This window comes from Saccostrea echinata, unplaced genomic scaffold, assembly GCF_033153115.1.
Source record: "Saccostrea echinata isolate AGI-Se365-2 ecotype Australia unplaced genomic scaffold, CSIRO_AGI_Sech_v1 ptg000042l, whole genome shotgun sequence".
NCBI lineage: Eukaryota > Metazoa > Mollusca > Bivalvia > Ostreida > Ostreidae > Saccostrea > Saccostrea echinata.
Window position 1 is genome coordinate 3,397,464 of NW_026889791.1, and position 60,948 is coordinate 3,458,411.

General features: G+C 32.3%; 2 protein-coding genes across 2 annotated transcripts; both read left to right on the top strand.

Annotated features, from left to right (window-relative positions):
• The first annotated feature begins 16,084 nt into the window (after positions 1–16,084).
• On the top strand, positions 16,085–34,329 carry LOC133201071 (kidney mitochondrial carrier protein 1-like). The gene is made up of 11 exons (XM_061336872.1): positions 16,085–16,172; positions 17,316–17,397; positions 18,763–18,910; positions 19,407–19,501; positions 20,665–20,750; positions 22,354–22,452; positions 23,059–23,183; positions 28,216–28,276; positions 30,355–30,438; positions 32,208–32,288; positions 34,215–34,329. Exons 2-11 carry the CDS (start codon positions 17,340–17,342, stop codon positions 34,251–34,253), a joined length of 876 nt encoding a protein of 291 aa, XP_061192856.1. The 5' UTR covers positions 16,085–16,172; positions 17,316–17,339; the 3' UTR covers positions 34,254–34,329.
• Positions 34,330–59,738: 25,409 nt separating this feature from the next.
• LOC133201036 (uncharacterized) lies at positions 59,739–60,738 on the top strand. Its single transcript, XM_061336839.1, has 3 exons — positions 59,739–59,906; positions 60,152–60,424; positions 60,556–60,738. The coding sequence occupies exons 1-3, from the start codon at positions 59,739–59,741 to the stop codon at positions 60,736–60,738; spliced, it is 624 nt and encodes a 207-aa protein (XP_061192823.1).
• The last annotated feature ends 210 nt before the right edge of the window (positions 60,739–60,948 follow it).

The window sequence follows — 60,948 nt, forward strand, 5'->3', positions numbered from 1 at the left end:
GTGTCGGATCTACTTAGTAGATACAAGGTCACGGATGGAAATTTATATAAAGCACTAAAAATGACCAAGGACACGAACAATAATAATTGTCAAAGTTTCGGGACGACCTGTCCCTTCCTCAGGACAAAGAAAAAAGTTAAGAAGTCATAAAAACAAAGGAAATAGAGAAACAAAAACAACTAGCACTACTACTAAACTACCAAACACTAAATATTTACAGTGTTACATGTTTAATTTAAAGTTTATAAACAGTTGTGAACAAAGAAATGCGGAGCGCTATGAATTGCGTCCGGTCTGTCGGGTGTACTCTGCTGAAGTGCAATTTACATAATTGAACGAATTAATTATCGCTAATTAATTACGACCAAGTAGTAAATCGTACATTGTCTTATTCTCTCAAAATAGCGTAACTATACATGATAAAAAGAAATTAAGGAAAAATAATATGGAAGGGCAATTTTTAAATATGAATTTGGATATATTATAAATTTGGAAATCGGATAAAAGAAATAAACAAAAATATAAGCTGTAAATACCCAACCTACCCAAATATTTACAGCTTTGAAAATTCGAAGTGAGAGTATATAATTTTATTGAAGGAAAGAGAACAGGATTAGTGTCTTTATCATATTTGGTGATAAAATGTAAGTGTTTATTGCAAGATGACAGAGTTCTTCCGCCGATTAATAGGTGCAGATGAACGTCTATTTTTACAAAATACAGATGATTAAACATTTCATTAAGAGTTACGATCGCCTTCTTAATTTAAAAACGGCAATTTCTTGCATCAGTGTGACCTACTTATTATTAAAAAATTCGTATCACAAATTGTTAACAGTCAATCACGGGAATTTCTACCCATATAACTATGACGGGGGCTGAAAGAAATAAACACAAACAGGCTTGAGTGTTAAATAAAAAAAAAATAAAGAAATTGTATGTTTTGAGTTTTTGCAGGATCTTATGAATATTAATGAGAGGTAAATCACGTGGGATCAATCTCATGAATAAACTGCACTCCATTTCTCCACATGTAATTTAAACACGGATGTTTTTTTTTTTAAAATAATAACTCTTGACATTTAATTCTTAGTTCTTGATATTGAGGACATTTTAATACATAGTGAAATTCGTCCTCTATCTCATCTGATATACACATTTCACATTTTCTATCTTTTCTTTCTATGTTACTATAACTTCCCCTCTATATCTTTAAATCATGCGCTGATAGTCTTAAACGAGTAATAGGTATTCTATACTTTGAATGTAATGGTTTTCTTAAATACGTCTGTAGTACAACATTATCCACTAAGTGTTGATATAAAAAATATTTAGGAGAATTACAAATATCTATAATTGATAAAGTATGACGTATATTAGATGACCTGTTGGTCTCATTATATCTGTGTTTAATGAATCCTTTTTTTTATTTGTTTTTCAAAAAGAAAAACATGACAGTTTTGCATTTAAAGTCGTGATTTTTCAAAGTTTATGCATCTCTTCCTTATCTCTTCCTTTCGATTTAATTAAAAAATGTCTAAAATATGAAGACATTTTCGTTAAAGAATTAATTACATGAAGCCATAAATTTCACTCACTGTTATTGTGGCTTTTTCATGTGTCAGGATCAATTAAATATTTAACATTTAGTCTCCAAGGTTGTAATTATTTATCGTCACTCGTAATATATTTTGTGGGGGTTTCCCGCAGTCAGTTTGCACGTATAACGTTTATTCTACCTGGAGACTATCTTTTGGAGAGAGAGAGGGGGTAATCTTTATAATCAGGTAGGCCCGTAGAACGCGGGGGGGGGGGGGGGGCAGTACATCGGACGAGAACATAAAAATTATCTTCATCTTACTGCCAAACATAACACATTTATGATGAGTTAATCTCTTAAATCACTTTCTTTTCCTTTTTTTATAATGATGAACGGTGATAAAATTACAAGAATGACTCTCGTTTATTTTTACATTTTTTTTTTATTAAAACAGTGTCTTTAGATGCCATTTTAAACAAATATTACGGAATGAAAAGAGGTTTTGTTTAAGCTGGAATAAATTATTTTAATTGTGCAGGCATGTGCAGTATTGTTCTTTTTTAAACACGATCAATTATACGCCTTTCTCTCTCAATAGCTCATGTCATAATTTTGAAAAGCTTTTTTTTTTCAGTAAGCTCACCTGAGCCAAAGTCTAGCTACTTTGATCGAAATTGTCTGTTTTTCTGACAGAAATTGTCAGATATAGTCTGTTTTAATGAAAATTTACCAAAAATTGTTTTTGTATAAAGGGAATATAAAAAAAACATGCTGCAGGATGGAATCCTTCAAGGGGAGATAATAAGAAAATGGTAAATTAAAGTAGATTGGAGTAAAAAAAAAAATCTTTTTATAGAGTATCAGAGGGCTAAAAACAATAAAATGGTACGTAAAAACATTAGATTTAAATTTTTTCTGGGCTACAATACAATTTTAGTCATGAAATTAAGAACAAACTAAATCCATAGATATACAAAGCCGATGTTTGTCAAATTGAAACAGATCAACGTTTTTACTGAGAATACTATTGCACCTCGTCGCAAGCCACGGGTTTTGTGTCCATTCTATTTCCACAAACCTGGTTTGTGGAAATAGAATGGACACAAAAGCCGTGGCTTGCGACGATGACTATTACAGTGTATTAGGCATTTTCTTCGTAAAACAGGGTTATATTTCCTATACTTACAAGCAAAAACTTTTGTATTTGTGTCACTGTATTTAAAAGTTTAGAAATTGAATTATAAGATTGTGGCGATCGTATATGTATTAACATATTTTATTTGTAGTATATATCACATAAAAAACTACCAATTGAAATCCAATGTTTTTTTCTTGACTCCATGCATATACATGTATTTGTTTATCCGTATTGATGACAGATAACTAAATTGAGTTCCACAGGGATATCTCGATCTCTTTAATTAAAACAAAAACGCAATACAGTACAATGGAACCTGCCAAATAATGAGAATGGAGTACACATTTGAAATTATTTGATAATGTTCTTCAACAGCAAGAAAAAGGGTTTGATTTTAAAATCATTCATCAATTTTAAAAATGTCACTCAGGTGAGCATTGACGCCCATGAATCTCTTGTTGAATTATCATTTTCTCTTCAAACTTTCCCTTAGTACAATACGTTTTGCATAAATAAAAGTCAGTATAAAAGTGGTAAACTGAGGAAGACGAAAGACACACGTGTTTCAATAATCAGGGCCGTTTGAACCTAAAAATGTAGGTCAATGTTTTCGAATTATGAGCATTATTTCAAAGAAAATAACAAAAACCGATTAGTGGAATTTACATGAAGGTTTGGCGTCTACTGAGTATATATTACATTTTTTGTGGCTGTCTTATTTTTAGTTGTATGTCATTATGGTTGTGCAAGGAATATGCAATGCTTTCATCAGTTTACATTTCCTCATGCGTAAGGTAAAAACTTATTTCTAGAAAAATCCTCCCAAAATATATGACAGGTAATTATTATATCTTATTTTATAACAGGTAAATCATTATTTAATTGTAATTTAACAATTATTTATGCGAGTTTCCACCGCCGAATGTAATAAAGTTTTAATGAAAGAATTACAAAATTATTCCTGATTGTTTTTTTTTATCGGACTTAGGGATGGATTCTTTTTCATATTTATTGAATTTAAAGATTTTTTTCACAGATTCAAGAGGCCGATATCACTAAGTGATGGTATCTGTAAATTAAAGTGGAGTGTTTTATTTTAGTAGTAATGACAGGTCAAGGTCATTGTCTTTTACCTCAATTTTATTGTTTCCATTTATATGGTACCTACTCCTATTTTGAAATATTATTTTATTCTTTTTGCGTAAGAGAAAATATGCATACATATGAACAAAGCGCAGAATGTATGGTCCATAAGTGAATGTACATGTACATTATATTTATTTGAAGTTCAGTATTTCTTACATTTCACATATGTTTCAGTGATAGGTTGAGCGTATACTAGTAATTGAAAAAAAAAACACTAATACGTGCAGCAACCAAAATACAAATATTGGAATGTTTGTAGAGATTTCATGTCTGTATAAAGTTAAACCAGGAAATAAACAATAAATAAGATTCCACGATACATTAAGCCCACGTGATGGAATCTAGGACTTGCCCCCAAATGATTCCAACAATTATACAATTTTCAATCAGCTTCTAATATGCATAAATTTAATCTTTTTTGCTAAATTTGGAAAGATGATTTTGATCTTTTATAATGAGGTCAACGGGAATTTGGTCCCGAACTGTCATTTCTGATCGAGTTACTTTTTGCTGTGTAATATATAAATCATGATGGTATGAAAAATGAAGACAAATTTTGCGTGGTTGATGATGATCACTGTTTAGATTAATTAATACTTAAAATATCATTATGTGTTTTAATAACTTTTATTTGAAATTATTAAAATTCAAAGTTATCTGTATTTTTTTGAAAAAAAGAAAATTTCTGACTTTGCTGACGACGGCCATGGCAAGTAAAGGATGAGTGTTTCCGAATATGACATCGGCCCTGAGTGTACCCATGCAGACCACGAAGGGTTTCACCGGTAATTCATCTGTCAATTAGGTAAATAAAATAAATTCATATAGTTTAATTTATATCATAGATGAATTAAAAAAAAATGAAATTCCAGATCTGCTCAGTGGTCTTTATTAGAATGAATAATCACGTTTGACTATGGCCATTCTGAAGCTGTGATAATGTACAATGAGCAAACTTACAATAGATGACATTTCCAGATTTGTGCTACTAAATAAGCCTCGAATATTTGCAAGAGGGTATTCATTGGACAAAATAAAATGAAGTCATGCGGCCTGTATCAAACGGAAGAGTGATCAAGTAAACAGTTGGGGTCTACCAGGTTATTTCCACTAAAGATGCTGAAAAAGAATCATTTATGCTTGTGATGGTGCTGATTTTGGAAGGACGTACGGCCTCAGGTCCAATATTAACTTTCTGTGGATGTTAAGGTCTGACGACATGTTGCTCGAATATATCTGTTTCGTATCTCTTCGTAAAATATAACAAATAAACCATAGTTGGCATTATCTCGAGATTTTTAAACTGTTTTCAAAATGCCTTAGTAGATAAAGACACCAAAACTTGTAATATTGGCAGTGGTAGTGGTTTCTTATAGGATATTATATAGCAAATAACATCCTCTGGCATCTTGCAGAAATGCCTGTTAAGGTACCTTCAGGAAACTTAAATCATTAAAGTAGCAATACTTCAATGACAAATTCTTGGGAAAAAATATATATATTGAGAAACGTGTCGTCTGACCTTAACTCTGTCATACTTTGCTGTGTGTGACCCATATTTTAAATGATCAGATTAAAAAGTTTGGAGTAGTAGCCATTTTGAAGTTACCGACAAATGCGACAACCGAAAAAAGTACAGGATATTAGTGCGCAGATGCACCTGCATTTTAGATGCAGATTAATTCCATGTGTCATTGTTTGCTAATATATATACTCGTTTATAAAGGGAAATCCTCAAGTACTCCTTGAGTTATCTGATCTGGTCTTATGTTACTATGCTCCCAATTTTATCATTTTTCCTTTCAGAGATACCATAAAAAAATCAAATGCCGAGAATCTCGCCAAGGATTAGAGATGACGTAAGGAATTATTGCTGCTAACAAAAAATATTCAAATAGACATGGCGACTTTATTTATTTATCTATTTATATATTTATTTTTTATTGCAGTATTAATGAGTAATACATGTATAGCGAATGTTAGTATTTTAACTTACTGTCATCGTCAAAAACTTCCACAAAATGTTTTTTTCAATAATATTAAAGCTTCCTGTTTCAACTTTAAAGCTTCCTGTTTCAACTTTAAGATCACGATATCTTTTTTTTTTTTTAATAATAAACATGTTTGTCCGGGTAAAGGGCATTTGAACTTATAACGATCTGAAAAACAGCACAGATCCATGTCTGTAATTGGTATGCATGCCACATGGAAACGAGTTCAGGTTTCCCATTAATAAATATGAAATGGCACCTCGTGATGTTAATTATAATATCATTACATATTATTATTAAATTATCTCCCACCTGTCAAAATATCAAAGCTTGAAAAAGTACACGCAGTTTGATGTTTCCTTATTTAGAGTGTTCCTTGTCAAGGTAGAAAATTAACTGATGGAAGTCCACAGAGAAAACTAACTTCTGAAACATATGGTTCTGCAGGCTGTGCGACTTGCAACAAAACAAACGTGGACTTTTTACATTTCATTTCAGGCGCGGATCCAGGAATTTTTTTCAGGGGGGTCCACCCCATTCAAAATTTTCAACCCAGAAATTTCTTGTCTTGACACAAAAAAACAAACAAACAAAAAACCTAAAGTCCATTCTCAAACGAGAAAAAAACAAAGTTATTTTTTTTTTTATTTGCTTCAGCATTTAACCCCCCCCCCCTCCTCTAGATCTGCGCATGCATTTTTAGTTATTCAACATTCATCAATACTGCTCCGTATTTTGCTGTCATATTACAGTTATTAATGAATAAATATGATTTTTATATTATTATTCAGAATATTAGCACATGCATAATTCTGAAATGCGCATTGTTGCAGCTCATTATGCTTGTAAGAAAACTAGTCTTCGGTATCTATAATACGAATTCGTTTTCATAATGGTCAACATTATCTAATCCAGATTTATTTTAAAGAATTAGAAAAACATCAAAAAAATAAGAGTTTAATGTTTTTTCTTCTCGAATTTTAAATGCCACTATCTCGTAATAAAGAGAAAAATTTCTCGTAATAAAGAGAAAAATTTCTCGTAATTACGAGAAAAGCTCTCGTAAGTACAAGAATTGATCTCGTAATAACGGGAAAATTTTAGCATAATTACGAGATATCCCGAATTAAGGAGAAAATTTTCTCGTAATTAAAAGAAAAGATAAAAATAAAATAAAATTTAAAAAAAAAAACACGAGTCAAGATTTTCAGTGAGGTAGAGGGAGGTTTGTAGATGTGCAGATGGGTGTCCAAATCTTTCTAGAACAAAAAGCGCCGAAGCTCGGTACATGTAGGTTGAAATCTATTGTTCTCATGGTTAATGGATGAATAAAGAAAGTCTTGATAAAGATTCATACTCTAACTACAAGTACTGCGAGTTTCTGTCTCATTCATTTGACTTTCTTACCCCCCCCCCCACCTCAACTTGAAATTTGATAGCAAAAATATCAACATCTTCGCTAGCCAAAGGTTTCTGATACGCTACTCTCCTCATAAGTTTATGAGGAGAGTAGCGTATCAGAAACCCTTGGCTAGCGAAGATGAAATATCAATGGTAATTAATTTATAATACTATTATAAAAAAAGTTAATGCTGAGATTTCTTCGATTTCTTAGATTTCAAGAATTGCATAAAAGAGTATAGAATCATGCAGTCCAAAATGTCTGCAAGTCTGCAAACCAGGGATAGGCTGTTAAACGTGTATTTCCCTCTCAAGAAAAAAATGAAATAACTATCGAGTTCAATGTAATTTGGTACATTTTAATTTATGTTTACCAATAGAACCATTTCCTGTGTTTTTTACTGTTTTTTTTATTTGCATGAAAAGAGCTAGGTTCACTTTATGCATAAAATGGCCCTGTCCTTATATCAATTAATTGACTATCACCCTCTGTCCCATTTCATATATCAAAATAAAGTAGAGACTTAGTGCTTTCATTTCCTATAACAAAATTTCTTTTTGAGAATCCAGGTATTTGGAAACAGGCTTTGAGAAAATGCAATGTTCTTGAATTTTGCAGAAAACATGCGTATTTGACTACCTTCAGCAAAGAATTAAAATATGAGCACAGCCCACGATCCAAAAATTGAAACACATTTTGTGATCTTCGGAAACAGATCTTTCATTATGTAATTGCATATTTTGGATCAGAGGTTGTGCTCTATATGAAATATTGAAAAAATATCTCAACTTTTGGCCATTTTTAAGGGAATTTACAGGATATGGGAAAAAATGACGCATTTTATGACGTCATAATGCATTGACTAGAGAGAAAATTACGTCATGTTCAATAGATACACGGTCAGCAAGGATCCAAATTATAAATACTGCATTTTCAACCATAACTTAACAGTTTCGATTTTTCAGAAATTCTCAGGGCCAAAAAAGGCCCTAAATGGCTCTTGCTCTTTGACACCACAATTGAGCTATAAGCCCCCTAAAATCCCCTCTCAAATCATATAATTTTTTGATTTGTACTTAGGGGCCTATTGATAATAGATAATTACATTAATGATAATAATGTTAAGGTCGATAAGTACATATACACCGTATTTGCCCCAAATATTCAAATATTAATTTTCACAGAAAAAGAATAAAATGGCACAGATCTAGAAATTCTTGAGGATAACAAGGAGACAGAAAACACTATACTACAGATACATGCAAGTAGCCATTTAAACAAATGAAAGACAAATAGTCATTTTAATTCAAGTAACTCATTTGGGTCAATGACTCAGATTACCTACATGTACATCTTGACAGTTGAGAAACTCAAAAAATCTGATAATACTGTAAATATTTTATCATAAATCAAAATAATAGGGTAAAATAAGTTATTCCTTGGAAATGTTTCATTTAAAGTTGAATCACCCAGAAGATACGGTAATTTTTCCATTAAAGTTACAAAAATAGTTGACATTTTAAGATAATTCTCTCTCTCTCTCTCTCTCTCTCTCTCTCTTTCTCTCTCTCTCTCTGGTAGAAAGATGGTATAAAATAATGTAATTTTTATAGGAGATTTTTATTTAGCGTTTTTAAGGAGTATCACTAAGGGAAGTGAAATTAGCATTATGCACTTTTCTTTTTTATCGATTTAAAAATGAAAGGGATCGTTTAATTGGCTGGCAGGCTTTAACTTTTCTCTCCGTTTTTAATTCCAAAAAGTCATGCTTATTAACAGTATGAAAATTACCCGTGTAAATCACCTGTAAAAACAAAGGAAAAGCATATGCTACTTATAACTACAAGAAAGGATATTTAAATTCAGACACATAATCATTGTTAATATCGTTACGCGCTTAGATTATAAACTTAGATAAAGTTAATCCAAAACACTTCCTTTAGCAGGTATTACTGTATAGCACAAAACGAGCAGGTTTATATCCAATGAACAAATATCGATACCATATCAAAGTACTGAAAATACAGGAAAGCGGTTAGCATGCTTGCATCTATTTACAATGAAATCCTAAAATGTTGATATTAAAGTACTGTAGAGTTCATATACAAATGAGATCAGACAAAAAACAGAAAATTCTGAATTTTGCAATATTTTATCGAATGACAAGGTCAATACCATCCTTTCCTAGGAACACATTGACGTCATTATCCTTTCAATGAAAAAAAAGAGAAGATAACGAACAGCGACCAATTTCATAAATCCATGAAAGAATATACAAATCATAAACAGGACAAAAACACAGACCCTATGGAAACATCAGAGGTGGGATAAGGTGCCTAGAAGGAGAAAACATCTCTCGACGAGTCACACTCGTCATGAGCCCTCTGTATAATTATGTAGACAGAGAAATCCGAAATCAAATGAGTATACAATTAATGGTCTAACTTTGGTGGGAAACAGTCATAATACTACCCAACGTCACTCGGACAGGTTGTATTTGCAATTCATGACCAAAGACATTATAATGACGGTATCATGGGTATAGAATTTGCGAAATGACGACTTTAAACGAGATATTGAAAACCCTGTAATATCAATTCATTTGTTAGAAGTCTAACTCTGTTTAAAACAGATATTACACAGAAATGCTCTTGCTTACTGAATCAGTTGAGATACATAAACACCGTGTGCAGAAGATATATGGTGGAAAATTTTTCCATAAACATGGCAAGATAACACGTCCGCCCTAGCTTTAAGGTGATCTCAATAAAATTGCATTTACTCTAATCACTGAAATTCCCTGTAGAGTGATTCGAGACACCTGATGGAAACAGCTTTGAGAGATGGATCTAAAGTTCTTCAGGACAAGGAAAAGGAATAACGTATTTGCAAATATTATATGATACTTGAAATAAAACAGATAATTAAGTTTGAAGAAAATATATGTAATTGGACCATGAGTATAAAATGAACGCATGATATTTTAAGTTTAATTGCTGCAAGCTGGAAATAGATTATTGATGTCGAGTTTGTAGAATGGCTATTTTGATATTTGTAAGACTGTAAATAATAGTTAATTAGTGATTGGTAATTATCTCATAAAATACATCAGGTTTGTATTTTTGACTCCTGACATATGAGGATTCCCATTTCTGAACATGATAGAATTTCCTTTAATAATTTTTGGCACCTTCTTGTTTCAATATGAATATTTACTAATAGTTTGGTTGCTGGAATAAATATGTTCGGGGAAAATTAATATCGATTGTTAAGTTTGATATAAAATCAACAGTCCACTAGCTCTTATACAAATTTACCCGAAGTCAGATATCACGGATTCAGCATGACATTTCTATTTTGTTTAACATGAATTAATAATTATGCATGATCTTCAAATTATCTAAATCAAATTCGTATTTTTGTCATTGATGTATATAAAAAAAAATAGATATGGTCTTCATATTATATATTCTTGTGGAACACATGTACCAATACCCTGAATTAACGGGCCTGAAATGAATTTATGAAGAAACACCAAGAACTAATTTATGCACCTTAATTAATAAAGTTTTAATCAATCAAGACAAAAAATAAAAAACAAACAAACAAACAAAAAACATTATCTTGGATGTCATATTGGTTTAGTGTGTAAGAGAGGCCCGTTTTCTGCCCTCTGCAATTAAATCAAATATCATAAAACACAAATCTTACGTCCTTAGTTTGATCAAATAGAAGACAAGTATTCAATTCTTCTGTCTGATGCAGGTTTTGTAATATGTAGACGTACATGTCTAAAGACAATTGTCCACCCTATCTTTTTCTAAATTTTATCTCAATACAATAGGACATATACCGGATAATGTGACATCTCCCATGTTAACTTACTTATCTAACTGTGTTTTTATTGTTGTAAGAATGTCACTGGTGTTCAATAAGCCACTCACAGAGCTATGTGTCATGTGGATCATTTATGTTCACAATCTGTGTGATTTTTTTTTCCATTTTCTTCCTTTTTATCTTTATGTATACATAGGTACATTTTTATGCCCCGTATCGAAGATTCGGGGGTATATAGTTTTTGCCCTGTCCGTCCGTCTGTCTGTCAGTCTATCTGTCTGTGTGTCTGTTTGTCCGCAAAAACTTTAACCTTGCCCATAACTTTTGAATGGTTGGAGCTATGGCTTTCATTTTTCACATGTGTATTCCTTGTGACAAAACCTTTCTTTGGGTACCACCATATTTGACCTTTTGACCTTGACCTTGGAGTTTTACCCAGTTTTCCAAAATTTCACCAAACTTTAACTTTGGCCATAACTTTTGAACAGTTGATGCTAGGGCTTTCATACTTCACACATGTAATCCTTGTGACAAGACCTTTCTTTGAATACCAACAACTTTGATCCTTTGAACTTGACCTTGGAGTTTGACCTACTTTTGGAAAACTTTAATCTAGGTCATAACCTTTGAACAATTGATACTTCGGCTTTCATATTCCACCTGTATTTCTTGGGAGAAGGCCTTTCCTTGGGCACCATTAATTTTGACCATTTGACCTTGACCTTGATGTTTAACATACTTTTGAAAAAAACTTTTCCATATCTATTCAATGGTTGCTGGTAGGGCTTTCATATTTCACAGGTTTATTCCTCGAGACAAGACCTTACTTTGGGTACCAACATATTTGATATGCATTTGATAAAGTTTAACCTTTCCTATAAGTTGCAATACGGGGGCATCAGTGTTTCACAAACACATCTTAATTGTTTCGTCTGTAGTTTGTTTTCTTATTTGTTCTTTTGTTCTATGCCATTTGTTGCTGATTTTGTTTTTATCTGAAAGCAGTGTGCCATTAATATTAATATTTCAAATTATTTCATTTATTTTATTTTGGAAATCTAGGAGATAGTTTTGTTTAAATGATAATCATGTGTAAAAACATTAAGAGGCCCTTTCTACTGAGGACATCCAGGTTCTCAGTGAGAAAATCAAAGCAAGTAATGAAACAAAGACAACTCATCCATCAATAGCATTCAGTATTAATTACTGATAGCGAACAAATCCTTGTTTATTGATTTATAGAAATCATGAAAGTTTGAGATACTTAAAGCTTCTTTTTGAAACATTTTATGTATAGGATGGAAACCTTATCCTTCTCACTGAATGTCCCCCACTTTCACCGAAAGTGAGGGATATTAATTTGGGTTTGTCCGTCTGTCGGTCATTCTGTATGTAACACTCATGTTTCCGGACGATATCTCTAAAAACCTTTGAAGCTTGTGAAATGATTTTTTTTATCATAATTCCAATGACTTAATTTTATACCTTTATTAAAAAAAAAATACTTTTGATATTGAAGTCAAAAGGTACGAAAGCCTATTAAGATCAATCTATGAAGGAAAAAAAATTTAAAAGGCGTTATAACGCCTTTCGAAAAGGCGTTAATATTAATTTCAAAAGGCGTTATTATGCTTTTTGAAGAGCCATTATTATGCCTTTGACAGGCCCGTGCTTTTGAAAGGGGGGAGGGGGCAACCTCCCAAAAATTGACAAGCAAACAAAAAACAAGAAACACCCCCCCCCCCCGAAAAAATACTATTAAACTGCCTAAACTTGAGGGGGATCTTTTTACAACTTTTCGGTAAAACTTTTTTAAATGCAATGATTCGCCAGAGTTTAAACATACTGCAACAAAATGTTCAGGGACCAAGCAGCAATGCAATTTAAATGAATTTTTATATTTAAAGTATAGCAAGACTATTCCTTCAAAAAGTGGGGTGAGGGAGCCCCCCCCCCCCCTTGCACTCGTACTACCGGCCTGTTTGAAAAGGCGTTATATCCAAAAATGGAAATGCGTTTTTATATTAATAGATACTTGAAAGATTGAATCAAAGCCATCTTTATTTATGCAATATTTAAAAGTATTTTCTATATTCCTGCACATCTCGCAGACAAATGTTTACATGCGTATTAAGAGAAGTCAACACTCTACTTGTGGAAATCCAGGATACAGGCAGATTCAGACAGGGACTTTGCTTGCCATGTATTAAAAATTCATGTCAATTTTGAAAATATTTTTCTCTCCTCTTGGAAAAAAGCGGACAAACTATTTGCATGGGTATAATGAGCAATTAGCCTTCAACCAAATTTGTGAAATCCATGCCCCTTTGTAGAGGTGTGTTTGGCATCAGAGAAGGACTAAGTTGGTTTAACACTGAAAATACATTACACATTTAAAAATCTTTTTTTCCTGGAAATCTAACTACAATATGTTTAAATTATTTTTTAAGAAAGTAGCCCTTTATTTAATTGTGAAATTCATGTCCCGAGGGTAAGATTTCAGCCCCCGGAGTGGGCCAAGTTAATCATGTATTGAAAATAAAAGGCGTAATAACGCCTTTTGGAAAGGCGTAATAACACCTTTTCAAAAAACGTTATTACGCCTTTTTGAAAGGCGTTATAACGCTTTTAAATTTTTTTCTCTCCATAGATTGATCCTAATAGGCTTCCGTAAAAGGGTAAAAGACCGAGGTCAGAAATTCATACATGTATATTGCACACATATTCTATTATTTGATTGTTTGATCCGATATAGTTTAAGTGCAATTTCCGTATCACCAGTTCAAATAAGAAAAAAAAAGCAATATTAAAAATGTGTATTCCAGTTTAATAGAATCCTTTTTTGTATCATTTTGTACATAAAAATTATACTGATTCTATATATTTATCAAAAATAAAAATGAAATAAAGTCAATGTAACCATCAATAACACTCAATCACAATTTTGTTGATTTAAAGAAATCCAATTTCGATTACAAAAGCAGATTAAACTGACATTCATTGTTGTTCCTTAGGCACCAAATCAAATCTTAAATCACTTTAGATCAGGTAAATTTATTCGTTCAAGTCACTCGTAAAAATTAAAGATAGTGAAATTTCTCTTTGTTCATTCAAATAAACGACACATGCTGTTTTTATCAAATACACCAAGTGTGATTGAAGACAGTAAAAACAGATTTAGGAAATTAATTGTCTGTTAATGGGTCTCATAAATCATCTCTTGTTAATATTTTTGTCATTTCTGACAAATGTTGCACCGCGTTTTCCCGGTGTAAAACACAGTGACATTCGCAAAATTATTGAATATGACGTCATAATTATATTCATTTAATTAAATTTGATATTTATTTTTTGCTTTCACCATCGAACGTTATACAGAACTTCTGAAAAATATCAATATGAAATCTGCATACTATCTAAACATTCATTAATATTAAGATTTTACTATGAACCTATTGCTATGCATGTCCAGTAGTTCTAAGACATTAATTCAAGGGGACACTTTCTTTTGAACGACCCTACCAAACCGAGCCCATCCCCTAAAAATTGTAATGAATAAATAGCAAAAAATAATGACCTGTAACTTCATAGGCGCAAAATGAAAGTGGGGGGGGGGGCTAAACCAACAAAAAAACGTTGGGGGGGGGGGGCTAAGCTCCAATTTTCAATGTCTATATTATGTCTATCTTTGCCCCCCCCCCCCCTCCCGGTTCCAACGCCTATGAACTTTCTATGGCTCAGATAGGAAAGGTAAAGTTTGATTAAGTAAGTATGTAATCGTAGTGACATTGTGCATTATAAACATGAACCCTCTAATTTATACCAGTAAAGAAAATAAATATTAAACTGTACTGCACTCGGCCCATTGGACCTATAAGTTACTTTTTCCATTATACTGATAAATTTACACATGCAGAAGAGTTTTTCTACATGGTTAAAGGCTGTATGTACAAATTTGGCTAATTTTATCTGGTAATTTTGATTTAACACTGAAAAATAATCCGTATCATTATTATTTGGATGATTATTATAAATCTATCAAAATACTTTTTCCTTATATTATCATAAATTTGAAAGTCATATAATTGAGAAGCGTTTTTTTCCATCTTCGACAGAAGAGCTTGAACAGAAAACACACGTCCTTTCACTGCTTATAACGACCATGCAGTTTCCATACGAATAGGAAGAATGCCACATCTAAGCTGTGCCAGGGCTGAACGTTCTTGTTTTGAAATATTTGAAGTAACATACACTTCAGAATCACAATAAGATTTAAAGGAAATATTGTCCTTAATTTTGGAGATGATCGTATTTTAACTTTCCAGTCGTTTTCAGCGTATTGACGAAGTTTTTGGCACACGGAATCTGTATTCACCATTTCCCGGTTTTCTTAGAAGCTGATACTTAGCATATCAAAAATATTTTTAACAGCTCTGTTTAACCTGTGAGCATCATACTCCCTGCATATTGTAATCCCAAATGATTTTTTTTTGTTAATCTCTCAATCTCCAATTGAAGAATTCGGTTCCAATCTTCATTTAAGTTTTTGGTATTATTAGGGAAATGGTGTTTATATCATTTTAGAAATTGCAGATCCAGGAATTGAAGTCGGGGGGGGGGGGGCGCAAGAAGGAGGCAGGGGTCTTGGGGCCGCCTTGAAGCCCCAAGTGGGTCCAGGGCAAAGCCCAGTTGGGGACCCGGGGGGGGGGCGAAGCCCCCGGAAGCTCCTGGATTCTAGAGATTTTTTAGGGTAAAAATGAGGTCTATGGAGTGGACATTTTTACATTTTGTAGACGAAACTTATGATCGATTACGCTAACTTTGACAATTTTAGGGCGCCCTTTGACAATTTTAAGGTGGGCGCCCCCCCCCCGCCCCCCTTAAATCGGCCGGTACAGAATGTTAGAATTATTACCTATTTTTAAAGTTGGTCTGTAAAATGATAGGCCTATGTAAAATGATAGGCCTAATTATGATAAAGAGTTATCTTTCGTTTCATTTACTTTCTTGGTAGCGTCTGCTCGATAACATGTGGCAGGTTAGGCCAGTATCGACCATGGTATGTCTGTTTGGATCGGGATGACGAGCGATAAGTTGACAACACAATAGAAAAGACATGTAGGTATCTCTGTTAGTAGGAGTTCAAAGTTTGTGTGAATTTGCATTTTCTTATTAGTTATATGTATAAATTAAGCCCCTGATTAGATGTTAACTTCCGAGGAAATTCGACCTGAATGGATCGTTTGATTGATCCTGCCAAACGGTATAACCTATCTTTTGAACTCCTGGTTATCTAACTGTAACAAAAATAAATCTTTCACCACTTTCTTTGGCGTATATCATTTGTTAAGGTGAAGAAGGACCCTGGGGTAGAGCACTCTTGTCACTCAAATTGAACTCTCTTTTGGGTATCATGTTTGCATGTGTAATAAGAAAGAAGAAAATTTATGTTGAATCGGGACTCAAACCCTAGACCTCTGCATCACGAGTTAGGTGCTCTCATCACTTAGCTACTCACTACCTAGGCTGATACATGTATCCACAATTAGGCTAATCTTCAAACTAGTACATTCCTCCATCCTTGAAATATATATTATCTTTCACTGTAGAAGAACACAACCGAGATTCTATAGTGACTGACAGGACTTTAAAACCGAATGTAACAGGAAAGGAAAAAAAATTTAGCTGGATTCTGAATTGCACCTTGAACCCCAGCATCACTAGTCGGATGCTTGAACCACTTAGCTACCCAGGCCAATATCTATCATCCGTATAGCCCAAGCCACTACACATGATTGTAATGGGCAACTAGCTGTTTCAAAGATTAAAATTCACACCCTCAGGTCCAGGGATCAGGCCTCAGGGTGTGGCTAAATTGATCATAAATTAAAATTTTTATACAATGTACCCATCTTCTTTACTCTTGAACTTCAATTGATAAGCTGCATGCATGGTAATGATTAGAAAGTCCTCATGAGACTGTTTGATTATATGTCACACGTACAAGAACAGAGTTCCAGTTGATGTCCGATCTGCTTACAACAGTTTAACAGTGAGTGGTCAAATGCTATAATTATGTGATTACTCAATTTTTCAACAATTTCTATTTTTTAGTACAGTGATTTATATTATGTTTGTTGAATTTTTCTATCGTTTTGATCCTCCTTCTTTTTTTGTTTGTTTGTTTGTATGTTTGTAAATCTTTGCTCCTCCGGGGGCCCAAATTGGACTAATAGAATCTTGTATATCTTGTATTTGTAGTGGTTGGTACAGAGGGGTGATAAGATGGGTGACTGGAGACCATTTGTATACGGAGGGCTGGCATCCATAACTGCAGAGATAGGTAACAGATTCTCTAATATGTACCAGTCATTACACAGTCTCTACAAAAAAATTCAAATTCTAGTCTTTATTTACTTTTTAAGTCACTTGATTCACTCAGGTAACTTATTTGTTTTATTGCTGTTTGCATTTGTGTGTTGTTTTCTATAATTAGCAAATTGTTGAATTTTTTCGGACTTCTCTGGAACTCCTGTGCTTTTTTAATTATAAATGAATATGATCAGTACAGATACAATTAATTTCTTAAAACTAACTTTTTAGGTCATACGAGTCACTCACTATTGTTATCTAATCCTGTCTGTTATAACACGTCATTCATAAACTTTTGAGCATTAATTTTCAGCTTCTTCTCTCAATTCCAATTAATTTTGGTATTTAAGGGAGCCGACTGGGGTTTTATTGTGTGAAAACTACTATAGAGAAACTCCTTAATTTTATACAATATGTACTTTACATTGACTTCAGTATACATGCCAAGTTTAGTGAAAATCTACCGTCTGGTTATTTTTTAGGGACCATCTCAAAATACAGGTATATTTACTATAGGATTATATAGGAAAATACCATTTTTTCGCACTTCGGAACAAATTATACAAATGCTACTATAGACTTTTTGCTCAAATTATATTATTTGATGGGTAATACTATATTGTACATTTTGTGCAAGAAACACAAAATTCTACCGTCTGGTTTCCAGAGGGGGGCATCTCAAAATGTCAAAATTCATGATATTTTCCTGTTTTTGTGGAGTACAACAAAACATGACAGATACCACAGATTTACATAAAAAATTATAAAAATGATTGTTAGATTCTCAATTTCCTATGTTTAAAATTTCAAGAGTATGTATTTTATACTTTTTATTTTATGGCATAATCAATGACACCTCTTAAAGAACTTTGGTTATTCATAACGTCAAAAACACACTATTACGATGTCTATCTACCCATCGTATGAAAAATCTTTTAAAAAATCATTTATTTTAAGAGGTAATTAGATATTTTAACCTGAGATTTCCTAAATTTGCTAATTTTTGTAAATTATGTAAAAATAGTTGCTTTAAAAGAGAAAATACGCTTTATTTAACTATGCTGCGCGAAGTATTGCGCAATGAAAACCCCAGACGGCCCCCTTAACTTCTGTAGGTCAATGGAAAAAATGGAAACAAAATTTGTGAATTTTTTGTTTATTGACCCTCTGGTTTCAGGGCCCATTTTCCCATTTGAAAATAAATGATTCTGCAGGAGGTGAAAATTAACATGAAGGAGATAATATTGAATAAACAAACAATTGAGAAATATATTAGATTTCCTTGTTGATTGTATTGTTGTATGTGAAAACTCAAACTAAACATGAATGTTTTCAGGTACCTTTCCTATTGACACAACAAAGACAAGGCTACAGATTCAGGGGCAGATAATTGACGCTCGGTTGTCCGAGCTTCGATACAGAGGGATGACTCATGCCATGTTGAGAATATTTCGAGAGGAGGGGCTTTCTGCACTCTACTCAGGGTAAAATGGAGAACATTTAATTCTTTTCAAATCATAAGTTTGGATTCTGTAGATTTTACCTTAAGTTATAGTTGTGTTGCTTTTTTGTGGCAGAATAAAACTAAAAATTTAATAATGTTTGAAAATAGCACATGAATGTGTATAGCAAGAAAAGGGCACAGCAATCTACAGACCTTAAAATGAAAAAAAAGGAAGGGGAAAAAAACCCCCGGAGAAATCAAAGCTGTGTGTTATCAGCTGACTGTTACTTGAAACATTCAAGTTTTTTTTTCTCGCCAGAGTTTTTTCCGAGTTAAATTTTGTGTAATGTGTCTGTCTCTTTTGGGAATCCCATATCATGTGTTGCCAAACTGTCTCTTTAATAACCCACTTTTAGCCATTAAATCCTGAACAAATATCTTTTGTTGAATTACCTCACTTACTATGGTGTGAAGAAGTGTATTAATTCCCTTTGAAGGAAACTCTGAAGTCTAGACTTATTTTTTTGTTTTTGTAGAATATCCCCAGCCATTCTTAGACAAGCTACCTATGGAACAATCAAAATTGGAATTTACCATTCACTTAAATCCATGTTAGTTGATAATCCACAAGGTAATTCTGATATACCTAGGAAAATATTACTGAACATAACTATTTCAGTACTATAACAATGTACATACATGCATATATAAAGTATATATAGTGGTCAGAATTGTACCTAAAATACAGTGTACCTAAGAATGTGGGCTAAATTTGAAGAAACTACATGTAACAGTTGTTTAATTTTTATCATATTTGTCAAGAGAATTCTTGAGGCAAGGGTTTTCATTTACTGTGAAACCACTAATTTTCATGTTTTAATTTTTGTTTTTTTGTATGATATAAAGAGACCTTAAATCGATGTCTTCCTTGAAATATTGAAATATCCTGCTAGTATCATTTTTGTCCACCAACCACGAAATTGAATCCTGGAGAATATCCTTTTTCCTCAAACTGCAAAAATTTGTCCCCACAAAAACAAGTGAATTTACATGATTGAATAAAATGTCACAACATTTTATTATTGCCCAAAGGCATGATATGAGACATATGACCTTGACCCAAGTTCATTGAGGTAAGTACAAACTAGGTCTCTGATGAGAAGACTGTGGACTTTGCTGTACACATTTGTAGCAGATGAGAATGTACTTGAAGTAAGATAACTTAAACAAGGTCAGGGGTCAGAGTTACTGGCATTGTCAATGTATACAAGGTCAGGGTTACTGGCATTGTCAATGTATACAAGATCAGGGTTACTGGCATTGTCAATGTATACAAGGTCAGGGTTACTGGCATTGTCATTGTATACAAGGTCAGAGTTACTGGTATTGTCATAAACCTAGACCAAAATGTACGATCCTCCTGGACCCTTGACTGAGGCTTGAAATGATGGGTTGCTTGTGAAGGGTCATTACTTTGTGAGCTCACTCTCGATCAGTATTGCTTGCTTTAGAATAATAGTAGTTCCAGCATGATCTTGTTATAAAATCTTTGCATTTATTTGGACAGTATGTATTTCATGTGAAAGTCATATTTTCATGATTTCGATGCAGTCTTTAGTTGAAACTTCATGACCACCACGAAATATAAATTTATAATCTATTTGATAAATATATGCATGGTACCAGTTCATGATTCCCTAGCAGTACTAGAGCCCACATTCCTGCTCATTTCATTATACTTATAATATTAATGTCAAAACTACAATTATTGCTACATGTACAGTTTTCTTCCAGAGTCAACGTTATTTATCAATGTTTGCTGTGGAATAGTAGCAGGAATTGTGTCAAGTGCAATAGCCAACCCCACTGATGTTCTAAAGGCAAGATGCTTTCAGAAAATCATGCCAACTTGCTTTCAAATACTGAGAAAATAAAACTAAGAGTGTTATTTGCATCTTATTGAAACTTATTTCTGTAAATACATACATGTACACCAGTTTTTAGCTCACCTCAACGAAGTTGGGGGAGCTTATGTAATACCCTCGGTGTCTGCGTCCCAGGTTAAGGTTTTTGGAGCAGTTTTCTTTTCAAGTACTTCTGTGGCCTATATTAGTCAGAGATGCATGGAGGATGCTTCTAGTGTGTTTCATTGTACCAGTCAAGGTTTCAGATGCTGCAATTTCAGCTAAAGAATGACCAGGTTAATGTTTTTGGAGCAGGTTAAAGTTTTTGGAGCAGGTCTCATTTCCAAGTAACTATAAGCCCTATATTGACCAAACTTGCATGGATGATACATCTAAGGATGCACACTACTGAACTTGCTTCGGATGCTGGATCTGACCTACATTTTCCAGATGAGTGACTAGGTTAAGGTTTTTGGAGTAGATCTCATTTCCAAGTAACTATAAGCCCTATATTGACCAAACTTGCATGGATGATACATCTAAGGATGCACACTACTGGACTTGCTTCGGATGCTGGATCTGACCCATATTTTCCGGATGAGTGACCAGGTTAAAGTTTTTGGAGCAGATCTCATTTCCAAGTAACTGAAAGCCCTATATTGACCAAACTTGCACGGATGATACATTTAAGGATGCACACTACTGGACTTGCTTCGGATGCTGAATCTGACCTATATTTTCCGGATGAGTGACCAGGTTAAAGTTTTTGGAGCAGATGTCATTTCCAAGTATCTATAAACCCTATATTGACCAAACTTGCATGGATGATACATCTAAGGATGTACACTACTGGACTTGCTTCGGATGCTGGATCTGACCTATATTTTCTGGATGAGTAACCAGGTTAAAGTTTTTGGAGCAGATCTCATTTCCAAGTAACTATAAGCCCTTTTGACTAAACTTGCATGGATGATACATCTAAGGATGCACACTACTGGACTTGCTTTGGATGCTGGATCTGACCTATATTTTCCAGATGAGTGACCAGGTTAAAGTTTTTGGAGCAGATCTCATTTCCAAGTATCTATAAACCCTATATTGACCAAACTTGCATGGATGATACATCTAAGGATTCACACTACTGGACTTGCTTCGGATGCTGGATCTGACCTATATTTTCTGGATGAGTAACCAGATTAAAGTTTTTGGAGCAGATCTCATTTCCAAGTAACTATAAGGCCTATCTGAACCAAACTTGCATGGATGATGCATCAAGGGATGAACAATCTCAAAACTTGCTTCAGATGCTGGATTTGACTTACATTTTCTGGATGAGTGACTAGTTTTAAGTTTTCAGATAAGTATATTCCCAAGTAACTGCAAGCCCTATCAGACCAAAATTGCATAAATGTTGCATATAGGGATGCACACTCCTAGATTATTAGTTTAGTGTGGGACTTTGCCTTACTTAAAGATAACATTCGTTGAGGTGAGCTCTGTAATCTCTGATTACCTCTGTTTGATGCTTGGAAAGAAAAGAATACTTGTGCTGCAGTTGTTCATGCTTTTTTTTTTTTAGGTTCGCTTACAAGCTAAGACAGATATAAATGACAAAGAATCCATGTTGCAAGCCTTTGGAAGGATATATAAAGAAGAAGGCATAAAAGGTCTTTGGAGGGTGTGTGTTAATTTAAACAATAAAATGCTTTTTTTTGGTGTTAGTATGGGAATTAAAGTTGCTGCTGTTGCAGAAAAAATACATAACCTGCACATAACCCTCACATAACCCAGGTAAAGCTTTTAACGTTAATGCCCATGCTAACAAACAAAGACATTTCATTGTTTAAATGTATGTATGAATATATAAACATATGAAGTAGGATTAAGTATATTTCATATTGTGTAACTGATAATCTGATATGTACATCATTGTATGTTTCATTGATGAAAGAGGCACTGCTCATGAAATCTGTAGAGTTGGCTTGCTTAGAAGCTTTAAAGTATTGATAAATGGTTGGTTTTCATAGGAAATAAAAGGGATAATATTTCGATGTAAATATAACATTGATTATTTTTTTCACTATAGCTGCAGATTTGTAACTCGCTGGTCTGAAGAAAAAAAATTGAAAAGGATGACCAGAGAGCTACAGTGCAAAAATGTGTATATTTATTGCACACAAAAAAGTGTGTTGTTTCTTGTTGAACTTTTATAGCCATGTTAAGTTGGGATAGAGAATTTTGAGCCACATTTCATCTCTAATGATACATTATCACAATGTTGTAGGGTGTGATACCCACTGCGCAGCGAGCAGCAATCATTGCTGGTGTGGAGCTTCCTGTGTACGACTTCTCTAAATACTGGATACTTAGATCGGGATATTTTGAAGATAATGTTGGTGTACATTTTATGTAAGGCTTGACTATTAATCAGTCACTTTCATTCTTCATAAATGATTTCAAAAAGAATTTATAAAGCCAACCCATACCAAAATTAAGTACAAATTAGGTACGAAAAAAAAGTACAAAAAAAGGTCACAAAAAGTATACTTTTTTCGACTAAATTTGGAACAAGAGATTTGGTCGTTCCAAATTAAGTCAAAAAAAGTATACTTTTTTTGTGCTTTATGAGAACTCAGGTTCTTGGGTACAAAAAAAAGATAATAAAAGTATACTTTTGGTACATTTCTATATTTGAGAAAAGTACAAAAAAAGTATAATTGGAAGTACAGAAAAAGTATATTCTTAAAACTAACATACAAAAGTACAAAAAAAGTACATCTGGAAAAAAGTACAAAAATGTATGAAGTACAAAAAAAGTATACTTCCAGTACAAAAAAAGTATACTTCCAGAAAGAAGTACAGAAATGTATGAAGTACAAAAAAAGTATACTTCCAGTACAAAAAAAGTATACTTCCAGAAAAAAGTACAGAAATGTATGAGGTACAAAAAAAATATACTTCCAGAGAAAAGTACAAAAATGTATGCAGAAAAAGTATAAAAATAGTACTTCTTTAGATTGATGCTTAAAAAAGTACAATAAAATGTCAAAATTAAATGAAAGTACGAAAAAAGTATACTTTTTAATTGGTACAAAAAAAGTAGGGAAAAAGCACGCCCCCCCCCAAAAAAAATATATCGCAAATACCCCCCCTTTTTTTTTAAAATACATATATATTATTTTGAAAGAACAATGAAAAACCTCAAAAATGACCATTAAGCTCAGGTTTACCAAAATGAAACCAATTAAAAGTACAAAATTGTATTTTGAAAGCATGAAATTTTAACAAAAATATGAATTATAGGGAAAAAAAATTCAGCTTATCTGAATATCAGAAAAAAAAATCAGAGAAACTGGAAATCGGGGAAATCTCTATGAAATATTAGTTACAATTCAAAAATCTTAAATGCTAGCTTTTATCAAAATTCAGAAGCATGAAACCCCACATCTTCATTACATTATTCATTATTTTCAGTACTAATCTTCCATAAATAATTTAAAGAATATATTGGAACATTAAATCATCAACAAGATTATAATTCTGTAAATAACAAGATCTGATCCTTCATAGTCTAGTAACTTATAATGCATGGTTATGTCACTGATTGATCATGCTCACAGATCATCTCTGCTCCTTCACAGTCTAGCCATCCCATCTTTCCCTCCCGTTTGAATTTTCTTGCTGACACAATTCAGTGCACTAACCTTTGACCGCATAGCAGTGTTAATGTCACCCATTTTTTCACTGATCTTCATTTGAATATGCTAAATGATTTCAGCCTTCAAGTACTTTTCCTTGGGTTCTGCAAAAAAAAGTTTAATAATCAAAGCATATTTTTTTCAGTTTTAAATCAAACATGTTCTCAAAAAGCAGCATTCCTGTGCTTAATACATGGCAGACTGACATATAGAATCATATATTCAGTTTAATATTCAAATAACTTGAAAACCAATTAAAACTCAAAATTCTTATGTGAAAATCCAAAAAATTAACCCCCGATCATCCCTATCACTTATAAAGTTTTAAAATAAGTCTTTTCAGTGCATGAGTATATTAAGGACAGACAAGCGGCGAAGCCTACTAATTTGATACGTCTATTTTGTAATTTACAGAAATCAAATTAGATTAATATGTACTTACTGATGATAAGATACACTTAAATCGTTGAAGCATTTTCCTATGGCTCTGCATGTTAGTGAGATGCTCAGGCAAAAAACACATGCATGCACTGCTGAAAATTATAAAAGAAAAATCAGGTAACTTGAATGTTTAAGAACTTCTCCGGCATTACATCCACACACAAACATTTAATTATTTTCATTTTTTTAAACCTGACAATGATTTTGAAAAATTGTTAAGTGAGTTTGATATCCCTGTCTAAATTCCTAATGTTATATGAGCAAATAGAAAAATAATCATGTGTCTCAATATTATGTTTATATACCCCCCCCCCCCACCTTTAAGTTCTTTTCACCCAGGAAAGATGATCAGTATAACTATGCAGTTCAACTTTAAATTTTTCAGATACAGGTAAATGCTGATACTTTTTGCTTGTTTAATCAACCACATGATTATTACTACCCCTTCACCCCCCCCCCCACTACCAACCACATCACACAAACGATCCTCACTTTTAACATGTTTAACAAAAATCCATTACTTTTACTAACTTTAATCTTACAAAATTCAGTAGATTTGATATGTATTTTTTTTTCATCATGCCAAGACTTAGCTAGGCTACAGTAAATGTTCCCAGATACTGACCAATGCTGACTGTATTATAAACCTATTGCATGAATTATACTGAAATATTTGAAGAATTGAATATATCAAGGAACTAAATGATTCATGTTACATTGAGCCAGAGAAAAAGCATGTTTCAGTATGTTAACTTAAGTTTATATACATCGTCATACTGATCAAAACAAACCAGAAATCGAAGACACAAATGTCCACAATTACGTAAAATCTACATTGAAATTCTCCACTGAATACATTTCTAAAGTGGTAAAATGCATTTCCTGATAACAACATATAAAATTTAAATATAAATATAGTCTTACCGACTTCTTTATCTCCTTTTTGTTCTCGGCATTTCCATCCCACCAATTTTCAAATCGTCTCTGAAAAAAATCCGCGCTTCGTCGTTGACCAATCGTAGATTTCGTAAGAATCACGTGATCAAAAAAGGAAATAAATAATTACTAAATTAGTTCAAAAAAACACAAAAAAACTCCCGTAATAATGTTTTTTAAGTCATCAAATTTATTTTAAAGCCGTTTTCTATGTAATACTCGATAGGTAGCTTTACCATCATCGTGATCGCCAGTACGTTTTATGATCGTCGTCGCCATTTTGTTTGTTTGTTTGTTTTTAATGAAATTATTTTATTTAATAAAGCCACAAGAAATTCTGAATGCCCTTGTTAACTGCTAAAACATCCTAATCAAACTGGCAGTCTTCATTCTCAATGTCGAAATATCTATTACAGCATGGAATTTTGCACATGCTACTTAAATAAATCGTGTACATGTAAACATGACGAAGTTCCTTGTGATAAATAAAACGATGGGCATGGTGCATCTTGGAGGCTTTTGTATTTATATTCGTGCCTTCCTATTTCCGTTTTTAATTATTAAAATATATAGCACTATATAAACTCTATTTTACTTTTATTAAATAAATTTAGCCCACATTTCTCATTAATCATGCGAATCCGTTTTATTTACCATGATAGCCAAATCTATTACAGGTTCACCAAATCTTATTGTGAAATATGCAACTTCACAAGTTTCCACTAGTCTAGACAACAAAGGTCATTGAGTACAAACACCTGTGTCACTTGAAATCAACATGGTTTGCAAACGAGAGAGAGAGAGAGAGAGAGAGAGAGTTGTGAAATATATCTGGACTACTTGTTCATGTTGGTATATAGAATTCCCTTTGCAGAATATTGTAGAAGATTTCCCATTAAATAATGTTACATTTTTGTATTTCCCGAGAGAGAGAGAGAGAGAGGAGGGGGAGATAATTACTCAAGACTATTCAGATTTACAATGTAATTTACAGAAGGTTCACTAGATCTTGATGATTATAATATAACATGAATAATTTAGGACTTCTGTTGAACATAAAATGGACATTGTATGATAAAAATATTGATACATGCATATAAGACTACCCCCCCCCCCCTTCCTAATTTTCAGAACTAAAATATTTTGTAGGATGAAGAGAGAAGACTAAAGGAGCAATAACATTTTATTTTATTCCCTGTGAATTATTCAACTGAATCAATAATCTTAAAACCATTGGCATTTGTAACAATAATGTTGACCCCCCCCCCTTTCCTGCAACAAATATACATATATCTATACTCTCATGCTAATAACATAATTGGATTGTGAATGCTCACAAAAGAATAAAACCATATTAAATCACAAGAATAATGTAATTAATAATTTTTATATGAACAAATTGTTCATTTGATAAAAACTGTGTTCTACACCCCCTGTCTTTTTCCACATTTTTTTTAAACACTTTATATCAACATCATACATAGATTGTAATATCATTTCATCACTTTACAGTTTTTTTTAATTATTGAATAATCTGCTTGAAATTTCAAAATTAATTTTTAACACTGCAATGAGAAAAAAGCTAAATCCAAATTAGGTACATAAAAAAATACATCCTTATTTTACCAATTTTGCCAAAAAAGTTTAAGTCCCAGAAAAGTACATTTTTAGTACAGTGAAAAAAGACTAAGTCCAAATTAGGTAATAAAAAGTACATCCTTATTTTACCGATTTTGCCAAAAAAGTTTAAGTCCCAGAAAAGTACATTTTTAGTACAGTGAAAAAAGACTAAGTCCAAATTAGGTACAAAAAAAGTACTGTGGAAAAAAACTAAGTCCTAAAAAGTACAAAAAAAGTACTGTGGAAAAAAACTAAGTCCAAATAAAGTACAAAAAAAGGTCATCAGCTTTCAGAGGCTATCTGGCCCAGTACAAAAAAAGTATACTTTTTCTGACCTTTTTCTAAAAAGCACAAATTTATATAGTATAAAAGTAGCATTAAAGTATACTTTTTTGTACTTTATTTTGGTATGGGAAGTAGCATCATCAAAGTTATGCATTATCCATTTGTAGGACATTTTGATACAATAATGCAATAAGATATATTTAGAAATTCAGTTTCAAATTGTTTGCATGAAGAAAAAATGTTAGTTTGAAATTTAAATATCAGAAATAGCTATCAAGGACCCTTATTTGCTTATGAATGTGGTAATTTATAGATAAATTGCTTTGCCATTTGTGTGTACTTTTGCATTTGTTTTATTTACAAGTCAAGCTTTTTTTTGTACCTTTTGCTAATGAATGTGGTAATTTATGAATATATTGCTTCGCCATTTATATGTATTTTTGTATTTGTTTTATTTACAGATCAAGCTTTTTTGCAGGATTAGCCGGTGCTATATTTTCCACTCCAGTTGATGTTATCAAGGTAGGTATTTTATTACATGTACAGTAAAACATGGTTTATACAGCGAATTTTACAAGATATAATTCTATTTTCAGATATTTTATTTGGATTATTAAGAATTCATGCTTTACTGTGAATTGATTTTCATTCTCTATAGTTTTAAAATATGACACATATTGGATATTAAATAACATAATTTTTGTTTATAACAAAACTTTGCTATAAGCATTTTTTACTGTATAATGTATTTTCCAGTCAGCAAGGTAGGTATTCTATTAAACAAAGTATAGTTTCTAGATGTTGAATGTTCCCAAGTTGATCTAATACTTGGATTGGAGCTTTTTTTATTTTACAGACCTATCAATTAGACATATATCAGAGATGTGCATAGCTCTTGGATTTTGATTTTTGATAATTTAAGAAAAAAACCCCTCAGTTGTTGAAAGTCAATTTCATGAAAAATATTGCATACAGGATCCATTGGTATTGGGAAGTCCTTTCCTACAGTTTTCAGAATAGAAAGCTTTTATAATTTATGTGAGAAATAACAGTAGGCCCTACTGTTCACACAAAAGAAAACATGGTTTGCCATCACATTGTAAGCTTTCCCCTTGGTATTTTATGCATGTATACTCATTACTGCAAATTATTTATGGGATCAAGTGTATTGTGGAGTATAACTATGGAATGCCATAACTGCCTGAAGGTCACTTTCACATTATATGAGGTGGTAAAACCTTTATATGTAGTGGTGAAGTCATTATATATAGTGGTAAAATCATTATATCCATTGATAACTTTATTATAGGCAGTGGTTTTATCATTATATACAGTGGCAATGTCATAATATGTAGTGGTTAAATAATGTAATGAAGTGATAATATCATTATATTATGCTGTAAAATCATTATATGCAGTGGTTAATCCATTATATACATTAATGAAATCTTTATATGATGTGATAAGTTCAATATATACAGTTATAGACATAGTCTGTGTGAAACACATTATTTTTTAAAAGGATATAAGCAGTTTGATAAAGAATACTGGTTACTGTCTGATTTATATATGCGTGTAGTAAATAATTTGATATAAGATTTTCCGTTCCATTCCGCTTTCGTTCCGTTTTCCAATTCTCGTTTTAGCAACACTCGTTTTAAACTGGAACTCATCATGGTTTTTACTTCTTAAGAGGACCAGTTTAGATGATGATAAAGAAGTTACCACTGCATAACATGAAACGACTAAAGCATATAAAGAATTGACCACTTCATATAAAGAATTAACAATGACATATAATTATTAACCACCTCATATAAAGATGTTACCACTGCATAGCATGGTTTTGAAATATATATAATAATTTTACTTTATAATGTAATGATGTTAGTACTGCACATAATAAATTTTTCACTTCATGTAAAGGTGTCGCACTGAATGAAATGAACTTGGCACTGCACATGCAACGTGTTTCATATAATGTAATGATTGCACTATCACACAAACTATGTTTGTAAATGTATATATTGGACTTATCACATCATAGAAAGATTTCATTAATGTATATAATGGAATAACCTCTCATATGATGATTTTACAGCATAATGTAATGATATTATCACTTCATTACATTATTTAATCACTACATATAATGACATTGCCACTGTATATAATGATAAAACCACTGCCTATAATAAAGTTATCAATGGATATAATGATTTTACCACTATATATAATGACTTCACCACTACATATAAAGGTTTTACCACCTCATATAATGTGAAAGTGACCTTCAGGCAGCTATGGTGTTCCATATATAGCACCATTCAAAAATGATGAAAACAACCTCAGTTTTATTAAACTTTTTTTTTTAGATAAGGCAGATGGAATGGACTGCTCATTTTTCACTTAATTAGAAAGAACTGTTTTCAAATGCAATCTACTTGCAATGCACTTTATTTATTGTTTGATTCAAATTGTTTACAATATAAATGCTCAAAAATAAAATAAACAACACATTTTCATTTAATTATTCATCAAGTAAAAAGATTTCATAAGCTATATGAAAAGATCATATAATCTTTTTTTTTTCATGACAGACAAGAATGATGAACCAAAAAAACCTAAAGGAAAAGACTTTGTCTTCAAAGATTTACTCCTCTTCCATTGATTGTGCTATACAGGTAAATGTCACTCCTCCATTGATTGTGCTATACAGGTAAATGTCACTCCTCTATTGATTGTGCTATACAGGTAAATGTCACTCCTCCATTGATTGTGCTATACAGGTAAATGTCACTCCTCCATTGATTGTGCTATACAGGTAAATGTCATTCTTCTATTGATTGTGCTATACAGGTAAATGTCACTCCTCCATTGATTGTGCTCTACAGGTAAATGTCACTCCTCCATTGATTGTGCTCTACAGGTAAATGTCACTCCTCCATTGATTGTGCTCTACAGGTAAATGTCACTCCTCAATTGATTGTGCTCTACAGGTAAATGTCACTCCTCCATTGATTGTGCTATACAGGTAAATGTCACTCTTCCATTGATTGTGCTATACAGGTAAATGTCACTCTTCTATTGATTGTGCTCTACAGGTAAATGTCACTCCTCCATTGATTGTGCTCTACAGGTAAATGTCACTCCTCCATTGATTGTGCTCTACAGGTAAATGTCACTCTTCTATTGATTGTGCTCTACAGGTAAATGTCACTCCTCCATTGATTGTGCTATAGAGGTAAATGTCACTCCTCCATTGATTGTGCTATACAGGTAAATGTCACTCCTCCATTGATTGTGCTATACAGGTAAATGTCACTCCTCCATTGATTGTGCTGTACAGGTAAATGTCACTCCTCCATTGATTGTGCTATACAGGGGTAGACAAATAGAATTTTGCAGTACTTGCCCTCGGACAGGTTACCATAGTAAAATTACCATAGTAAAATTACTAAACAATAAAAAGGTCTTAAAGCCATTTCTTTTTTGACATGACATCCATAGCTGTTATGTTTTACATCTTGTGTATATTTTAACAACACATGAATGGAAAAACTCTAGAGGAGTTCTGAACGAGTATTCGATGTAGTGGTCAACAGCAGCAAAACATGATTCATAATATTTTAACCAACAGCTGTAGAACAAACAACATTTGAGAATATGTTTTTTTGTTAACAGGAAAACTACTTGTCCACGGGCAGGTAGCACTTATCAAATAACTTGCCCGCCAAACAAAATTGGTTGTCCTGGGGGTTGGGCAGTGCTATTTGTCTAGTCCTGCTATACAGGTAAATACTCCCTCTCCAAACAGTAAACAACAAACAACCAATCAATTACTCTCCCTCTATTGATTGTTCTATTCAGCTAATTACTTTTCCTCCATTGATTGTGCTATACAGGTAATTATTTCTGCCCCTCCTGTATAAAAAGATAATTATTTCTGTCCCTCTTGTTATATAAGGTAATTATTTCTGCCCCTCCCATAATAAAAGATAATTATATCTGCCCCTCCTGTAATATAAGGCAATTATTTCTGCACTTCCCATAATATTAGGTAATTATTTCTGCCCATCCTCTAATATAAGGTCATTTCTTCTGCCCCTGTAATATATGGTAATTATTCCTTCCCCTCCTGTAATAAAAGATAATTATTTCTGCTCCTCCTGTAATATAAGGTAATTATTTCTGCCCCTTCTGTAATAAAAGGTAAGTATTTCTGCCCCCCCCCCCCAATTGTGCTTTACACATCTACTTATTGTTTGTTGTCATAAACCAATCAGTCAAACTTGCATACTCTACCTGTATTGTGACAATTTAAAAAAAATTAATAATGGTAATTGTTTAGATTTTACATGATCATTGAGAAAAAATAGTCAAGAATGAGTGATGATTTTCAGTATTTGCTGAATAAATTTATTTTGTCCATCTATAAACTTTTTCTTTGCAGACAACAAAAACAGAAGGATTTATGGCTCTGTATAAAGGTTTCGTCCCTATTTGGGTCAGGCTGGGTCCATGGAATATTATTGTATCCTTCATAATATTTCTGATAGAAATGTTAATTAGTTTATTAAGGTTTTTTTTTTATAAGAAAGTCAGTGCAAAGGGGTTATCACTGGCATAGAAAATTTAATGATTATATATTATTCTTATAATGAAAGATAGATAGATCTGCTTCTGATATGTATTGTTTTTAATTTAGTGGGCTTTGAGTTTGAATACTGTTCGTTATCTCCGTATTTCATAGATATAATAATGAACGTCAGAAGAAAGTGGAAATTTGAAATACAGTACAGGCTGTTCTGGCATTTGTAGATCTATTCTTAGACAACGGTGTATTTTTAACGTATATATACGTAGTTCCGATGAAAAAAAAACAAAGGTATAACAAAACATTTATTTACTGTGTTCTTGGGCGAAATGCGTTTTGTCGACCCTCGAACCAAACTGTTTGCCTTCAGCCTCACTGCCTGTCAGCCTCAGGCAAACAGTTTTGTTTTGGGGTCTGACAAAACGCATGTTGCCCTCGACCCGAGTCAAAAATGTAAAATATTTCATGGTAACAATTTCTTTGACAGTTAAGGTTTATTCTTTGGGATAAAAAAAAAACTGTCATACATTAAATTACTTAAGAAATACATATACGAAGGTTGTCCATGAAGTTTGGACAGATGCTATTATAATTTTCTTAATAAAGTCCACACTGGCAAACTTGTACGATGATATTTTAAAATAGACCATGATTTTGTAAATATATAAAAATTAAAACAATGCCACTATTTTACAAACGGTACAGGTGTAAATACTTTGTACATGTAAATGCAAGCCGCACTGCCCAGTCTGACGTAAAGCTAATTTCAATTAAATCAATTATGGTCTATACATAAATATTATTGCACACGTTTGGCAATGTGGCATAATGAAGAAAATTACAATTTCAAACCAATAAACTAAATTTATTGCAATAATTTCAAGTTGTTTGAATAAATATTTTGTCTCTGAAGTCCTTTCAGCCATATTAAAACCTTTTTTTTATGATTGGACGTTGTTCCGTTCGGATGGCCAAAATCACTTTTTCTGTTAATTTTTGAAACATTTTTCTTGCTGAATTTACTTAATATTTTCACTGTTGTATAGTAGGCGATACTAAAGATATTAGAAAATGACGATAGCCACTTTATTTGCGAAATATTTACTTTTTGTTAAGCTTTGACTTATTTTATAAAGAAAATAATCATTTTAATCAGAACACTTTATTTAAAAGTTTATGACATTTTAAAGACCGCGATTTTTACAAAAATATTAAGTTCAAACAATAAAAACCAAATTATTTTGAATTGGATTTTCATAACAAATATCTAGGTATACAGTAAGTATATCTAGAACCATTCGTTTTGACAAAAAGTCCAGGAACTCTATGGACAACCCTCATAGTACTGCTTTTCGTTTGTGACAAGAAATATAAGATGGACAAATTTTGTGCATTTTATGTCCATCATAAAATCTTTTTTGAGCTGATTATGTCGACCAAATGCAGCAAGCTCTCTACAGAATGAAGTGGATTTCACATATTTAAAATGTACAATTAGAGTTTTACGGTATTAAATGAGAAATATATTGCAAATAAAGAATATGATATCTTTGTACCATATAACATTATTTTCTAGTATAAAATCTAGTAGGAAATTTATTCTCGGTGATATTTTTGAGTAGTTTTGAGAACAAGGCAAATAATTATGAATAAAATGTCAGCAGCAAATGGAGGAAATAGATTAAGTGAAGTAAACAAAGTAATTGATTTATAGGGTCGTTTTCCAGTTTAGAAATTAGAGTTACACCCAGTTTAAATGGTGAAAGCTAGACTTTTGTGGTCTATTGGTCTCAGATCAGATCTACCTTAATATTTCTCTCCATATAAAATTTATTTCCATAATTTCCTTAACTATTTCAACAGTTTTTCATGACTTATGAACAGCTGAAGAAAGTTAAATGAGTTGTCAAGAGGCATATTTGGTAAAATTTAGAGTTATAGAAAATTACTTATTTGTGGGAAGTTCATAGGATTTTTTTTTAAAATAAAAAAGGCTTTATTTTAAAGTTAATATAGTTATGTGTATTGAAAAATAATAAACTACATGGATAAAGCAAATATAAAAGCACACAATTATAGATATTGTATTTTACTAGTGCAATATGTTAAATGATTTGTTAATAAAGTTTTTGAATTCAATGAATGGTGTTGCCATGTTTACTAAAAGTAGCCTTAACGTGGCTTAACTTGTTACTTAACAGTACTGCTCCTAAACTTTAGTTTGATGTCAATAAAAATGGTTACACAAATGCATTTTTGTTTTTATGCCCCCGTAATCGAAGATTCGGGGGCATATAGTTTTTGCCCTGTCCGTCCATTTTTCTGTCTGTCTGTCTGTTTGTCCGCAAAAACTTTAACCTTGCCCATAACTTTTGATTGGTTGAAGCTATGTCTTTCATATTTCACATGTGTATTCCTAGTGACAAGGCTTTTCTTTGGGTACCATAAAATTTGACCTTGGAGTTTGACCCACTTCTGCAAAAAAAATTTTTAGACTTTAACCTTGGCCATAACTTTTGATTAGTTGGTGCTAGGGCTTTCAAACTTCATATGGGTATACAGTAAAACTCGGTTATAACGAAGTCACTTGGACCTGTGAAATTACTTCGCTATACAGTAAAACTGTGACCTGTGAAATTATTATATCCGTAATTCGTTATTTCCGTAAAAGGAATTCGTTAAATTTATACAACTGAGGATCCAAAATAACTTCGCTATATCCGTGTTCGTACTAAACGAGTTTTACTGTACCTTGTGACAAGACCTTTCTTTGGATACCAACAACTTTAACCCTTTGACCTTGACCTTCAAGTTTGACCTACTTTGAAAAAACGTTAACCTTGGCCATAACTTTTGAACAATTGGTACTAGGGCTCTCTTACTTCACATGTGTAATCCTTGTGACAAGGCCTTTCTTTGAATACCAAAAAACCTTGACCTTGGAGTTTGACCTACTTTTGAAAAACTTTAACCTTGACCATAACTTTTAAATAGTTGGTGGTAGGGCTTTCATACTTCCCATATGTAATTCTTGTAACAAGACCTTCCATTGGATACCAACATCTTTGACCTTGAACTTGGAGTTCGACCTACTTTTGGAAAACTTTAACCTTGGCCATTACTTTTGAATAATTGGTGTTAGGGCTTTCATACTTCACATATGTAATCCTTGTGACAAAACCTTACTTTAGATATCAACAAATTTGACCCTTTGACCTTGAAATTTGACCTACTTTTGAGAGACTTTAACCTTAGATATAACTTTTGAACGGTTAGTGCTAGGGCTTTTATATTTCACATGTGTATTTCTTGTGAGAAGGCCTTTCCTTGGGCACCATTAATTTTGACCATTTGAACTTGACCTTGATGTTTGACTTACTTTTGAAAAACTTTAACCTTTTCCATATCTATTCAATGGTTGCTGCTAGGATTTTCATATTTCACATGTATATTCCTCGAGACAAGACCTTACTTTGGGTACCAACATATTGGATTTGCGTTTGAGAAAGTTTAACTTTTGTTATGAGTTGCCATACGGGGGCATCAATGTTTCACAAACACATCTTGTTTTATATGGTTTTTGATTGCGATTTATATATATATATATATATATATATATATATATATATATATATATATAAGTTAAGAACATTGCTCATTAGAATAATGAACACTTTTTAGTTCCTTAAAATCCAGGAGTAAAGAACAAGATTTTATGTGAAATGTATCGCATCATACATGTATATGACCAACTTTGTCCCACTAAGCCTTGGGCCTGAAAATAAGGGCCTTTATATTGCAACTACTTGTATTGAGGAAGATTCTTGAAGATCGCATTAATTTTCATGGTTTTAGCATGGCCACATCCATCAGTCCTCATGGAGGCAGAGGCTGTGAAATTCAAAATGTTTGCATACGTGCTTTGAAATTGGTTCGGAGAAGTTAAAAAAACGTTCAAAAAGTAATAGACTGACGCAAAATGCACGACGGCAGACGAAAAAAAAGGTTAGAAATAGGTCAAGTGAGTGATTCAGTTGACTTAAAACTAATCCTGTTTTGTAGTTCCAGTTTCTTCTTGGAACCTTACAAAAGTCACGGAGAACCGTTTAACACTAAATGATATTGTTCTTATTGACAAGTGACGCTGGGTACTCTAAACATTAATTTTCCAATATCGGCGAAAAATTAATTAACACCTGTTAATGAGATATAAGTCGTGATATTATCACCTGTCACATCTTCCTATAAGAAATTTGTTCTTATGTAGGTTATCATATACATATCTTCAATCATCTACATGTGGCTGCATTTCCGAAATCAAGAAACAAAGCCATTACTCGTTATTGCACGAATGTGAGCAGTTTTCTAGATGTTCAGTTTTGACTTTTATTCATATATATGCTATAATTTGTAAAACTTTTGGAAGGATTTGTCAGCGATGCATCATCAGACAATGCAGGTAATTTTTTTTAAAAAATAATCTACTGATTTAATTACTTGTTATGACTTTTGCTTTACATCTTTGTACATGAGCGAAATATTATAGGAACCAATTCTTATGAAGAATGAAGTACATTTGCAAACTTCTTGTGATTTTACACATTTAACAATGAATATGCTTTTTTTTCTATTGAAATGTTGAGCATTTTGGCGCCTAAAAGGCTAATAAAACTTTCATAAGCCACTGTGGTTTATATTATTTTAAAGTAGTCAGTAGTTGTAAGTAGGGTCATAAATCTTCGGGTTTTTTTTTTAATAAACGTACCCAGAAATACGCAAAAATTAAAAGGGTGGATTTTAGAAAATAAATGCATGTAATATACATGTAGTCATAAAATATTTAATGAAATCTGATATATTACACCTTCATTGATTTAAAGGAGATGGGTGAACAAGGCGTGTAGAAAGCCTATAACTTCAAAAATTTAAAAACCATATTTATTTTGTGAATTTAGTATTTAGAGTAAAGTTCTCACTATTGAATTTTATGAAATTATGATAAACAACCTTTTCTTAGGAAAAACAAATCTGTTTAAAAAAAGTGGTATTCGTGGGGTTCGAACCATAGCAATAAATATGCTGAGTATCATTTTCCTTTGAGACTAACACGCTAACCACTATGCAACACAGCTCCTGGAGAAGAGTGGCATTTAAATCATGTTTTGTGATATGACCTTTGACTAAATGGACTTCAAGTATTTCTTAGAAAGATGCAAATGTTGTGTCATGAAAGTGTATTTTTAAGGTATAGTGGTTCCTTGATCCATGATTTTGTTAACCAAAAAATGTACATTTTTACGCAAACTTTGAGGATAAACTTTCAAAAAAATGGAGCGAAGACCCACTAATAGTGAAAAATTATATTATAATATGAGAAAATGGTCCTTTTAGCCCTCTTTAGTGTGTGTATGCTATTTCAAAGGCAAATAATTTCAATCTTTGTGAGATTTTTGCAAATTTTGGAGATTTCGCATAAAATATACTTTAATGTTAGATGAAATATCACAGAAATTTTTTTATAGTTGAGATTTAATTTTTCAATTCATGTTTGAAGCACTATAGGCATTTCGCTCGCCTTGTTCGTCCATCTTCTTGAACTAGTTGCTCTTTGTTCACTGAAAAGCACTAAGGATTAATCAACAACTAACAAATGAAATTCTCAAGACAATCCAGACATAGGTACCCCCCCCCCAAAAAAAAAGAATGAATTAAAACTGTTTACCTTGCCATCACAGATTTGTCTGTTCAGATTGCAAATCGTTAACTTTTTTAAAGTATTTGGTAATTTTTCCACCACATTTCTGCTTAATTTCGTAAATGAGCGAGGAATCAATTGCGTTAATTAAAATATCTTTTAAAAATGACTTCAGCTTGCAAATCGTTAATTTTAAAAGTATTGGACAATTTTCTACCACATTTCTGTTTAAATTCCTTAAATGAGCGAGGAATCAATTGCGTAAAAATTTCTTTTTAAAAAAATGACTTTTTTTAAATTAACCTTCCTCTTCTTTCATGTAGAACATCTTGTACAATTGTAATTTGTCCACTTATACGGGACTTGGAAGACAATGCATGTTTATAGTTATAACCTTGTTCATAGTTCCTTTTTTTTCCGTACATGACACAGTAGTTATAGTTTAGCCTAGCTGCCAAACTGTAGCGTTATGGTTATGGTCAAAGACTAAAATATAAAAACATAACGCTACAGTTATGCAGCTAAGTTTAGCCTTACGGTGTTAATTACCCGGATCCAGCAGAAGTTCGATTTATGAGTTAACAGATTGGCAGTTTACTTCTGTTCTGAATTGTCTATCCAGCATCACAGGCAAATTATCAGGGGGGGTGGGGGGGGGGGGGCTTTTCTCCGAACGTTATCGTTTACTGTTAATTTAGAAATAAAATGTTTTCAAAGGCTAATTACCCCCCCCCCCCCAATTTTTGTTGCAGTATAGTTAAATCCTACAGTGTCTGTTGTGGGAAAAGTTCGAATCGTATCCCCCTCCCTTCGAAAAAGTTGGAAATATAATCCCCTTTTCCCCCTCAACTTTCCTTTTTTAGTCAAACATAACTTGAAAAACTCTTGCATCAAATCCAAAATAATATTAATTCTAGAATATCAGTGAAATTGCAATATTGAATAAGTAATACTTTTTTTTTAATTTCCAATATGATGCAATTATTTCCCGCATTAGTCTGTATGTGATTTGTATTCACAGAATTTCTCTGAGTATCAGTGGAAGTTAATTTATACTGAAAATGTGTAATTACATATTATGAACATTTCTACTCTGAATTTTCTGGGTTATAGTTTTAATATTTTTCATTAATACACAACAAAATTGCCACTTTTCTTAAGTATTAAGAATAAAATTAAAACATGTGAAAGCGCAAGGATGTGTCAATCCAACGAGTCCAGGAATTTGAAGTTTTAATAACTTCGAGGTGAAATAAGATTTTTATTATATTTTAGTATGAAATGCTAAAGCGACATATAAGTCATGAAATTATACAGAAAATTTGAGAAAATATTAACTTCATATCGGTGTCCAAGCACCTTTAAGTAAAAAGAAACAGTAAAAAGATAACTGAGAGGCCATTGAAATGTACATGTACCTACCGTTCAGTCGACGGAATGGTCACTGAATAACCCCTGAAAGGTCAAGAAGAAACTCCTTTCAGTAACATTTCAGTGGATATTTGGAGTAACTTCATTCTGTGAACTTTAAGTTTCTCATACCACATAACCACTGAAAGGTCACTGACAGATTCCTTTCAGTAACATTTCAGTGGATTATATGGAGTAATTTCATCCTGTGAGCTTCACGTTTCCCATACCACTCAGTGTATATATATATAAGTTGTCTTTCCTTAGTTAAAATCTCGAGGTGGCATGTCAGATTCGCTTTCCCGCAAAACATGTCTCTCTGTGTTAACATCAGAAAATGAAATTGAAAGTAGGAGAACTCCCCACAGGCACATTGTATGGGGGCACTTTTTTCTAAACATAACTTTTTACTATTGAAAATGTTCATGGAAAGGCCGGTTGCCTCCCCCCCTTTTTGTTGGAGTATAGTCAACTAAGGGTAATGTAGTAGCGTCTGAATAAAATTTGGTACTGAAAGAAGTTGGAACCTACACCCACCCACCCCACCCCCTACGAAATAGGATTTTCGAGTGGGCAAGTTTTTTTTTCTCTCAGGAAAGTTGATTTTTTTCTCTGGCTGCCCCCTCCCTTTCAAGAACAAAACTACAGTGTACGTCCCTGTTCCAGACTGTTATAACACAGAAAAATAATTTTACCGATTTTCTTAAATTACATCTGCCAAGCAATTTTTAAGGGAACATACTCCCTATCAACAAGTATGAGGCTCAGTTTAGTAAATTATCACATTTTTTTAATTCAAGTCTGCAAATTAAGGAACATCTGATGTAGATTCCAATCCATTCAAAATCATGGCCTCCGTGGATAGGTTAATATATCTTTTACTGGAGCCAAATTACACTGTACACATTGTGAAATGTTGGAAACAGAAGGTCACTATTTTTATTTAGTAAACTTGATATATTGACATTCCTTTCTCAGAATTTTTTTGTCCAAGATATGGGCAGAAATGATGACATAAAATGGGTTTTAAGTTTTACACGTGAGGAAGTCATTTAAAAATTTCTAAAGCTCAACAAACATAGAATACTCGATTTAATATGCAAAACATTCTCGGAGCTAATAGATTTTTATATTTTTTTAATGACTTAAAATGTAAACTGATTCAGCAAATTTACTTTTATAACCTCATATTCGATGGACATTCATAATATTTACTGCTTACTACGGGTTGTATTTGAAAGATTTCTTTTGCAGAACAATGCATTTCCAGTTTCATTCGGGGATCATAATCAAAACACCTACTCTCGTGGCCTTTCAACATTCGACTACAGAGACAGAACGAGCAATGGCGTCTTTGGACACGACACCACTCAATTTATGAATTTCCAACAGAAGATTGATGAAATGTCTTACGAAGCTTCATATAGAGTGTTTCCTAGCTCTTGTCGACAACAGTTCGGGGGAAATCCCGGAAACACACCTGATATTTTATCCGGAAATTGGAAGAACCAAGGTTCAGAGAAGGCCGAGTACCTCGATCTTGACAAGATAGACAACAACTTCCAGTCTTACGAGAGCAATGGCAACATTGTGCACACAGTGCAAAATCGATATATCGATGATCGATCACGAAGTGATTCACAGGGCTATGATATGGGAATCCACGACAACTACAGCTTCGGCGTCAGTAATCAAAGGGCCATGACACCATTTGACATGAGATACACAATTCCCAGACAACCAACTGGAGGGTAAGAAAGTTAAAATGTCATAACCTTTCCATTAATGAAATCAAACGAGCTCATTATCACAGAAATATAATCATTTAGTAATGCAAAAAAACAATTTCCTCGCCAAACTTCATTTTTATGACATTTCCTTATTCTAACTTCATCCCTTTTTAAAAAAAATATTTATGTACTAAATCAAGTATCTTAACTATTTGATAATCGTGCTCTTTTATTATTATTAATTGACAAAGAGGGAGTATAGTCCTACAATACAAATTACATATCGAATACATATAAAATAAAGTTTTATAGTTTAAAAAAACCTGAAGTATTAAAGAAATCTGTCGCAAATTCTATGGTCGATGCAATGACCTTTTAGCAAATACAGTCTAGCTATCGTTTAGTTGACTGACGTTTTTTATACAAATTGTTAGGCCATTATTTTCAACGGATTTTTCCGTTTGTCCGATCATGACAAGGAGCACACGGTGGGTGTGACCGGTAGGCAGGGGATGCTTACCCCTTAATAGCAACTGATCCCACCTCTACTGTTTTTAGAGGTCCATGTTTTCTCTGCTCCCAATTGTATTTGTCCCAGTGGACTATTTAGCTTGATTACTGTTCGTCATCTTCATAATTCATACATGTGTACCGAAATCTTACCTCTTTTAGGCTCTAGTATGGTGAATATTTTGTCAGGTTTACAAATTTGTTACGCTCTGAAACATTTGCAAATGTAAACACTGAATAAACATGTATCAGATGCATTTTCTGTCAATTCAATCTTTTATTTTAGAATTGCTACTTCTCTTTCTTTTATGATTATTAGAGTTCTTTTCAGTTTTATGTATTTGAAAATATTCTGTATAATTCGTTTTAAAACTCATTTTTTAAATACGCGACTGTTGTAAATTTTGAATTAAATAAAGATTAACAAAGTTGTTATATTGTGAATTCGCGTTTTGAGTTTATTGCCCCCGGTTGTCAATTACACAACTGAGTTTATTCATATACAAGTGTTTTTGTAATATATTTCTAACTTTTTTTCATATCGAAATAAATTTCGTTGTGTTAATCAGGACTAGAGTTTGAACAACGCAGTGAATTAATTCGTTGATATTTTGTTTGATAATTGAATTACATTGATTTAAAATTGTATATCCCAAGTGTTTTCTACTGACTCCAATTATATTAATGATATTGATATGTTGAAATAGTGTTTTTCATGTATTGCAGCCAAGGGTGCACAACAAGCATGCAGTCTACAACACTCCCTCGCAAACTCTGTGTGTCTGATCATAACAGTATTGAGCAGTGTGAAAGCTTGTTATGTGCAGTTTGTGGGGATAAGGCCAAGTGTCAACATTACGGCGTCAGGACTTGTGAGGGCTGCAAGGGATTCTTCAAGGTCAGTTTCCCATTCGAAGCCTTGATTATTTTCCACCTTTGTGTTATTTTCATTCTAAAAATAATTGATGATGCTTTATTCAATTTGCCAAAACAAGAAGAAAACATTTTGAAGATATCTTACTGATTTTTTTTTTGTAACTATGAAAACACCGTCTGTTAAAAACAACAATAATCCTATCTACTTTTTATTGAAATCAGCAAAAAAAAAAAAAAAATGAGAGGTTGCATTTTGAGAATACAATGTACTTACTTACACACGATGAGCTAGACAGACGGACAGTTGTCATTTAACCATAGCATTGGCTCTTCTGGTCTGTTCATTTGAATGAAGTATTAATATGAAGAATGAAGAATATATTTTAAAAGAAACTAACCATTTAGCTTTATTTTCCTCATGTTATAGAGGACAGTTCAAAAGAGCCCTAATTACGTATGTGTCGGGGATAAGAAGTGCATGATCGACAAAGGGAGGAGAAATCGGTGTCAGAGCTGTCGATTTCAGAAATGTTTGTCTGTTGGAATGACGAAGGAAGGTATGTACTGGTAGTCTGTTGATGGTCCGTAAGTCGTAGTTAAGATTTGACATCATTCGCATGATTTTTTTTTTTTAATTTGGAATGTTCCTCTCTGGAAGTGATGTAACATGATTTAATTGCATATTATGATCGATCCACATTCATTATTCCTATTTCAGTTGTACGAAGTGGATTCCTGAAGGGTCGCCGAGGGAGATTACCGTCAAAGTCGAAACATGCCCTGTACTACTCGTCACCTTCAAGAACCTGAAATTTCTTTGATACCCAAAAAAGTTTTTTAAAAAACACATTAACAATTCATGTAGAGATACAAGGAGAGACCCCATAGGCTCGGATTGTTTTTTCTGGAGTTGGGGAGATATTTTTGTACACGAAGATTACATGTATATTCCTTTTTTAGGATATTGGGAGATGGCAGAATGAATCCGAATGAAAAATTTATTTCAGACTGGCGTCTTAATGTCAATCCGCTTGCATCTTTTGAACTTTGAAGAACTTCAACTTATTTTCTGAAACGGATGAAACACGTTCATCCACGTATGGTAATCGGTATTTTTGTTTGGATTTGAACAAACTTTGAAATTCACAGTCCTCCTCCCTGGCTTTTAAAGCAAACTCTACCTCTGATTGTAAAATTAGGTTGGAACATAACTTGTACACCATGAAGCATCATCGAACCTTGTTACTTGTTAGGATTAGAGTAAATTTAAACGTTTTTACAGATCGGCTATTTTTTTTGGTTCCTGAAATGTGTATCCTTTGCCACTGTGTTGCACTATATCATTATAGTTCGTAAGGTCTTCCTTTGATAAATATCTATATATACATTATATACATGTATCATCAAATTACTTTTACATGTACCTAATTAATTAATACATATATATATATTCATTATCTTAAGTAGTAAGTTGAAATAAAAAATAGTTCCATTTATAAAAAAATGAATTTTGTTAAATAGGAATTCAGGTTAGGTTCTGCTTGAAATAAAATATTAAAAGTTTAAATCCATACATGTCTCTTATATTTGAGCTTGAAATGTGATTTTTTTTCTTTCTTTCTTACAGTTGCACAACTTGCCATAGAAAGGGTTTACGAAGTTTAATTTTAACTTCGTTAAAATTTGCTAAATTTTAAAATTTAGGAAAGGACTATTTTTTAATGGAACAGCAACGTAGGAAAATATCACAACTTTTGCTATTCAAATTTACTACAGAGTAATGAATTCATATATTTTTTTCTTTACACAAAGTCTTTTAGGCTATTTTGAACGAAATGAAAGATATTTAAGGGCCTTAAGTTTTAGAATATATTAAACAAATGTGATTTTGCACACAAACTAAAATTTTGTTTGCTAAGCAATCAATCAATAGACAAATTTGAGTGAAAACTCGACAAAAACTGTTCTTTTTCTTCTATTATTAAGCGGTTAATTTTTTTCAGAGGCGAATCTAGAAGAGAAAGGGGGGAGCGGAGCGGAATTTTCAGAGTTATCAAATTAAAAATTATAAATTTCTGTGTCAAAGTAACGAAAAAATGATCTTTAAAATCGGTGTTTATGCAAATTATCTTTAATCTTTTTATCTTTAAAATCGGCGTTTATGCAAATTATCACGCAAGCCACTCGATTGATCACATCATGAATCCAAAAAATTAGACAGTTATTCCTTAATTGAATTCATTTTCTCATTTTTCCTTTCCCCTTTTTTGTATTGCACTGTGTTTAATTTTGTGATTTTAAAGAAATACTAGTAATAATTAAACTTCAATTTTCATATATGTGTACGTAAATCCTCAAATCATTTTTGTATTGACATTGCTCATGTATTATTTCAAATAATTGAATGGTATGCAACGAAGAATATCAAAAATATAAAAAACAACAACAACAACAAAATATTCCAGACAACATATCTCAAGAATTTGTTCACTGACCTCATATAATTTAATATCAGCGGAATAAGAGCAGTAAAAGTAAACTAAGGTTATAAATAGTTTAGAGTTCCTATCAGTCGGATTTTTTAAAATCAGATTAAATATAGGTAAAATTTAGAAAATCAACAAAGGAAATTCGGAATGGTACAGTGATCAAGTTAATTTTTCAAATTTTCTTTTATTTAGTAGCACTATTTCTTTCTTATTTTATTTCATTATCCAAAGAGCTTTGTTACTTGTTATATTTTTAAATAAGAAAATATTGAGCATAGTGTAAAATATCGAGTTTTTTCCTGAAAAATACCCAGGAGCCACTAGTAGGAAAAGTAGACCATGCACCTAATTAATCAAAAGTGAATAATACTACTACAATCATAGGTCTACAATGTACAATAGGTTATTTTTCATTCCTATCAAGTGGAATTTTTTTTTTGTCATCTCAATAAACGCTAACCGACTTTCATACCATGTTCTAATGGTTTATGCATAAATAAAAATAGATATTTTTTTTCTTTTTGTTGTGTATAATTTTAGATTGATTTCATCTTCTTTTTGCCTTCAGTACGCCTTTGACGTTGATGCAAACATAAATTTTGTTATAAAGATTTATGTTTTCAAAAATTTCTCGAAGTAATAATTGATGTTTGGTTTCAAGGAGTAATGGTGTAGATATAACTACATGTATTTGTGATACATGTGAATAGTATAGGGTAAAGACGTATTTGGCTTGAATTCATATTGAATTCTCAATCATTTTCTCATTTTTCCTTTCCCCATTTTTGTATTGCACTGTATTTAATTTTTTGATGTTAAGGACATACTAGTAATAATTAAACTTCTATTGAATTTTCATACGTGTACATATTTCCTCAGATCATTTTTGTATTGTCATTTAATTGTCCATTGATTTATCATGACTCAAGTGTCTTTGTACAATTGATAGTGTTGCTTTTTTCCATGATTTCATTTTTTCAATTTATTTATAAATTTTATTGATACGTGTATATACATGTACATGTATTGATCAATGAGGTTTAGATGAAAGTGCGACAGTTGCAAATGTCTCAAATCTGCATTTTCACAAAACCTTTCCATAATTTGATTTCATATTTCCCCTTCAATGTTATGAGCTGAACATATTCGATTGTTAATTATTGAAATATCTGTACAGTTATTTCAGTTAAAATTTGTTTCCAGAATCATATTCCAATGTATATATATGTTTATAATGTATATTGTTTGATCGGTGTTTCATTTTGTTTAATACAATAAACATTATCAATTTCGTTTTATTATTATTATTATTATTTATTTAATTTTTTTGAATCCTGCAAGTTATCTTTTAATAAGTCGTGGTAGGCTTGCGCCAATATTGACAGGTCCGTAGTACCAGGGGGACTATAAGAGGCGGCGGCCTACTTTTTTTTATCAATATTCAATAGCTGTAAATTTTGTACGTGTATTTTCATTTAAAGACCTAAATTAATTTTTGTTTATAAAGCACATTTTATAAATAAAAATTAATTCATTACAATGTGTATCGGTAACGATCCTCTAATAAAACTAGTGTCCAAATAACTGTATCTCACTTCCATTCTCAGTGACCGTGTAGTGTAGGATAGCGCCGCGAGAATTCCATCGGTATCTAAAGCAAGTTTTTAGACTTGTGTGGCAACGCACTATGAAAAAAATACGCACTTTGAAATTTTTTTTTTCAAAGTGCGTTAAAATTGGGACAAAATCAACGCACTTTGAATATTTTTTTTCAAAATACGTTAAATTTGGGACAAAATCAACGCACTTTGAATTTTTTTTTTTTTTTCAAAGTGCGTTAAGGCTGTACATCAATATTTTTTACCATGGCGACACTTAACTCACTTTGAAAAAATATGTATAAAACAAACATTTGGACATAGACAGCATTATTATGTTATATTGCTTTCGAAAACTGGTGAATCAATTGATCTACCCTTATCAAGAACGAGGAGAAGACAGGTAGAAGGTCCCTCAGCCTAACTCTTTATCTTTCTTACCCAAATATATGTATTCACAATAACGTAGTATGACATTGGTATACTTTCTCTCAATAAATATGAGTTATCGTAAAATAGATGAAAAAAAGAGATAGCTTTCCTGAAAAAAAAAAAAATAATAACGCACCCTATTATATTAAAGAAGAGAGGTTCAGGGACCATATCGGGGAACTAAGCAACAATAGCCAACTAACTATACTTTGGCCAAAGTAGCTTTACAAAATCAACTTATATAAAATGCATATAAAAAAAATTTTCATACCTCTTAATACTAATCAAAGAACTATATATATATATATATATATATATATATATATATATATATATATATATATATATATATATATATATATAAAGATCATCATGTGCGGGAATAAACAATTTTTTTTTCATCTTCTAAATGCTTATCAAATAACTATAAAAAAAATCATATTCTGCAGGAAAATGATTTTCAATGGAAAAATCATAATTGCTCCCTTTTCCCCTAAGAAAAATGGGATGATTTATGTCATAAATCGACCCTACATCTACAGAACTTATTATAGACGAAATAAAAAAAGAAACGAAATCGTGCTACAAAACAATCATTCTTCCATTATTACTAAAAGACTCATTTCCCTTGTATTACATTCATGAGATCTAGAACCTTTGGGAACTAGACAACCCCTAAAAATCTTTAAAACGTCTATATTTCAGATCCTGAAGTGACGTCATCATCGAAAAGTTATCCAAACAGGTTCAAATAATTATTTATCATACCTAAAATTTGCAAGAATATTGACCAAGCCGTGCACATTTCTTTTTCAAAGTGCGTCAATATGGTCGATATTAACACACTTTGAAAAGAAATAATTTTATTTCAAAGTGCGTTAACTTGGTCCCAAATTTAACGCACTTTGAAATTTTTTTCAAAGTGCGTAATTTTTCAAAGTGCGTTGTAACAGACTTGCCTAGATGGCCGAGCGGTCTAGCGCGCTGTTCTGTACTGCTAGGAGACAGATTCCGTAGGTTGAGAGTTCAACCCCGGGTTTGGGCGGAAGTGGGTATCCTTATAAACGTGAATTTCTTTGTGCTTTCTATATATACGTGAATTTCTTTGTGCTTTCTATATATATATATATATATATATATATATATATATATATATATATATATATATATATATATATTAAAACCCTAAGTGTGTGAAATCAGTCTGTCGTGTAATAAAAAATAAATGTCAATAAATCATACCTAGATAATAAACCATTAAAATGGGAAATTTCGATTCACTGTATAACTGATAACTATGGGATTACGGGTGGTCGATTAATGCTAAACAGAAAATGCCGACCGGAAATATCATATAATAATACATAATTATGTTTATAATATATATAAATATCTAAATATTGAGTACATACGTCAATAAAACCTTGGTTTAATTTGGTTGAAATTTTACAATTATCTCGTTTTTTTCGAAGCGCGGCGACAAAGGCCATTTCAATTTTTTGACGATCAATATTCCTTTTCCTTTTATAAAAGGATTAATATTTTTGGAGCCGAGCCAAATGAATCATGTGATTACGAAACCATGAAGGGACATGCGGATTCTCAAAAAAGTGTTAGAATAAACCTCAAATTATGCAATCCGTTTTCTCGGATTGTCAATCTCTTTCATATAATTGGATGCACTATTTACTAATCCTCCAGGTCGCTGCTGATTGCAGTTATTTATTTGTCCATCTCAGGTATGACAATACGTATTTAATGAATGGAACATGGAGTAGTATACACTCTACATATCATTACATATTACAGTCCTATCTGAGAAAATTACACGAACATTTTTTCAAACCATAAACATGTACTGGTGCTCTTACATTTGTACGAGTAAAGTTATAATAGTTTTTTTATTATTATTATTTTAGAATAATGTGAAGCAAGTAAATATGTGTCCTGTGTTTTATGGAGAGGGTATTTATAGGCATTGCATGTCTGTTGCCCAATACCTTCAGTTTACTGAATAGAATATATATTGTTTAAAGTATGAGTTTTATTTATTTACTTTTTAAAATAAGTATACATTGACTGAATTTTTAAAAAATATTTCAAAACAGGTTGTTTAAATAAGAGAATAAAAGAAAAAGCATAAGTTGATACATGTACGAGGGAATGGATTCTCCAAAACGTAGTAATTGCAATCTGAGAGAACGGATTTTCTAAATCAAGAGAATGAATTGATAATCAGTGGGAATGGATTGTGTAATTCGAGATCTCAAATTACATTTTACTTTATTGAGAAATCGATCTGTCCCTTCAGGGATTTCAGCTTTCGTTTATGAGAGTTTCTGCTTTTCCTTTTGAATAAAAAGATAAGAAAAAGCAAGATCTATCCACGGGATCTTGCTCCCGAGTGTTAAAAAATCTTTATTTTAAAAAAATCATATACCAACTATTATCTGTTTTAGAAATTGGTATTTGATATTTTTCTTTTAAATAATATTTTTTACAATCCGGGGGCAAGCCCCTGTGATGCATAGAAAACAGTACAAAACTGAGATAGATAATTAATTTAAAAAGATATTGGCTGATCCGAATTTCCTCCGATTTCCTGAAATTTTTAAGAAATATTGGTTATTTTTCTAATGCTTCATATATCTAAAATTTTTCTTATTTTCACATATATGGCAAAGAGGTAATATGGAGATACGAAATGATATCATTGTTAAACAGAAACCACCAATCGCTTAATAAGAGAGAGAAAGAAAATATATTTTGCCGAATTTTCACTCAATCTTGTCTATAGATTAATTGCTTAGCAAACAAGATTTAGTTTGTGTGCGCAAAATCATATTTGTCTTATACATTCTAAAACTTAAGACCCTTAATTATAATCATTGTCATTTCTGGATTTTAACCAATGTCAAGTTGTACAATAATTATAAGAAGGAAAGAAAAACATGAACTTTTCAATTCACAACTTTTCAAGCTCGATATACACGACATTTATGCAAATATACTTTTAATATTTTATTTAGTAAAAGCCAGTCCAGAATCCCTCCTTAACGAAATTCATTTTTTTTAAATAAATAGAACTCTGTTTTATCTCAACTTACCACTTATGATAATGATAAATTAGTTAATTTAACTAAAAACGTGTAAAAATAATTTGATGATATATTATTATGTAATCAAAGAAAGACCTTACGAACTAATATGACTAAATGCAACACAATGGCATAGAATACACCTGTCAGGACCAAACAATATAGCCAATCTCTATAAACGTTTAAATTTTCTCCAATCCTAACAAGTAACAAGGTTTGATGATGCTTTATGGTGTACAATATAAGTGTCACCCTAATTTCACAATCAGAGAGTTTCCATCCGCCTTAGAGGCTGGGGTGGTTGAATTTCAACGTCTGTTAAACTTCAAACAAAAATACCAAATACCATAATTGGATGAACATGTTTCATCCGTTTTAGCGAAAAAGCCGAAGTTCTCCAAATTTTACAACCGTTCACGGTAGCTCATTCGATAGAGCGCTCGCTCCGTGATCGGGAGGTCGTGAGTTCGAATCTCGGCCGCGACAGACCTAAGTCGATAAAAAATGGGTAGCAACTGTTCCTTCGCCATGCGCTCGGCACTTTGAAGTGAAAGTTGCGGGTCCTTCGGATGAGACCTTAAAAACCGAGGCCCCGTGTCACGGCAGGCGTTGGCACGATAAAGATCCCTCACTGCTCAATGGCCCTGAGTGCCGAGTAAAGGTCAAAATTTGAAGCCCTTCACCGGTATATGGTGACATCTCTATATGAGTGAAAAATTCTCGAATGGGACGTAAAACAATATACAATCAATCAATCAAATTTTACAAAAACACGCACGTGGATTGACATGAATAGATAACATTAAGTCGTCTGTGTGATTTTCCCCAATCGGATTCATACTGCCATCTCCCAATATCAAAAATGAAATAAAATCTTAATGTACAAAAATATCTGCTAAGCTCCAGACAAAACAATCCGAGCATATTGGGTCTTTCCTTGTGTCTCTACATAATTTGATTTTTTTTAACTTGTTCCGATATTAAAGAAATTTAAAGTTCTTGAAAGTCGCACAGGACATGTTTCGACTTTGGCGGAAATCTCCCTCGGTGACCCTTTAGGTATCCACTTCGCACAACTGAAATAGGAGTACGTTTGATCGATCATATTTTTCAATTCAATCATCTTACATCAATACCAGTGAGAAAAATTCCAAAATTAAAAAAAAAAAGATCTTGCGAATGATACCAAATCTTGACTAAACAAGTATTTCTGAAATCGACAGCTACATGTATGAGACTGGTTTTCTCTAATTGCATAAAAATTAGATAGAGTCAGAACTCCTTAGTGTGCAGTGTATAGAGGGCTCTTAAAGGTTGGTTGATCCCTTTCTTCTCATTTTTTGGCTGCAGTATTCTCACACACACACCTTTTCCTCTTCAATTATTGTTTTCCCGAGTAATGATGGTGATTTTATAAATATTGGACCGAAATGAAAATGGAATTCAAGGATAAACAATGCTAATTGTGCAGGGTTTTTTTCTTAATTTTTTTTTTTTTTAATTTTATTTTATTTTATTTTTGATATAACAATTGTTTGTTTTTGTTTTATTATATTCAATGAAACAATTGTTGTGTTTGTTTCTGTTTAGTGATATTCAATATAACAATAGCTGTTTGTTTCTGTTTAGTAATATTCAATATAACAATTTGTTGTGTTTGTTTCTGTTTAGTGATATTCAATATAACAATAGTTGTATTTGTTTCTGGTTTGTTATATTCAATATTACAATTGTTGTGTTTGTTTCTGTTTGGTGATATTTAATATAACAATTTAATATAACAATTATTGTGTTTGTTTCTGGTTTGTTATATACAATTTAACAATTGTTGTGTTTGTTTCTGGTACAGGTATGATATATTCAATACAAGAATGTTGCATTTGTGTTTATAACTTCTGTTTTTGTGATATTCAATGTTATACAGTAACCATTATTTATTTTGTTTCTGTTTTGTACTTAATAAAACAGTCAATTGTTGAGTTTGTTCTGTTTTGTTATATTCAATAAAGCAATTGTTTTGTTTGTTTCTGATTCGTGATATTCAATTACAACAACTTTGATTTTTTTTTCTGTATCTTGATTTTTAAAACAATAATTGTTTAGTGTTCTTCCTGGTATTCAAAACACAAATTGTTTTCTGATATCCAACACAACATACAATAGAAATTAATTGACGCCCCCTGTATACATGTACGTTGACGACGCTTTTAGAAATCATCAAATTACCTTTTTTTTCAGTGCGATAAAGAAGCTGCATTGATAGAAAAAAAAAGTGGCTTTATAATTTATAAGTACATAATGTGTATGAAATCAGTCTGTCGTATATAATAAAATAAATGCCTAGATAATAAAACATTTTTAAAAAGTAAATTTCGATTTACTGTATAATTGATAACTACGGAATTATCGTCGATTTAATGCTAAACAGAAAATGTCGACCGGCAATGTCATATAATAATATATAATTATGTATATAAATATATTTATAATTATGAGTACATACGTCATTCAAGTTCAAGTTCATTTATTCACTCAAAACCATGTTGATATATGGTACAATGAAAAATATTTACAGCATATAAATTCAGGTCAGAGGTACAAGTATATGATATACATATTCAGAAAATGAAAGTGAAAGAGGACAAAGAAAGAAGAAAAAAAGATAAATACATATAATAAATACAATAATGGTATAAATGAGGAAAAAATCATGGAGGACAGACTAAATCATATATTTTTAATATAAAAGTACAGAGTTTTTTCAGTGTCTTAGCATCTTGTTTTGTCATCAATTGAGAAAATTTAAGTATATTTGGTCTAATAAAGTAGTATTCATTAATATACTTTTTCCTAATGTTTGATAATGCAGTGCATTCAAGTATAAAATGGAATTCATCAGCAACGTGTTTGGTTTTACAAAGTGTACATAATCTTTCATTTAATGGTATACCTGCCCACCTTCCCAGTTCAACTAGTAGACGGTGATTAGAAGTACGGATTTTACAAGTATTTTTCTAAACTTTTTGGCCAAATACTTAAATACTTTTCACATTCAAAATTTATTTTAAAAAGTTTATACACAACACCCTTGGATGAACTATTAATGTCAGCATGCCATTTTTGTATAAATTGATCCTGTAATCGTTGCTTTACAACAGTGGTAACCCATTCTTGATTAAGACTGTTACAAAACTGTCCATTACAAATATTAGATAGTCCGCAAGAATCGAAAATACGTTGCACACAATCAATCCATGGATTCTTACCAATTTCAGATTGTGAATTAGAGATTAAATATTTATATAAAAAACATGAAGTTTTGTTTCCGGGGCTGTTACTGTGGAATCATCATTGTTCGTGGGGGATCAATGTTCGTGAATTTCGTGGGTAACCCTTACCAACGAATTTACATCCCCACGAACAATTATTTTATCAACGTACTGATTAATCAAATCTACCAAATAAACGAGCTGCCCACGAAATTACATCCCCACGAACCAATATAATTTTGCTTTCCCACGAACATTGACCCCAACGAATTTAAATGATTCCACAGTAATTAATTTACACCAGTAAGAAACAATCCTGGAATAAACCAGGACAGATAATGGAAAGCGTCCTGTTTCAGCATGAACCGTAAAATTTGAAGTACTACTTTTCAAGTAAAGTATATGTTTCAAAAATTTCAAATGAAAACGTTCAATAATGTCTAGGTTTTCAAAACCCCAGATTTCACAACCCTAGAGTAACACTGGTACAACCATTTTATCGAACAATTCAAATTGTCATGTTACAGGGAGGTTGAATTGACTATTTTTTCTGATTACACCATACATTGCTTTTGGGCTTGGTCACACAGATGTTTCTTGGTTTTTAGAAAGGAACCAGATCTTGAAAAATAATACCAAGATATCTAAATTCTTTTACATATTCTAGACTCTTGTTATTGCAGTAAAATTCTCTTTTGAATAAAGGACATTTTGAAAAAAATAATATATTTGTCTTGTCAATATTAACTTGCAATTTCCACTCCCTACAATAGCATTCAAATTCATTCAAAGCATTCTGTAGATCATCAGGAGTTTCTGCTAAAATGACAGTATCATCAGCATATAAAAGTATAAGAAGTTTCAAGTACATACATAATTCATTTTCTATTGAAGTAGTAAGGCTTTGTAAACCAATTATATTTTTATCAACGAGATAATTTTCAAGGTCATTAATGTACAGGGAAAATTAACAAGAGGCCCAAGGGCCTTAACGGTCACCTGAGTATAATACAACAATTTAGAGGATCCATAGAGTATAAAATGAACTGAAAGGTGAAGCTTTGTTGCCCAAAAGCAAGAAAAGTAGGGTGATCAGGATCAACAAAATAATTAGTCTAGTGTTCATTAACAGTACATAAATTTGGTTCTAATCTGTTCCCCATTTATCACTCTCACCAGACAGTATATAAACAAACTTATAATCAGTGCTTCTGTACTCTTTTAATTCTTTGTTGAAATCTTTTACATTGGCCTCTCTTGGTCTTTGATGAACATTATTTTTGTCTCATTTTTATTTATCTGTTACTTACAAGTCTACCTGATCATTAAAACTATGAAAGTACTTTTTGTCTTATACAATAAAAATTCTTGCATAATTCTCTTATTCTATGAACCTTTCAAGTACATTATTTACAGTGATTAATTATCACAAGTAATTAAGTGGCAAAGGGGAATAACTCCTCTCAGTAGAATACAAATTAATAGAGCCCTGGCCTGGACCAGAACACTTGATCAAATGGTTCTGATGTTCAAAAATCTGGTAAAAATACCCTTCCTCATTAAAACTTTTACTCTTTTTGCCTCTGATATGCCCAGGTGCAGAGAAGATTTTTAAAGCATTAATGCATTTTCACTATATAATAAATAGAGCCCCGCCCTAATATCAGAACCTCTGATCCAGGGGTCATGAAATTCACAATTTTGGAAGAGGCATCCTTGCTTATCATAACCATGTATTTGTTTAAGTAATATCCAGGAGAAGAGAAGAAGATTTTCAAAGAAATAATGCACTTTCACTATATGATCTATATAGCCCCGCCCTAGCACCAGAACCCCTGACCCTGGGGCTATGAATTTCACAATTTCTTTAGAGTCACCATTGCTTATCATAGCTATGTATTTAATTTGTTTAAAGAATACCCAGGAGTAAAGAAGAAGATTTTCAAAGAAATAATGCACTTTCACTATATGATCTATATAGCCCCGCCCTAGCACCAGAACCCCTGACCCTGGGGCCATGAATTTCACAATTTTGGTAGAGGGCTCAATGCATATTACAATCATGCCAACAGTTTGACTGCTTGATGTCCAGGAGTAAAGAAGAAGATTTTTAAAGATTGCATTAATTTTGATGGTTTTGGCCCCACCCCTCAGGCCCCAGGGGGGCAGGGGCCACGAATTTCACAATTTTTGTTCCCCTTCACCCATAAATGCTATATGCCAAAATTGGTTGAAATTGGTTTGCTGGTTCTAGAGAAGAAGCTGAAAATGTTCAAAAGTTTACGACCGACGAACGACGTACGACGACGGACAAAAACGGATAGCAATAGGTCACCTGAGTTTACTCAGGTGACCTAAAAAGGGGAAAAGCTTTCCCCTTTCCGGACTCCGACATTACAAAAAAAAAGGTTGTAGTGCCGTTCATCTTAATAAGTGATTTAATTTCTTGATACATGTTTGTAATATACTTGAAGCATTTGCCTTTAATTCCTTAATTTAAAAGTTTACTCCAAAGACCATTTCTCCAAACAGTATCAAACGCTTGTTTCAAGTCTATAAAAGCACAAAAAAGTTTTTTCTTGCACTTCATCAGTGTGTTTGATAAGAAGTGTAAAGTCAGAATATGATCTAAAGTAGAATATCCTTTCCTAAATTCGGCTTGATTCTCTTGAATAAGTTCAATTTCAACTGAATACATCTTTAAACGCTTGCATAATATACATGTGAAGAGTTTACCTAAGCAACTCAATAGAGTTATAGGACGATAATTTTCTGGGGAAGTCGGATTGAAACCTAGGTTTTATAAGTTTATTTTTTTAGCTCTACTGGTCAGAGACCAGGCCCCGGGATCATGAAACAGACTTAAGACTTAAGTCAAAATTTCAATCATCCGTAAAATGTTTATTACTTGTGAACCGAAACTTTTAATTCAAATGCAAAAGCAGTTTATATTGATGCAAAGTGAAAAAGCATTTTCATGTTGGACTGCTTCATTTTTAAATCAATCAGCACAATATACATTTTTTTGCTTAAGCTTAAGATGTTTCGTGATCCTGGGGCCAGAAGAGCTTATGCTATAGTAAGGTGTCCGTCGTCCGTCCGTCTGTCTGTCTGTCTGTCTGTCTATAAAAACTGGGAAATGCTTTCAAAATGCTATTCCTCCTACAGTTTTGGTCTGATATCAATATAACTTGGAAAGTAGACTATACTAAGATACATAATTCTGTGTATCGGTTTTTGATTTCAAAGAACGGTGTTGCCATGACCCCGGGATCATGAAACATCTTAGGCTTAAGTCAAAATTTTTATATTGTACTAATTTTTTATAGAAGTCAAGAAGAACAAAATTAATTTTTTTTAGTACTGCTTTACTAGTGTTATCTGCAAATTTAGAGATTTATTCAATAATTAATAAACATTTTACAAGTGATTGAAAATTTGACTTAAGTCTAAGTCTGTTTCATGATCCTGGGGCATGGTTTCTAAAAATAGAAATTTCTTTGAAAAACTTTCAAAACGCTACTCATCCTACAGTTTTGATCTGATTTCAATATAACTTGGCACACTTGTAGACTATAATAAGATGCATAATTCTCTACATCGGTTTATAATTTCAATGAACGGTGTTGCCATGGTTACTAAAAATAGAGATTTCTTGGAAATACGTTCAAAACGCTACTCCTCCTACAGTTTTGGTCTGATTTCAATATAACTTGGCACACAAGTAGACTACACTAAGATACATGATTCTTTTTATCCATTTTTGATTTCGATGAACGTTGTTGCCATCGTTACTAAAAATAGAAATTTCCTTGAAATACGTATACTTTCAAAATGCTACTCCTCCTACTGTTTTGGTCTGATTTTAGAATAACTCAGCACACACTACTCAGTAGACTACACATACATAATACTCTGTACCAGTTTTAGATTTCGATGAACAGTGTTGCCATGGTTACTAAAAATAGAGATGTTCTTGAAATACTTTCAAAACGCTACTCCTCCTACACTTTTTGTCTGATTTCAGTATAACTTGGCATACAGGTAGACTATACTGAGATACAAAATTGTCGTTATTGTTTTTCGTTAAACGAAATTTCTGTAAAATTGTTTTAAAATGCTATTCCTCCTACAGTTTTAGTCTGATTGCAATAAATCTTGCCACAAAAAGAAACTAAACCAAAGATCGTTATTCAATTTATTGCTGTTGCAAAGTTTCAAGTCCAAGTGCTACTTTTATCTTCCTTTATTCGTACAACCAGTAGAGCTACAGTTTCGTCAAAGACTTCTGGTTTTTAAATGACACGTTATTTCAGGGCGCGGCGACAAAGGCCACTTGAGTTTTTTTTAACCTTTTTTGGGAGGGGGGGGGGAGGGTTTATACCTATGTTATTTATCGGTAGATAAAATAGTAATCGTTAAGTTTGCAATTGGTTCATTTGATCCCTGTTATTTTATATAAATTTTATAATTTATTTTACAAACGAACAGGAATCTCATCGATTTTGGTAAAAAAAAATTATAGCTTACATTTTTTGCACATCACAATTTTGAATACTCATTCTAGTCAATTAAATTTGGAAAATAAAATGATAAAATTATTTATTCAATTTTAAATGTTTATCAAATGTTTCCTAACACATAAAACATTCCAGCAACTTATAGTGCTAAAATGCATTTCAAGTGATATGATTAACTTTTTTAATGCATATAATGTATAGTTGATCTAACTAAATATATAACACATTGGAATAATACATGTACATAGATCTACTGATCATTACACACACACATACAGAGAGAGAGAGACTACTTTTGCCAAATTCCATCTATTGAAGTTTATCGAAAATAAAATATGTTCATATGAATTGTCATACATGTACACTTCGGCAAAACTTATCCTGGTAACGTAATCAAAAGTATAATGATTACTTATGAAAAATTATTTTTTTAATTTTATCAATCATATGTACTATCCAAAAAAGAAGTAATCTAAATATGATTGTAATTATTACATTTCACAGAAATGGTAATTTAATCACTCACTTATCAAAGTAATTGACCACTTGTCTGGTGGCAAGGAGCATTTGGAGAAAAAAATCGGCGAGAAATACAGTGTATACTATTCAATTCAATTTATTTATTGACAACACCATCTTACATTGGCATATAGTCATGAATCCAAAAAAAAAAAAAAAAAAAAAAAAAAAAAAAAAAAAAAAAATAACATACATAGTGAGCATATCAGTTATGTTGAAGTTTGTTCTTTTCTAATATCTAAACACTTTTTCAGAAAATTATATACTCTTCTAGCAATTTTAATACTTGGAGGGTTGATAATGTCAATAATAGGGTTTTCCTTCATGTAGCATTGAGCATTAAATATATCGCAATATTGTAATCTACACTGATCATAGGACAATAAAGTTCAAAATATATTTCATTTTCAATATGAAGAAAAAATTTTAATAATATCCAGGCGAAGCTGGAACAAAACCAGGGATCTTAGCTTACTTCAATCATCCCACTTCGTTCTTTAACCTAAATCCCAACCATCATACGCAAATACAGTCGTTATATCTGCTAATTTCTGCTAGTTTCTTTTCCGATAGCAAGGTTGACCTTAACTTTTGTCACCATGTCTGAAGAAGAGTGACGCATATAAATTGTTTAACGTATGTAAAATTAATTGGATGACGTTGCAATCGTAATTATCAATATTTATAAGCATAAATACATATAATTACACGACGCTTTTAAAAAATAGTATCGGCACATTTTTTAAGCAAAATAAATCGATGTTCAGTACATGTAAAATATCACTTTCTCTAAATAAAAAAACTACCTTTAAAAGTTTAAAAGTTATTTCCCGTTCGTATGAAAAGTCGCTTGGTGGGGAGCATTTACGGGTAAAAAAAACATCGGCGCGAAATACAGTGTAAATGTAAAAAAAAAAAAAATAACCCTTCATTTCATTTCATTTATTTATTTCACTCACACCAACATCAGTGGTACATGAGGCACAGCATATAAGTAAGTCGTCATAGTTGTGAAAAAATAATAAATAAATATATGATACGATAGCATTTAAGCTCAACATCCAGTTTCTTAAAAGCAAAGAGAAGAGTTCAACATTGCAATAAACAACAAATATGAGGCACTAGGGTGTCTGGCAAAGGCAACCATAGAAGATAAAGCTTCAAGACACTTGGAAAAGTACATGCAGTGAAGTCCTAGGCAAGAAAAGGAGAGAGCAGAAAGAGTGGATGACAGCAAGATCATGGGGAAAAGTGAAAGAAAGGAAAGATTTGAAGCAAAAAATCAGAATACTCAGCAAATGGAGAAACTGAGAACAGAATATAGGGAAGCCAACAAACAAGTCAAAAAGTATCCTAGGAAGGACAAGAGACAGTTCGTTCATGACATGGCTGAAGAGGCAGAGAGAGCAGTCAGACAGAACAACATGAAATAGCTCTGTGAAATATTCAGAACACTGTCTGGAAGAAATGTGAACACCAACACCCCAGTGAGGGACAAACAAGGCAAAATTATCACTAGCGATGTAGGAAAAAAGAGATAGATGGGTAGAGAACTTTAAGGAAGTTCTAAATCGACCACCACCACCCAGTCTTGCAAGTATACCACCAATGAAAGAAGAACTTAACATCAATACAGGACCACCATCTAGAATAGAAATCACCAAGGCTACAGTGTATAAAGACACTGAAAAATAGAAAGGCAGCTGGTCCAGATGGTATCCCTCCTGAGGCACTCAAAGCTATTCCAACAAAGTCAGCAGAGATGTTACAACCACTTCTGCAAAAGATGTGGGAAAAGGAAAAAGTACCAGATGCGTGGAAAACAGGATACCCGGTTAAACTATCCAAGAAAGGGGACCACCTGTCGCAGTGTGGATATTGGCGAGGCATCATGCTTTTATCCATTGCCAGTAAGATCCTAACAAGAGTAATCTTGGAAAGAATGAAAGGAGCATTGGACAATTAAGATCAGAGCAAGCAGGGTTCCGCCAGGACAGATCATGCACAGATCACATTGCCACACTACGTATTATCATTGAACAGTCCATTGAATGGTAGTCTCCTCTTTACTCAATCTTCGTGGACTTTGAGAAGGCCTTTGACAGTGTGGATAGGTCAACCATCTGGACATTAATGCGGCATTATGGAAATCCACCAAAGTTCATAAGTGTCATCGGGAATCTGTATGGCGATGCCACAAGTCACATCATTCACAATGGGAAGCTCACAGATCTTTATTAAGTTTATCGCCTCAGTCAATAGAGTGGATAGGCTTCTGCGATTTTTATTCTGATATTCTTTCATTATGTGTTTACTAACGACTGATTTAGGGTGCGACGAAAATAACATGTCTTTATTCTGTACTTGGCATAAGTTCTAAAAAGATATATTTTTTTAAAGTTTGAAATACTAATTAAAATCCAAATATTCCTACTAAACAAACCCCTTGAG

Bases quoted from the DNA above. Each gene is read 5' to 3' on its own strand.
- LOC133201071 (XM_061336872.1), top strand. From the start codon at position 17,340: ATGGGTGACTGGAGACCATTTGTATACGGAGGGCTGGCATCCATAACT. The intron at 20,751-22,353 runs GCAAGATGCTTT...TTTTTTTTTTAG, and splicing joins ACCCCACTGATGTTCTAAAG to GTTCGCTTACAAGCTAAGAC. The intron at 23,184-28,215 runs GTAAGGCTTGAC...TTTTATTTACAG, and splicing joins AATGTTGGTGTACATTTTAT to ATCAAGCTTTTTTGCAGGAT.
- LOC133201036 (XM_061336839.1), top strand. From the start codon at position 59,739: ATGGGGAAAAGTGAAAGAAAGGAAAGATTTGAAGCAAAAAATCAGAAT. The intron at 59,907-60,151 runs GTCAGACAGAAC...CATCTAGAATAG, and splicing joins CTGAAGAGGCAGAGAGAGCA to AAATCACCAAGGCTACAGTG. The intron at 60,425-60,555 runs GTAATCTTGGAA...ATTGAATGGTAG, and splicing joins CCAGTAAGATCCTAACAAGA to TCTCCTCTTTACTCAATCTT.